Source organism: Mauremys mutica, chromosome 13, assembly GCF_020497125.1.
Source record: "Mauremys mutica isolate MM-2020 ecotype Southern chromosome 13, ASM2049712v1, whole genome shotgun sequence".
Classification (NCBI taxonomy): domain Eukaryota; kingdom Metazoa; phylum Chordata; order Testudines; family Geoemydidae; genus Mauremys; species Mauremys mutica.
The window spans coordinates 59,701,648-59,773,315 of NC_059084.1; the positions used below are offsets into that span (position 1 = coordinate 59,701,648).

General features: G+C 48.4%; 1 protein-coding gene across 1 annotated transcript; it reads right to left on the reverse strand.

The window, feature by feature from the left end:
* Window positions 1–38,918: 38,918 nt before the first annotated feature.
* LOC123348713 (maestro heat-like repeat family member 5) lies at window positions 38,919–56,135 on the reverse strand. The gene is made up of 16 exons (XM_044986327.1): window positions 55,668–56,135; window positions 54,856–54,971; window positions 53,227–53,376; window positions 51,077–51,231; window positions 49,126–49,252; window positions 47,849–48,039; window positions 47,291–47,428; window positions 47,014–47,131; window positions 46,338–46,481; window positions 45,775–45,951; window positions 44,886–45,041; window positions 43,670–43,792; window positions 43,179–43,281; window positions 42,263–42,337; window positions 41,272–41,425; window positions 38,919–39,495 (listed from the first exon to the last, which is right to left on the reverse strand). Exons 1-15 carry the CDS (start codon window positions 55,678–55,680, stop codon window positions 41,313–41,315), a joined length of 1,899 nt encoding a protein of 632 aa, XP_044842262.1. The 5' UTR covers window positions 55,681–56,135; the 3' UTR covers window positions 38,919–39,495; window positions 41,272–41,312.
* Window positions 56,136–71,668: the final 15,533 nt, after the last annotated feature.

The window sequence follows — 71,668 nt, forward strand, 5'->3', positions numbered from 1 at the left end:
GCCCTGGTTTTATACCCTGGCAAAGCCACTAACACCATTAAAATGGGTGCAGCACACTACTCAGCTGAGCTGCAACCTCTATATTAACCATGTAGTTAAAGTGCTGCAGCGTCGTACTCAGGGAACTAGCAGCATCTGCAGCAGCATCTCTGCTCAGCCCAGCTTCCCCAGCACAGCTGAATTCCCTCCTTCTCCCAGATGGCTGCTTTCCCGACTCCTGCCCCAGTCCCCGCGGGCTGCTCCCAGATCCCCTCCTGCAGTGGAATGGACACGTGGCCTGAGAGCCGTGGACACTGGATTTCTCTGTTCACCCCACACCATGGACCCTGCAGGAGCGCTAGTGCAAGCTCCCCTCACCCGCTGCCCTTGATTACTGGTTTGCAGCCCCCAGCTGGGGGAAAGGAGCTCATTCTCCATGGACCAATGAGTCCCTGGTCTCTCTGCTGGGACTCACAGACAGGGAGAAAATCGGTGCAGGCCTTGCTGGGTGTGGTTGTGGGTGACGGGGTCACCTACCCCACTAGGGCCCAGGCTGAGATCCCAGCACATTCCACGCCAGCCCCTGACCCGCCATCAGATGGACTTTCAGCCTCTGTCCCTGTGCTGGGGGGAGGCATTGGGTCATTGCCCTGGGGGAGCTGCTGGGCGAGGGAGGCGATTTACCTGCTCACAGACCCAATGGGCTAGTTTTACTTTGGTTATTATAGTTGAAAAGTCATGGAAGATGGGAGAGATTCCAGCAGACTGGAAAAGGGCAAATGTAGTTCCCATATATGAAAAAGGAAATAAGGACAAGCCAGGCAGTTACAGACCAGTCAGCTTAACTTCTGCACCAGGGAAGATAATGCAGCAAACAATTCAGGAATCCATCTGAAAACATCTAGAAGATAATAGGGAGAGAAGCAATAGCCAGCTTGGATTTATCAAGGACAAGTTGTGTCAAACCAGCCCCTGATCGCTTTCTTTGACTGGGTAACAAACCTTGTGGATGGGGGGAAGCGGCAGATATGGTTTATCTAGACTTTAGGAAGGCTTTCAATGCAGTCTCACATGTCCTTCTCCTTAACAAACTAGGGAAATACAACCTAGATGGAACTACTCTAAGGTGGGTGCATAACTGGTTGGGAAACTGTTCCCAGAGAGTAGTTATCAGTTGTTCACAGTCAGGCTAGAAGGGCATAAGGAGTGGGGTCCCACCATGCTCAGCTCTGGGTCCAGTTCTGTTCAATATCTTCATTCATGATTTGGATCGTGGCATAGAGAGTACAGTTACATAGTTTCAGAGTAGCAGCCGTGTTAGTCTGTATCCACAAAAAGAACAGGAGTACTTGTGGCACCTTAGAGACTAACAAATTTATTTGAGCATAAGCTTATGCTCAAATAAATTTGTTAGTCTCTAAGGTGCCACAAATACTCTTGTTACAAAGTTTGCAGATGACACAAAGTGGGAGGGGTTGCCAGTGCTTTGGAGTATAGGATGAACATTCAAAATGATCTGGCCAAACTGGAGAAATGATCTGAGCTAAACAGGATGAAATTCAATAAGGACAAATGCAAAGTGCTCCATGTAGGAAGGAACAATCAGTTGCACACATACAGAATGGGAAATGATTGCCCAGGAAGGAGCACTGCAGAAAAGGATCCAAGGGTCATAGTGGACCACAAGCTAAATAAGAGTGAACAATGTAAAGCTGTTGAAAAGAAGCTAACATCATTCTACTCCACGCTGATTAGGCCTCAGCTGGATTATTGTGTACAGTTCTGGGCACCACATTTCTGGAAAGATGCTCACAACTTGGAGAAAGTCCAGAGAAGAGCAACAAATATGATTAAAGTTTAGAAAACATGACCTATGAGAGAAGACTGAAAGAATTGGGTTTGTTTAGTCTGGAGAAGAGAAGACTGAGAGGGGACATGATAACAGTTTTCCAGTACGTAAAAGGTTGTTACAAGGAGGAGGAATAAAAATGATTCTCCTTAACCTCTGATGATAGGACAAGAAGCAATGGGCTTAAATTGCAGCAAGGGTGGTTTAGGTTGGTTGTTAAGAAAAACTTCCTAACTGTCAGGATGGTTCAGCACTGCAATAAATTGCCTAGGGAGGTTGTGGAATCTCCATCATTGGAGATTTTTAAGAGCAGCTTAGACAAACACCTGTCAGAGATGATCTATATAGTACTTAGTCTTGCCTTGAGTGCAGGCGACTGGACTCAATGACCTCTTGGGGTCCCTTCCAGTCCTATGATTCTATGATTGGATGATCCAAAGGTCTCTTCTCGCCTTAACGTCTACAAATCTCTGCAAAACTAGGTATGGCACATTGAGCAGCCTCTGATGTTTTCATGTGTCGCCTGCTTGATCTCCAGAACTAACACTGAGTGAGTGGGGGGTGGGGGTGTGACACAGCGGGAGCAGCTCAAACATGCAAAGGGGCTGGCCAGGGCAGTGACATCACACTGGCCTTTTACAGGACCTCGGCTGATTGGTCAAAGGCGGTTTGCAGGCGGTGACCTCACAGAGAGTCTATGACAATAGGCAGGTAAAGAGGCTGCAGGGTGGGGGAAATGGCTTTGCTGCAGGGAGTCTCCTTCTCAAGGTCTCCCCTTGAGGGCAGTGAGAGAATACAGGGTCATGCCTGTGAGCGTGAGGAGGAGCCTCCTTGGGGTTTTCCCCTTTCCCATTGCTAACTGAGCGAGAAGACAGACGTCCTGTGGAGCAGGTAAGAGCCCCAGAGAGGTTTGGTACTGTAGGAGAAAAACTTAGCTCTCGCTTTTTGGTTGGGTACAGCAAAGTCAGATACTTTATTTTCTCTTTGCAATTGTATAGAGGGAGGGAGTGCCCTAGGACACAGGGTTGCCCCAGTCCTAGGCAGGTCTCTCTCCAGTTAAACAATTACAGTAGCATTTATACTTTTTGTTACATACAATAATAAGCAACAGCTGCATATTGTTTATACATAGGCCATCTTGATATCTTATTTTCTCACTTCTATTTCGATGCCAGTCTACGTTCCTCATTATCGACACACGGTTGCAACAACTTCTCACACAGTTCTTTCCCACTCACCTCACACAATCCTCGCTTCTACAAATCTTGCGTTAGTAGGGTTACAGCTAGCCTGACTCTTGCTAACAGAGACTGTCATGCATTAAGATCCCTCCAAATCCCTGTCAGTTCTTTCTCTACTTCCACACTCCCCCATTTTGTACTTCTAGTACAACAAAGATTTTCAAACCTCTATTTGAATTAAGCCATAGATTTCAGATTCTAGGTCAGATGTTTTAACCTTAGGGGTTTTGATTGGATGTAATGACAATGCATGATTAGCATGGACATGAAAGGTATTACTATTAGTACGTCCTTTACAACAACAACAACAACATAATCCTAAGCAAACTAATAGCAATACAAGCAATAACATTCCCATAGCAATAATATGATGGGGTTGTTGTACAGTTTTAGTCACAAAGCACAATACATCATACTTAGTACATAAACTAGACTCTCTACAAGCTGTAGGAAAGGCATTCTTTTCAACTTGAGATATATATATATTATTGCTATGGGAATGTTATTGCTTGTATTGCTATTAGTTTGCTTAGGATTATGTTGTTGTTGTTATTGTAAAGGACGTACTAATATATTTATTTTGAAGCATATGAATTTGCCCTTGTATTTCAGAGATTCTTTGAACCTCTGGTAACACTGAAAGCAAATTTTGAAATTGATCAGGTACTAAGCCGGTCCAATTAAAGGGCATCTGGAACCTAGGGCTACTTGCAAAATTCTATCTGCAGGCCAGTAAACAATATGTTTGCCTGCAGTGGTAATGAGATTAAACTGTATATCTTGCAATGTGGTGGTTTTAACATACACACAGAGCTATCATTAGCTTGAAAAAGTAAATGTCCTGTCAGGATCGTTCCTTGTTCCATACCCTCCCAGCAAATGTTGTTGTGAACAGTGACAACTTCCCCTGGCTTCGGTTTACGGATACACTGAAGCTGTGGGGGTTCTAAGGGCCAAAATGTCCATTGACTCCCTAACCCCATCCATATGTCAGATGTAATCCCAGGAGCACTGAGTAAAAATCGATTGGGCATATCAGGTAGTCTAATCTCCCAGATGTCACGGTGAATCATCCAGTCCCACATGCATCTTCTCCATGGACTCGGCAGGATTCGGTATGTGGGAGCACACACTCCCCTAACCGGTCCAAATGCTTGGAAGGAGCAGTGTGAATGTCCACACTTCCACCTAGAAAGTCTCCAAGTATGTCTCCATGGCCACAGATCAGATGGTACTCCTGATGTGTCTGTAAGGGCAGGGGGCCAAGCCTGGTGCTCAAGGTCACTCTGAATGGCCATTAGCTGGTCATTCAGGAAATCCTGAATTTCTGAACATGCTAGATCCCACTGCAATGCCTTCCCAGCCTCAGTGATGGTCAATACAATCTCTGTCAGCAACTTCTGGGTCATAGAACTAAGGGCGGAAATGACATGTAACTCACCAACTCCAGCCTGTACTTGGGTTAGCTGAGCTCCAGAAATAAGGCCAGTGATCTTTTCTAGTTGGCCCAATTTCTCATCATGGTCTTGGTTCTTAAAATATTCCGAACTGCTGCTGCACTATTGGCCCCATCCCATAGGGATCTGGTCAACTCCCTCTTCTTCCAGAGGAAATAACCCAGGCCCTCTCTTATGCTAATCTAATGGCAGCCCCTTGTGAGCAATTTGGGTATGTAGAGGTGATCTGGAAACTGGAGAAGGGCAATGTAACCTTAACAGTCCCTAGTGTAATATTAATCACAGTCCATCGATTTCCTAATACATCTCTCTTTGGTGTAGTACTATATCACATCTGTTTTTTAACTATCCTCAGGTACTTTCAAGGGGCATTAACATTAATAGCATAGGAGGGGGTGTATTGCAATAAGGTACAGGTTACATTATAAGTCACTGGAATAATTTCTATATAGGTAAAATTTCCAGTGGCAGAACAAACTCTTTGGGTATTCATTTGATTATTCACTAATTGGGTGACGAAATAACGATAAGGGCCTCTTTCATGTAACGCATTGCAAACTCCAGGAACAGCCATCATATCTACTTTCCTATGGAAGCCATCAATTTCAATTACAGATTCTTGCGGTTCATTTGTAGTGATATCATAGATTTCTATTTCCACTGATCCATTTATTCTCCACTCAATTGTTTGCTTATATGGGATATCCTGAACTTTAAAAATATTTTTTCCAAACAATCTTTAAATAAATCACTAAAGTGTGAAGGCCTTGGCCACTGGTTTTATCAAATATATGGCATTGTCTGTATTTGGATATATTACAGGGGTAACAGTGTAATGGAGGACATGGCAGGGGCAGTGGCAACAAGGTGCCTTTGGTACTTGTCATTTAAAATCCAATTAGGGAGGGCAATACATGCTGAAGGATTTATCCAAAACACAGGGCACAGCCTGTAGAATAAACCCCAACATCCAATCAATACCACATTCCCAAGCACGGGTCCCACAAATTTCTTCCTGCCAGTGTGTAATTCTTTGTTTCTTCACCAGGCTGAGTTCTTAATGTCCTTTCCAGTCAGGAATTCCTGGACTTTGGCAATTTCGGTGGAGCAAGTGTCCCTTCTTTTTTCCCGAAACAATCGTGGTAGGGCATCCTACAGGGGAGAGGTTACCAGCACATCACCCTGTAACGATTTTGCTTCTTCTAGAAAAATCCAAAGGCACAGTAGGTCTGTCAGTGGACAAGGGAGAGGTTACTAGCACTTCACCTTGTCCTTTTTCCCTGCTGTCCAGAAGGCACAGCAAAGCTAGAAGGAGAAATAGGCCAATCATCAGAAGGAGAATCCTCTCAAGGTGGAGGGGTCTTTTTGCAGTGAGAATCATGGGTCCAGGCAGGTAGTCCTTGGCACTTTATGGAAGTGTTGGTGGTTAACAGGACTCGGAAAGGGCCTTTCCAGTGTGGAGCCAGAGCAGTCTTTCGCTGATGGACCTTTACATAGATCCAGGCTCCTGGTTCCAAGGAGTGGCAGGGCTGCTAGGGTCTTTGGGCAGCGCTTCTTTACTTGTGAGAAAAGAAACCTAACTCATTTCATTAAGGCCTCGCAGAGTTTTGCAGATCTCATAGCTGCTTGGGCACATTCAAGCCCCCCCCCCCCTTTTCTTGGTTGTCAGCTAAGTCTTAGCTGCGAGCAGTGTCCTTGAATGAGGCCAATGTCTTATCTTTAGACTGAGCATACTAGCTATTTTTTTCCCCCAGTTAATTCGTTCTGTTCTTTTTCCTTCTCCCCTTCTTGGCTTCTTTTAACCTACAAAGGAAACTTCCACTCTTCACTCATACACCTTTTCCCAACAATGAACACATAAACATTGCCACTATACAGTACATTAGTCTTATTATTCAATGTATGCCACATATACCCTTCCAGTAAAATAACTTTATTACAGAGCTTTGGAGCAACAAGCCAGGACGAGCACACCCACTTTGAGGAGTCCACTCAGTACAACCTCTTGTGTCCATTGGCTTCCCACCCTCCCCAGCCCTCTGGCTAGAAATCTGAGGTAGCCAGAAGGATCCCATGTGCAATATGGGGAGTGGGTTAACTTTTCATGTCCTTGCTTCCAACGACTGTTGGTATGCAAATTTTAACAACAATTTTTCCAGTTAAAAGATCTGGCCAATGAAGTTTCTTTTTCTTACTTAAGTAAATGTATTAGACTTTAGTATATCACGTTCTCCTGATTTATCCAAACACTTTGTATTCCAAGTTGAATAAAACAAGTATCTGCTTTTTTTTTAATTTAACCCTCCTGTTTGATTTTAAACTAGACTATTTGATGAAAATATTAAACACAACAATTCTGGCCACAAGACAAACCCCACAAGACAGGACATAGAACACAGAACATAATTCCTATTGTGCCAGTAAATGCATGGTACATTGAATGCTGTTCAGCTGGCATCAGTTTTCTCTGATTATCTGAAAGACAAAAAAACCAGAGGTCTACCCTTCTGGGCAGTCAGTCATTGCTTAAAAGATACAAATACCCTTGTTGATTTCAGGCAAAAGAGGGGAATTACCCCGTATTTTCTTGTATATGTTTCATAGGCAGCCCAGGTTTCAGTGGCTTCTACCTTATCAGTTAGATAATTTGCATTAATAGAGATGCTTTCTGGCTTGCTTCTGGATCCAAAGCTATTCACAGCTTAAAGATTCTTACCTTAAAAGGGACATAATTAACTTTACCAGAATTTTGATTGCTTTTTACTTTTAACTCCTGCTTTCAAACACTGAAAGAAAACATCACTACTTATAGTGGCCCCTTAGAGCCTAATAGGGTTTTAATTATATAGCACTATATACATTCTTTAGCTAATTCGACTACATTGTTCATAGCCAAATAATTGCAATCAAATAATTTCTTGCCTGGATTTATTTACAAACATTTCAAAGACACCAAGAACTTTCCTCTTTAGCATTTTTACAACGTTCAACTGCTGTTCCCTCCAGCAACTACAGAGTTAACTTCTCACTTCTTCCTTAAATCACTTGCTTGTCTCCCAACAGCCAATTTTATCAACTCAGATCACCATTTCAAGTATCATTTTCAAGTATTTCTCTTCCATTTTGGTGGCGAAACCCACCAAACAACATCTCATTGAGATGGACGTGTTCCCAGGGAATGTCTCAATTACAAGGAATCAACATTTCCCAGCTGAAATAAATGTTCTGCTGGAAAACTTTCTTCTTTTTTTTCTTTCGAAAGGACTTTTGGCTTCAAATTTTTTTTTTTTTTAGACTGTGGCTTTTATGTTTTGTGGCACACAAGCAGACAAGTTAGAGAAAATATAAAATACTCTTGCTGACAGTTTGCAATACATTGTCAATTTGTTTATTAAGACCAGAACAACAGTACATAAGAACCCAAAAATCAGAGGGAGAGAACACAGGCTACTGCCTATAACAGAGAGACAAAACTCACTGGGTACCTGCTGATTGACTGCTGCTAAGTCCCAATTTTGTTCTGCCTTACTGAGCTGCCTAGCATGCAAGCACGTACAGAAACCCTGCCCAACATGTAAAGTCACAGTATTCAATTTTAACACAACTGCAAATACACTAGAACATCAACATTTTCTGTTTTACAAGGTCTCTCTTTTTTTGCAACCCTTGTTTCTAAAAAAGCCATGTGGGACTTGAATCAAATTTCAGTGATGTCGGAGAAAAACTCAGTTCTCGCTTTTTCTTTGGGTGCAGCAAAATCAAATACTTTATTATTTCTCCAGGAATTACAATGGAGGGAGAGAGTGTCCTAGGACACAGGGTCACCCCAGTCCCGGACAGGTCTCTCAACAGGTAAACAATTACAGCAAGCATTTATACCTTTGTTACAGACAATAACAAGCAATAATACAGACAAGAATGAGCAACAGCTGCATTTTGTTTATACATAAGCCATACTGCTATCTTATTTTTCTCACTCCTAGAAGACACCAGTCTGCATATTTGGTTACAAGTTGCAAGGTTATAATAACTTTTTACACAGTTTCTTTCCCTCTCGCCTCACACCATCCTCGCTTCTAGAAGTCTCACGTCATTAGGGTTACAGCTGGCCTAACTCTTGCTAACTGACTGACATGCATTAAGATCCCCTTCAAATCCTTATTAATTCTTTCCCTACTTCCACACTGACTAATTATCATGTGTGTGGAATCATCATTAATGTGTATTCTATGTAGTTAGGTTGTTGTCTTCTTTAGGAAATTTGGGGAAACAGGAGCCCTGGGAAACCCTGTTCCCCTCCTCCCCTCATACACACTGCACATTTGCTGCCACCTGGTGCTGGCTGAGCAGTAGCATTGTGACATCATAGACGATCCACCACTCAGCACCCCGTCCCTCCAGTTCATTTGCATACTTGGGGAGAATGACTAGCAACCTGGCTACCATGGCAAGAGCTACCTTTGATGACTGATTACCCCCTTAATACCAGAACATCATTACAGAAAGGAAGTTTGTAATGAAACAGGGCCAGATGTGGATAGCCGGGATAGCCTCCTGCTGTGCTCATTTGGGTTTGTACTGTAGTGAGGTGCAGTGTTTCTTTACAAAGGGCAATTGTTTGCTACTTTCCTTAGTAAGGGCTAGGTGAAAATAAGATGAAAAATTCCAGCTCTTTTTCTGGGATATTGTTTATCTGCTCCTTACACATTCAGGGTTATAGCTTAGAACTTTCACGGAAACTGAAGTTGCATAAAATGAGTTATGTTTTAATACAGTTTAATTTAATTACTTTCAATTCTCTGATAAACACAGCATTTAGTGATGAAAAAGGGACCTTCACAAAGATAAGAATGGCAATAAAATATATACTGAAAACAACAGATGAGTAAGAGCTTCATTGTTTAAACAGTACATAGAAAAAAAACTATTATATATTAAAAAAAATAAGGAAATTAAACCAAAAAACCCTTCACTTAATGTTACTTAAGTTTGCTTTCATCAATAAAATAAACCATAAAATAATTAGGAAATACAAAGTCAAGATTTTCAAAAATGATTAAAAGTGTCGAAGAAAAACTCAGTTCTCGCTTTTATGTTTGGGTGCAGCAAAAACAAATACTTTATTATAATACTCTAGTGAACACAAGAGGGAGAGAGTGTCAGGAACTGGGTTGCCCCTTGTCCTGGATGGATCTCTCTCAATTAGTAAACAATCATAATAATTTTTATACCTTCTTAACAGACAGTGGCTAGCAAACCTGGAGACAGTAAAAGTAAACATTTGCATTTGTTTATACATAAGCCTATTCGTTATCTTATTTGTCTGCAATACTAGAACAGAAAACAAGACTGCAATTCACAAGGTCGTAACGACTTTTCACACAATTCACTCTGCACCAGATACAGGGTAACAGCTTAACCTCTGCTAATTAGCTAACATACATTAAGATCCCTTCAAACCTTTATTAATTAATTCTTGGCCTCCACACTCCCCCCTTTTGTACTTCTAGTACAACAAATACCTCAAATCTCAATTTGCATTAAACCATGGATTTCAGAGTCTACAGGAGACATCTCAACCGTAGGGGTTTTCATGGGATGTAATGACAATGCATGATTAGCATGAACATGAAAAGTAGTATTACTATCATTACGTCCTTTACAACAACAATAACATAATCCCACACCAACTAACAACACTACAAACAATAACATCCCCATAGGAATAAAATAATGGGGTTGTCGTACAGTTTTGGTAACAAAGCACAATACATCAAACTTAGTACATAAAGTAGACACTCTATAAGCTGTATGAAAGGCATTCTGCTCAGCATGATATATATTCTGAAGCATGTGAATTTGCCCTTGCAACTCAGAGATTCTGCGAACCTCTGGCAACAATGAAAGCAAATTCTGAAACCGATCAGGTACTATCCTAGTCCAATTAAAATATACCTGAAATCTAAGAGCTACATGTAACATTCTATCTGCAGGCCAATAAATAATATGATTGCCCGCAGCAGTGGTAAGATTAAAATGTATATCTCGTAATATGGTGGTATTAACGTACACACAGCTATCATTAGCCTGAAAAAGTGGGTGTCCTGTAAGGGTAGTCCCTTGACTTCTACCCTCCCAGCAAATATTGTCATAAACAGTGACAACTTCCCCTGGCTTCAGTTTCCGTATACACTGAAGCTGTGGTGGTTCTAACGGCCAAAATGTCCATAAATTCCCTAACCCCATCCAAATATCAGCTGTAATCCCAGGAGCACTAACCAAAAATCGATTTGGAGAATCTGGTGGCCTGACTTCCCAGATATCTCGGTGAATCACCCAATCCCACATGCATCCTCCCCATGGACCCGGCAGGATTCGGTATGTGGGAGCCCACACCCCCTTAACCGGTCCATATGCTTGGAAGGAGCACTGTGAATGTCCACATTTCCATCCAGAAAGTCTCCAAGTATGTCTCCATGGCCACAGATCAGATGGTACTCCTGATGTGTCTGTAAGGGCAGTGGGCCAAGCTTGGTGCACTAGATCATTCCGAATGGCCATCAGCTGGTCATTCAGGAAATCCTGAATTTCCGAACATGCTAGATCCCACTGCAATGCCTTCCCAGCCTCAGTGATATTCAGTACCATCTCTCTCAATAAATTCTGGGTCAGAGAACTAAGGGCGGAAATGACATGTAACTCACCCACTCCGGTTCGCACTTGTGTCAGCTGTGCCCCAGAAATCAGGCCAGTGGCCTTCTCTAATTGGCCCAATTTCTCATCATGCTCCTGGGTCTTAAAAATATTCCAAACAGCAGCTGCAGAATTGGCCCCATCCCACAAGGATCCGGCTAGATCCCTCTTCTTTCTAGAGGAAATAACCCAGGCCCTCAGTTGTGCTAATCTAATGGCAGCCCCTTGGGAACAATTTGGATATGTAGAGGTGATCTGAAAACTAGATAAAGGCAATGTAAACTTCACAGTCCCTAGTGTAGTGTTAAGTACAGTCCACCGATATTCTGGCACATTTCCCCTCAGCGTAGGTCTATACCACATCTGTTGGTTGTAGACCTGCATATATTTCTGAGAGGCATTAATATCAATAGCATAAGAGGGAGTGTATTGCAATAAAGTACAAGTCACATTATCAGTCACTGGAATGGTCTCAAGACAGGTAAAATTTCCAGTAGTAGAACAAACTCTTTGGGTAGTCGTTTGATTATTCACTAATTGGGTAACCAAATAACAATAAGGGCCTCTTTCAGGTAACATAGCACAAATTCCAGGAATAACCATCATATCTACTTCACTATGGAATCCATCAATTTCATATCTAAAGTCTAGGGGCTGATTTGCAGTAATATTATGGATCTCTATTGCCACTGATCCATTTGTTTTCCACTCAATGGTCCTCTCATATGAAGTCTGTTGAACTTTAAAAAATAGGCTTTCTGAGCAATATTCTAATAAATCACTAAGATGGGAAGGTCTGGGCCAACGAATCTCATTAGAATATACAATTTCGTTTACATCTGGATAAATTACAGAAGTGACGGCCAGGGTTGAGGGGCTAGTGGGGGTAACCTTTGTGGTAGCAAGGTGCTTTTGGTAGTCATTATCTGAAAGCCAATTAGGGAGGGCAGTACATCCCCAGGGTACTTGTCCATAAGCACAGAGCCCTGCCCCTGGAAGAAATCCAAGCCACCATTCAACCCCACACGCCCAAGCACGCTCCCCACAGTTCCCTCCTTGCCAATAAACGATGCTTCGTTTCTTCCACCAGGGCCAGTTCATAATGTCTCTTTTAGTCAGGAATCCCTGGACTCTGGAGGAGTTTGCAGAACGAATGTATCTTCTCCTCTTCCCCAAAAACAATCGTGGTCCAGCATGATAAAGGGAAGAGGGTTGTAACGTGGGAATTCCTTTAGAAAAATCCAAAGGCACAGTAGGTCCGTCAGAGGACAAGGGAGAGGTCACCAGTACGTCACCTTGTCCTCTTCTTCCGCTGTCCAGCAGGAACAGCAGGGCTAGAAGAAGGAGCACGTTGATCATCAGTAGGTGTGGCCTCCCGAGGTGGAGGGGTCTTTTTGCAGTGCGATGCATGGGTCCAGGCAGGTAGTCCTTGACACTTCACAGCAGTGTTGGTAGTCAACAGGACTTGGAAAGGGCCTTTCCAGCGTGGAGCCAGGGCAGTCTTTCGTTGATGGACCTTTATGTAGACCCAGTCTCCCGGTTCCAACGAGTGGCAAGGTTGCACAGGATCCTTCGGTAAGGCTTCCTTCACCTGTGTATAAAAAGACTTAACACATTTCATTAGTGCCTGACAATACTTAAGCATTATATCATCCATCAAATGAATGTCCATCTGAGCTAAGGTCAGTGGGGGTGCAGTTGGTAGTCGCATTGGGCGCCCCGTCAAAATCTCATGAGGGCTGAGTCCAGTCTTTCGATTGGGAATGGCTCTCATACTCATCAGTGCCAATGGAAGGGCATCTGGCCACTTTAAGTTCGTTTCAGCACAAATCTTGGCCAGTTTATTTTTTAAAATCCCGTTCTGGCGTTCCACTGTCCCAGCAGATTGTGGGTGATGAGGGCAGTGAAGGTTGTGTTGGATCTGCAAAGCTGTACATAACTCCTTTACAATCTGTCCAGTAAAGTGAGTTCCACGATCACTGTTGATACTCACAGGAATGCCAAAACGAGGGACAAAATCCTTAAGCAGAAGTTTCACAACAGTCCTGGCATCTGCCTTCCTGCAGGGAAAAGCTTCAACCCAATTGGTAAATACATCAACTAAAACCAATACATATTCATAACCACAACATTTAGACATTTGAATAAAATCAATCTGAATATTTACAAAAGGTCCCCAAGGAGGAGGGTGGGCTGCTCGCATAGCTTTAACAGCTTTACCAATGTTGTGTTGTTGACAAATCACACAGTGTTGACAGTAGGAATGGGCAACAGAAGGGAAAATGGGTGCAAACCAATCTCGGGCAACTGCAGCAACCATCCCCCCTTTGCTCACGTGTGCCATCCCATGGTATATCCGAGCAAGATAGGGCAATAACATCTTTGGTGCCACCAGGCGACCATCCGGGGCACGCCAAAGATTATCAGAATGTAAAATGCAGCCAGCAGCACTCCAAGAGTGCTTCTCAGTTCTTGATGCTGCCTCCTGGATCTTAGCCAGATCGTCAAGGGAGGCCAGTGAAGGCTGCTCTATCAGTACACAGGAATGTACAGCCTGAGGTGCAGAAAGAGCCGCTGTTCTAGCTGCAGAGTCAGCTAGAGCATTCCCACGGGTAACTTCATCATGAGGGGTCTTGTGAGCAGTACATTTAACAACAGCTATAGCTTTAGGCAACAAAAGAGCATCCAAAAGAGCAGAAACATAAAAACCATTCTTAATAGGAGAACCAGTGGATGTAAGGAAGCCTCTATATTTCCAAAGCAATCCAAAATCATGAACCACTCCAAAAGCATAACGAGAATCCGTATAGATAGTGACCGTTTGATCTCGAGCCAGAACACAAGCTCGAGTCAAAGCCACAAGTTCAGCTACTTGAGAGGAAAACACTGAAGAAAGGAAAGCACTCTCAACAACAGCACAGGTAGTGCAGACAGCATAACCAGCAACTAATTTACCCTTAGAATCTCGCAAACACGAGCCATCCACAAAATAAAGGAGATCAGGATTCTGCAAAGGCACATCCAGTAAATCATCTCTAGGACGAGTAAGAACAGACGTTACAAACACACAATCATGTGGGGTTCCATCTTCAGGCCCAGGCAACAAAGAGGCTGGATTAAGAACAGGGCAACGAGCCAAAGTAATATGAGAGGAAGATAGCAAAACCAGTTCATATTTGATAAGACGAGAAGCGGATAAATGCTGCGTCCTAGATTTCAACAAGAGTGCAGCCACAGCATGCGGAACACACACACTCAAAGGAGAACCCAATACAATAGATTCAGATAACTGAACAGAAAGGGCCGCGGCCGCTACAGCCCGTAAACAAGGGGAAAATCCTACCGCCACAGCGTCTAGGGCAGTACTGTAGTAGGCAATTGGACGGTGTTTGTCCCCGTGCTTTTGCGTTAGTACAGCCAAAGCAAACCCATTACGCTCATGACAGAAAAGAGTAAACGGTTTAGTATAATCAGGAAGTCCCAGGGCCGGAGCAGTAGATAGTCTCTGTTTAATAGCAACAAAAGCACTCTCAGCCTCTGGGGGCCAAGGAAGAGGTTCAGGGGTACCAGACTTAGTCAGATCCTGTAAGGGTTTAATCACTGTTGCATAACCTAAAATCCACTGCCTGCAATATCCAGTCATGCCCAGAAAAGTACGCATTTGAGAAACAGTACTAGGCCTAGGCATATTTAAAAGAGCCGAAACACGAGAGTCTGATAAATGACGCTTGCCATGAGAAATATCATGACCAAGATAATAAACCTTGGGTTGACACAGTTGGAGTTTCTCCTGGGATGCTTTGTGACCTTTGGCAGCTAAAGCAGTTAAAAGAGTCAGAGTATCAGGTTTAGAAGAGTCAAAAGAGAAAGACGCCAGTAAAAGGTCATCCACATATTGTATAAGTACTGATTTTCCAGGGAAAACCACATCATCCAGATCCTTCTTCAGGATCTGAGAAAACAGGGAGGGAGATTCAGTATACCCTTGGGGTAACCTGGTCCAGGTATACTGACATCCTTTATAAGTAAAGGCAAACAAATACTGACTATCTGGGTGAATTGGAATAGAAAAAAAAGCTGAACACAAATCTACAACAGAAAAATAAGTGGCTGACGGTGGAATACAAGAAAGAATTGTAGCTGGATTTGGAACCACTGGAAAAGAAGGCAAAACCACAGCATTAATAGCGCGAAGGTCTTGAACAAACCGATAGGTATTCCTTCCTGGCTTCTTTACAGGAAAGATAGGAGTATTACAAGAACTAATAGTGGGAACAATAATACCCTGTTGCAATAAAGATTCTATAACCGGAGCTATGCCTGCCACTGCTTCAGGACGCAGTGGGTATTGTGGAATCCTTGGCAAAAGCTTAGCAGGGTCCACAAAAATCTTAACCAGCTCGGCTGTCCTAATCTGTCCCACTTCATTTGCATGACGAGACCAGAGATGGGGGGGCACTTGTGACAACAAATGCACAAGGTCAGGGCTGAGTGGAGACTTCGACGCAGCTGGCTCGGATATATGGAGTGTAGCCAACACCAGGTTTGTATTCTCATCAGGAACCTGTAAGAATACGCCATCTGGTGTACAGTAAATGGTACAACCTAATTTACACAACAGATCTCTTCCCAGCAAATTCACAGGAGAAGTAGAACTGAGTAGAAAGGAATGTTTATCTTCTAGAGGGCCAAGACAAATTTCGAGGGGTACTGAGACAGGATGCGAAACAGGACAGTTTGAAATGCCCACAGCATTAACAGACAAAGTGGACAAAGGAACAGAGGGAAACTCTGAGGATCTCAGAGCAGATCTACTAGCCCCAGTGTCTACAAGACAAGTAACAGATTTACCAGCAATATTACAATCAACAAATGGGCCTTCTTGATTAATAGAAATTAAAGGATTCATGATGCAGTTACGTTCCCTCAGGCTGTCCTAGTAAGGGGTTCCTTGTGGGGAGAATACAGGCGCTTCAGGATTGGGGAACTGAGTAGGATTTTGAGCAAATCGATTTGGACACTCATTTCTCCAGTGTCCCTCCTGACCACACAAGTGGCATGCAGTGCTCCCAGTCGGGGCAGGATTCTGGGCAGGATATGAGGAACCCCGTCCCATACCTCTCCCACGACCTCGTCCCCGTCCTCTTCTCATTCCCCCATGACCCCTGTTCTGATAAGTTTGTAACTGTAAAGCCATAAGTTTTGTTTCACTGGTTTCTTTCTTCTGGTCTATGCAAGCCGTACAATGATTTGCAACTGTCACCAATTCTGAAAGGGGTTTAGTTTGCCAGCCAATACAAATAGTTCTCAATGGTTGCTGAACTTTTGGCAAGAGTCCCTGAACAAAAGCAGCTCCTACCGCTTCCCTGGCATTATCAGCTGGATCAGTAATTCCCGAATGCTGTTCAAAGACCTTAGTCAGTCTATCAAGATAATCAGCAGGGGATTCCCCCTTATTTTGTTTACAATTTGCAATCTTGGTCCAATCTGTTTTCTTAGGACAAACTTCTGAAATAGAGGTCAAGAGACGATTCCTAGCCTCTGTCAAAGCATCCCCAATACCAGGGTCGGTATCAGGCCAAGCTGCCTGTCTGTTAAGTCGTTGCTGAACTTCGGCGGGCAGTACAGCTCGTAAAAGTTGATTAATATCTGCCCAAGATGGATTATAGCACTGAATCACTGTCTGGAGCTCTTCTCTAAACTTTACTGGCTCCTCCCTGATTTTAGGAAATTCTTTCACCAAGTTTCTAAGATCTCCAGGTGTCCACGGGGCATGTACCTTAATTAACCCCCCTATAGCTCCAGCTCCAGGCAAGTCTCTTAAAGGAGCCTGGAGTGCCTGTGTCGTGCTTCTAAGAAAGTAGCCGGCATGGTTATCAGCAGAAGCAGGGTTAACCGGACTACTGGTGTCAGTCAGTAGGGAAGAAGATAATTCTTCCGAAGAAGGAGAATGAACAACTTGTGCAGTTGATAATTGCGGCGACGAGACAATCACTGCCTGCACAGCCCGAGAAGGGGGGGCCGTGGGGGAAACGGGCTGCGGCTGTGGAATGCTGCTAAAAAAATCCACTATATCTTCTGTAGTCTCCTCCTCACTTTCAGGTTTAACTAATTGAGGATAAAGAGAAGCAGAGGGCTGCACTGAAGCAGGAAGACATTTGGATGTCTGACATTTATGTTTTAAATCCTGTACTTCAGTTCTTAATTTCTCCTGGGAGTCCTTCAGACTCCACACCCGAGACTCATGGAGTCTCTTTGTTGCTTCCTCCCACCAAGACAGAAACTGCTCGCACTGTGCAGCAGAGGCGTGTGATTTAAGGGTTTCTCTGAGGTATGTAAGTTTATCTAACTCAAAGGTACCTTCTAATGGGCATTGTTTAAATGAATTTTCACGCGTGTACAGATTCCAATCATTTAAATACCTGCAGGTTTTAGGACCATACTGTACGTACATGTAATATGCTGGGGTACCCTTAGGGGGTAAAGTGGAAAGTTTAGACTGTTCCCCCCCCATTTTCCAGTCACACCAACTGAGGGGGTCCCTGTCCACGCTAGCGGACCAGAATCTAAGAATCCCTCCCTACAGGGCACTCACGTACAGGAGAGACTCACAAGAAAGACTACGACCCTCTTACACCCCCTTTCAGCAAAGAGCGTCGGCTAATCTCTGGGAGATAAAGCCGCATACTCTAATTGCTTCCAGGGAGACGATCAGATTGTCAGTAGCCCACACAGAAGGGAAAGGGAGGGAAGATGGGTTCACACACTCCTAGACCCAGGCAGCTTCCTCGCCGGACTATGCCAAGCTGAGTCAGCCCACCGTGGGTCGGATCTCCTAAAGATCCACTAGTTACTGGGCTTGCGTTAGACTACTCCTGATCATTAGCAATCGCTTCACAGGGCAATCTGGGCGTCTTCCAGTAACGAACACTCACACAGGTATACACACACACACACACACACACACCAAGGCCTCTTTTCCTCTATTTAACCCTGTTTTAACCTTTTTTAAAAAAATTTTTCTTTTTCTTTTTTTTTTTTTTTTAACCAAGATGCATCGTTACCTGGTCCGGACCAATACCATGAGGCGGTATGACAACCCCTCTTGAGGCGGTAAAAACCCCTCAGCACCGGTGCATTCTAATGCATTACCTTATGCATTACCTGTTGGCCAACTCAGCAGTTCCCAGTACTGCTATAAACTAACCTTATTGGGGCCTCTCCCCAATACCACTCTGCATTTGATCCTGCTGCACAGTCAAAAAGTTCAGATGGCGTGAGCCCAACAGAAACAGACGTCCCCCACAGACAGTCCTCCTCCGATACCCCAATAGAGATTTCAAAAGGTCTCTTACCTCTATTGTGGCGCCATGGGGTTCGAAGGGGAACGATCCGTAGCAGCCGTCTGTGTGTCCGTGGGCGTTGCCATCCCGGACGAGCCCCCAAATTGTCGAAGAAAAACTCAGTTCTCGCTTTTATGTTTGGGTGCAGCAAAAACAAATACTTTATTATAATACTCTAGTGAACACAAGAGGGAGAGAGTGTCAGGAACTGGGTTGCCCCTTGTCCTGGATGGATCTCTCTCAATTAGTAAACAATCATAATAATTTTTATACCTTCTTAACAGACAGTGGCTAGCAAACCTGGAGACAGTAAAAGTAAACATTTGCATTTGTTTATACATAAGCCTATTCGTTATCTTATTTGTCTGCAATACTAGAACAGAAAACAAGACTGCAATTCACAAGGTCGTAACGACTTTTCACACAATTCACTCTGCACCAGATACAGGGTAACAGCTTAACCTCTGCTAATTAGCTAACATACATTAAGATCCCTTCAAACCTTTATTAATTAATTCTTGGCCTCCACAAAAGGTTACGAAATTTTATGATCTCTTGTTAACAAATGTCGAAATAAGTGTTGCCCTGGACACCCTTAATTCAGTCCTCTTGTGCATTTCCATGATGATGCAGACTTTCATTACATGATCCCAGGAAGAAGATCAGCAGAAAGAAATGGAATAAGAGAAAAGAGAAGGTGAGACAAGAGGAAAGGAGGAAGAGGGAAGCCCAAAGGGACAAATTTCAAACACCCGCGGCGAGTCACAGATTCATAAATTCCAAGGCCAAAAGGAACCACTCTGGTCTGACTTTCTGTTTAACATCGGCCATTGAATTTCCCTGAAAATAATTCCCATAGGAATTAGAGCGGATTATTTAGAAAATCACACAATCTTGATCTTTTTTAAAAAAGGCCAGTTGTGGAGGATACAGCACAACCCTCAGTGAATGGCTCCAAACCCTGACGTTAAAAATGTTCGCTTTCTTTCTAGTGTGAATTGGTCTAGGCTTCAACTTTCAGCCATTGTCTGCTCTTAACCTTTATCTGCTAAAGTGAAGAGCTCATTAGTAAATATTTCTTCCCTTAGGCTCACCGCTTAACCTTCTCTTTGATTGAGCTCCTGTACTCTGTCAGCACAAGGAGTGTTTTCTAATCCTTTCATCATTCATGTGGCTCTTCTGTGAACCCTGTCCAATGTATCAGCATCTGTCTCAAACTGTGGACACCAGAAGTGGACACAATTTTCCAGGAGTGGTTGCACCAGTGCTCACTACACAAATATGGAACCTCTCTATTTCTACTTGAGATTCTGCTCTATGTATGGCTCCAAGAGTCACATTTGCCCCTTTGCCCACTGGGAACTCATGGGGAGCTGATTATCCCCCATGACCCCAAGTCTTTTTCAGTGTTGCTGCTTCCCAGGATAGAATCCTCTATCTTGTACACAGAGCCTATATTTTGTCTTACTTTCTACACAGGTGATGACTTCCTTCCACAAAATCTAAACACAGAAATGAAAAAAACTCAAACAGTATCTCCTCCCCACCAATCCTCTTGGTCCTCACAGAGAGACAGCAAAGATGGAGGCTTGCTGCAGCAAGGCTGCAGGGGTCTCCGAGCTTCCCCCTGCCCCATCCCTGTCCTGCCTGGCTGTTGTCAAGGGAACTCTGTGAGGTCACATCCGCCTCATCATCTTTGCCCAATAGGCTGAATTCCTGCCAAAGGCCTTTGTGAAGTCACTGCCACACTCCCCTTTCCCTTGCAGGCCTGATGTCTGCCCCTGGCCAGCCCGGTTGGATGTTTGAGTTGCACCCCAAGATCTCCCCACTTGGTCATTATTGATTCTGGGGAGCAAGCAGGCTACCCAGTAAAACAGCAGAGTCTGTTCCTCACCCCACAATGAGTTTTTCATAGAGGTGTCTGTTTCTCAGGCTCTGAAATTTCACACACTTAGCACCATATTAAGCCCAATCGCTTGTAGTAATTCACTAAAAGGCACCTTCCAGAATGACTACAAGTTGTGATGGGAGGACAGCTGGAAACAGAGAATCCACCTTTCCCCTGGGTAATTTGTTCCAGTGGCTAGTGTCTCTCACTGTAAAACATGTGTGCCTTACATTTCATTTGAATTTCTCAGGCTTCAGCTGACAGCCATTGGTTCTTGTTGTGCCTTTCTTGGCTAGATCGAATTAGCCCTGCCCCATGAAATCCGATCTCCCCGTCCTGCTGGGAGCCCCCCAGGCAGGAGTACCCCAGTAGGGGCCTCCTAGCTGTTTGTCTTCTGGATTTGGGACAGGACTTCCCCTGTATGGCTGCTCTCCGTGGGGATATCAGATGCACCTCCAAAGGCAGTGCAGAAGCAAGTGCACTGCATCAGCCTGTCATTGGGCTCAGGGCTTTGGCCTTGGCAGCTTCTGCTTCAGCCACATCTCTGGGTGCCCAGGCTCAGGGCTTCTGACCCCTGGGGCTACAGCTGGAGCCACCTCCACATTTGGGAATGTCTTATAGTTTGAGAAAGGTTGGTGGCTGCTTCCCTCCAAGCCCAGGTCTGAAGGCAGGACGGCAGTGTGGGCGGCAATGCTGTGACTCGCCTACAACAACCTTTGAACTCTCCCACTCTTCCATTTTGGTCGGGAAGCCCACCAAACAACATCTCATTGAGATGGATGTGTTCCCAGGGAATGTCTCAATTACAAGGAATCAACATTTCCCAGCTGAAATAAATGTTCTGCTGGAAAACTCTCTTTTTTTTTTCTTTCGAAAAGACTTTTGGCTTCAGATTTTTTTTAAGACTGTGGCTTTTATGTTTTGTAGCACACAAGCAGACAAGTTAGAGAAAACATAAAATACTCTTGCTGAAAGTTTGCAATATCTTGTCAATTTGTTTATTAAGACCAGAACAACAGTACATAAGAACCCCAAAATCAGAGGGAGAGAACATAGGCTACTGCCTATAACAGAGAGGCACAACTCACTGGGTACCTGCTGATTGACTGCTGCTAAGTCCCAATTTTGTTCTGCCTTACTGAGCTGCCTAGCATGCAAGCACGTACAGAAACCTTGCCCAACATGTAAAGTCACAGTATTCAATTTTAACACAACTGCAAATACACCAGAGCATCAACATTTTCTGTTTTACAAGGTCTCTCCTTTTTTGGAACCCTTGTTTCTAAAAAAGCCATGTGGGACTTGAATCAAATTTCAGTGACTAATTATCATGTGTTTGGAATCATCATTAATGTGTATTCTATGTAGTTAGGTTGTTGTCTTCTTTAGGAAATTTGGGGAAACAGGAGCCCTGGGAAACCCTGTTCCCCTCCTCCCCTCATACACACTGCACATTTGCTGCCACCTGGTGCTGGCTGAGCAGTAGCATTGTGACATCAGAGAGGATCCACCACTCAGCACCCCGTCCCTCCAGTTCATTTGCAGCCCAGCTCAGCCCTGGTCACTTTCGCCAGGTTGAGGCCAGGCAACTCCCCTGCGCTGCGATCCACGCACCGGGCACCGACTTGCCCCCAGCCGCGCAGCACAGGGCAGGCTGTGCAGGGTGGGGAGGGATACTCACATTGCTGGCACCTGCCTGCCTCAGGGCTTTCTCCCTGCCTGCCGTGCCCGCTGCGAAGGTCGCGATGGAGGGGAGCAGCGTGCCGCTGAGAGCCATGTCAAATTCGCCGGGTGGCTGCCTGCAGACAACACGGGGGAGAAAACCAGACAGCACTGTAACTCAGCCGCTGCTCGGGGACCCGGATCCACGCTGCTGTGCCACCGAGAGCCATCAAGTGCAAAGGGAGCGGGGGGGGGGGACACACCACCCCCCTCATTTAAGTGTCAGGGGCTGCTCGGTCTGGGAGCCCGACGGAGAGTCCAGCTTGGGGAGAGGCTCAAAGGGGGGGGGGGGTAAAAACGTTGCACCAAAAATATGAAAAAATTGCAAGACAAATATCCTTTAATTACAGCTCAAACGGGCCCCCTCCGGAGCAGGCGGTGCTCGGTGCTAGCGGCGGTCCCGCCGCGGCGCAGCAGCAGTAGCAGCAGCCGCCGGGCAGCAGTAGCAGCGAGGCAGCAGGAGGGCGGCGGCGCGAGACGGTTCCGGGGATTCCCTGCTCGCGCCGCTGCCATGGGGGAGCCGCTGCTGCTGCGAGCTGGTGAGCGGGGTGGGTGGGGGGTGTCCTCGCGGGCGGGGCTCGCGCCCAGAGCGCTGACACTGTCCGTTCGGAACTGTCACGCCGCGCGGCCGGGCCGCCCCACTTAGAACATCATCGCCCTCTGTCCCCGCGCCCAACCAGCGTGGTCACCCGGGCTCCGCCCACCGTCGCCGCGGCAACCACCAAAACAAACGTTCTCGGAACACGTGGGGGAGGGATGGGCCATGACGCAACCAAAGCAGCTGGCTGGCAGCGCGCGGCATCGACGTCACCGAGGAGGAGTCCGCGACGCAGTGGCGGCTCCCTCCCCCGCTCCCGCCCGCGGGCAGCGACCCAGCGCCTCGCGCTCCTGTGCTGGAGGGGAGGGGAGGGGAGGGGAGGGGAGGGGCGGGGCTGGGGGGATGCAGGGACGGGTGGACAGAGGGGACGAAGGGGGCAGGGACGGATGGAGACAGGGGACGGGGCAGAGGACAGGGATGGAGAGACGCAGGGAAGGGAGTGAAGGAGGGGGAGGGGGACCAGATCGCAAGCGTGAACTATCAGGCCACATTGGTGGAGCTGGGGGGGGGAGACAGACAGACACAGGTGCACAGCCCCGTTGGGAGCCAGAGGCACACTGGTCTGCCTGGCCCTGTGCTGCCAGCGTGCCCCTTCCTGTCGGGGTGGGCCCATGCTGTGCCACAGAGTTCCCCTGCCCAGCGCCCCCCTACAACTCTTCCACCACAAATGCACAGTGCTGTGCACACACGCCTTGCCCAGCGCACCCCTGCCCACAGCCCCACCACAGCTGCCCAGCACCCCACACAGAACCCCCCACTCGCTAGTTTCCCTATACACACAGATTTCCCCTCCCTTCCTTCCTCCCTCCCAGTGCCGTTCCCCACAGCCCCCCACCATAACTGCACAATGCCCCACACAGACCCACAGTGCCCTGACACACACACATCTCCCCCATAGCCCAGCACCCTGTTTTACACTCTTGTTTTTTCAAGACCCAAAGGGAGAAATCCCCTCCCTCCTCCTACTCCATGGGAGGAGGGAAGCGGGGATTGAGCTTCTCTATGAATAGCTCCAGTGCCTGATTCTGCTTGAACTTAGTTTTCCTGAAAGTGGCACCATTTTTCTCAGTTTTACCGTGACCCTGGGGTTCTGAATAACAGCAGTGAAACTGACCAAAGCTGCTAGTGCTTGGCAGCATTGTGAGGAGGAATAGAAGCTCTGGAACTGCCAGTTTGCAGACTCAGGAAGACAGGTCTGTTGCCAGCACAGAGGCCCGAGGCGACAGCAACAGTGGTTCGTTGCCCGGTGTGCTTCGCCAATAAACACACCAAGGTGGAGAAGCAAAACCCAGATTTATTTGAGCCCAGATAAGGTGCGAGGGAGAACTAGCAATCTCAAATCCTGCACACCGATACAAGCGGTTTTTCCTCTCTTTATACATAACTTCAGCTAAGCATTCCCATCACCCCCACACTCCTCCTCTCCCCCCACCTTTCATTCCCATGCAGCAAATACACTTTGCAATAGCAATCACATGAAGCAGTTAAGTCATACTTGGCAAAAAACCACCTTAGCTCGTTAGCAACTCTTCTGTGATCAGTTATCTGTACTTTCCCACCGTGGGGGCTACGTTCTCATGCATATAACTTTAATTACAGCACCTGCTTTCCACCTATCTTATTTAGTATTGGCTACATCTAGTATCAAGCAACCTTGCCACTGCCAGTAATTAGCACATAACACAAAAGGTTACAAAAGTTTAGTAAGGCTAACAAAAGCACTTTACATAAAGGTACTTTGGGTCACATAGGCCCAAAGCCATCCTCCCGAGTTACCTAGATTTATGCCTAGTGACTCCAACAGGTCTGCACTGGTTTACATTTGGAAGGTTATCTTCAGATAATGAAAGCTGGGCATGTGCTTTTTTCAGTCCCTGACAATGCATGGCAGAGAATACAATTATTAAAGAAAAACAGTTTTAGCCCCTTTTTGCACAGTTACCTGCACTTATACAGGTTGCGACCTCATATTCCTTGCACAATCTACAAGTTTGGGTGCATGGGTAATGCCCTAATTGTATTACTGTTGCACCGTGAATTTGCTTGGTTCTTTTTAACCAAGGTGAAGTATTCCTAGAAAATAGGTGAAACATTTGGATTTGTAACAGTAACGTAAATACTGTGATAAATTCAGTGCCCCTGGCTTCCCATGGTTCCACAGTCAGAGAAATGGCACTGGAATTTACTTTTATCTTCAGAATTCTTCTCCCCTCCCTCCGCAGAGCACCATAAGAACTTTAGGAAGGGCATTTGAAATAACACATAAAAGTGATTCCATGCACAAGTATAGAGTGTTTTCTGTTTCTCTGGAATTTGGCGGTCTATGGTGCTTAATATGGACATATATGTTTAATTACTATAGAAATTTTTCAGATCCTGTAAAAAAAAAGTCTATCTTCACAGAATCCTCTCATCATTGGTACAGAAAGTGAAACAGAAGTGCTGCAGTGTTTTAAGGTTTCTGGATTTGTTTTTCTCCAGGAAACAATTTTGGTGCTTTTATTATGCCAGATAATTACAAAAAATGTACTATCTTAAAAATATTGGTGGTTGGCAGCAGTAGCCCTGGAAATGAAAATGGGTGAGATTTTCAAAAGAGAGTAAGTGATTTAGGAACATAAGTCTCATTAACTTTTAATGGGACTGGCATTTCTAAGTCATGCAGTTTTCAATGTCTCACCCAACATGTAAAATAGGGCTTGAATTTTCTATGATTTAGTTGACCACTGGCATGTACTTTCAGCATTTTCAAAAAGCATATACCAAATGGTAAATTAGAACATGCTGTAGCATGGCTAGTGCTGAATTATCAGAGAAGTAGTTTCAAAACTTCCAATTTTTTATGCAGTATGTAGCTATTTATTTGTTCTAAAATCCATACTCTTACTGGCAGACTATTCTCAGACCTTGTAACCTTGTATGACTCTTACATAAACAAAGTTGTAGCTTCTAGTAGAGACTTAACTGATTTGCTCTGCTCTTTGTGTTATAGAGGAAAATCTTGTTCTCAGATGCCAATTCTTGAAATGATGAGGGTTTGTCGATCCCATAAATCACCTTCTTTCAAGGCTAGATCAGATATTCAGACAAGGTTATGAACCTCCTTACTTGTACAGTCATAATTCCAAAACAGGTCAATCAAGAGGAGTTAAGTCCCTGCCCTGTATAATTTATAAACATGAAGCTGAGTAACCTTTGATGAGTAAATTAAACTCTAAAATAATAATAAAAAGCTTAGCTTTATTTTAGCAAACTGGTATTACAAGTTTCATGACATAAATGTTAATTATCAATATCTTTGGCACTAGAAAATGGATTTTTCTCTGCACAAAGTCCATTTCTTGGCAGAGGATACATTGGGAACTATCAATATAAAAAGGATTAATGTGGAGACATGAAGAATAATAAAACATTAAGGATGTTATCTAAATATTTCAAATAGAGAGAAAGAGGTACATGTCTACCTATAATACGAGTTTTAGGATCAGCGGGCTCAGTTGTTTACAGACTCTGAATGATGCTTTGTTTTGATTCTCGTGAAAGCTTCCTTATTTATTTTCGTGGCCCAGGGTTGTCTCCCTGGTTTCCCTGTTTATATATTATATACTAAGCATGTTAATCAAGGGTGATCATGTTAGGTTCTTTTCATCCATGGTTTAAAACAACTAGAGAAACTCTTTCTTTTCCCCCCCTTAGCTTAGTCTGCAGAAAAATTCACAAGATGAAATAAGCTCTGTGTGGGTTTTTCCCATGTAGAGCAGTGAAATTGTCCTATTTGTTTTTCTATTTCATATTTCTGTACATGTTAATTTATTTTTATTCCTAAACCATTCCATAAGTTCCTATATTTAAATATAATTTGAAAGTCAGAGTCACTCTAGGCAAAAATTAGAATTAAATTCTTTATTAGAAGTACATCATTAAGCATAAAGAATGAGGAGTACTTGTGGCACCTTAGAGACTAACAAATGTAATAGCTCTGTAAAGGCAAAAAGGGAAAGGGCATGGGTGGAAATGAAAAAGCGCAGGCATTTGAAGAGGGATTTCACTGGAGAGAGGATGAGGCTTGGAGATGGTAGCACACATTTTAAAAAAATCCATATTGCTTGTGTTTCAGGCAAAGTTTATGCATTTATTTACCTTTAAAATACATTTTTAACTGGATTTTCAAAACAGTTGCTCTCAGAAACCACTGTGTAACTTAACCCCCTTAATTTAATTGTCTAGTAATTGATAGAATTAGAAACCACAGATATTAAGAAAGATTACACCAGAGGTTATCAAGGTAATTCACTGGACTGCATTTCTGGCATCTTTTGGATGATGCTGCAGAATATTTGGGGCACGGGGCCATTGTTTTGTTAGACAGTGCCTAGAACAATGAGGCCCCGAACCCTGATTGGTACAAATCATAATAGAAAGAACTGGGTGGAAATTGCTGGAGGGCCCGATCTTGCTCTAATTGAAGTCAATGGAAAAAATTCCATTGATTTCAATGGTGTAGAATTGAACCCCAAAGGAGGCAGTTGGGGGAGGGATACAGCTGGGATAGGTTTACAGAAGGACAAGTGGCATTTGGGACTTCAGACACCTTGCAGAGCCAGAATGAAGTGACATACACAGAAGCAAAGACAGAGGGGAGGTTGGTGAAGCTGTTAACAGCTGGGAGGTCCAGATATGTGAGTCACACTCATCAAAGTGAACATGTGCAAGCACCAGGGCCAGAGTTTATTGTCTCCTGAATACTTTAAACAGGATCATTACATGCTGAAATAGATGAGTATTGCTAGAGTTATGAATGCAAAATTGTCCTGTTAGATTGCACCTGGGGAAATCTGGGTTTTGTTTTATCTGTTGGTTTTATGGTTACTGTATATTTTGTTCCTGTCCTCTTTATAAAGTGCTGCTGATTTTTTTATATTGTTCCTTATTCATTTGATGCCAGGGCCTTATTATATCCCGTTGTTGGTTTTAGGCTACTCTTGTGGAGTATTAAATATAATTAAAAGGCCACATTTTCAAAGGATCCTCCTCTATTCAGGCGTGTAGAAGTTTTCATGCAAATAGCAGCATGTGCATGTTTCGGGTAACAGCAGATGCATGCACAGGTGATAGATTCAGACTTGCAGTGCTCAGAAAGTGTGCATACAGATATTTGCATGGATTTAAATAGAGGCCACTTTTTGAAAACATGTCAAAAAATATCAGTAAGTTAGGCTACCTTAAAACTAGGTTACATTTAAATAGCTACATAAGTGGGATCAGGAAGATCTACTTTGTCCTGAGCTGTTACAATTGAAAAGTGCTGGGTCACTTTAATAATTTCAAACCCCTATAAAGAACCCCTTGTTATGGCAGGAGTCTTGTAGGTGATGTATGTGATGATGAATATGCCAGAAAAATTCCAAGATATCGTGTGTAATTGAGCAAAACCCCAGGTTTAATGGAATTGAAAACTATTTGTGTCACAGATCTAGGCAATTACTGTTCATAAAGGGGCACCCGCAACTTGAAAATCATTTCAATCAGAAAATGCTGCATCTACTATTGTTACAATTAGCCACGGAGGTTGCTGTCACTGAAAGGGATTAATGAAAAAATAACATTTTCATCTCTTGTTTTCATTTGTTTGCTGTGTGCATTTGGCAGGTCTCTGTGTAATAGTCCTTGTGTGATGGTGCCTGCCCTTCCCTATGCTACTGAAGAATGTGCTGATCAGTACTGTGGTAGCAGAACTGAAACTGAAAAGGTAGCAGGCAGGACTATGCACAAAGAGAAAAGGGATGTAGACCTGCCCTTTGTACCCTGCAGGACCTGTGGTCACAGGCCCTTCCTGATTTGGGGGGAACCAAGGAATATAAAAAGTAATCTCTTGAAAATTGAACCAATGTTGTCTGACTGCTAGAGTTGGAATCTTGACACTAATTTTTCCTAATGATTGTAAGTTATTTACAGTCACCTGGCTGGCCTTTGAGGACTGACAAATCACAGCCAGAAGCTCTTTGATTTTTGGGAAGGCCCCAGATCATTTTGCAGCTGGAGTGGGCAGCACCACTCAGGCTACCGTTGATACACTAGGACCATCACAAGTTCTTCTGCTGAGCATCCAGCATGATGTTTGACCACAAAAAGGGGCAGACAAATAGAAGAGGCAACATGGTATGTAGTGGGCTCAGGGATGAGAACAAGGGACTAATCCTAGCGTTGACACTGGCTCCCAAACATTATTTTAAAGGAGTTGAACTCAGATGTTCCTGGGGTTTAACAATGACTTGTATACATAGCTCCCAGAATGGAACCTGTGCAAACAAAAAATAAACAATAATAGTGTCTTTTAAATTCACTGTATTTTTAAAGACACACAGAGGAGAATCAGCCAGGCTGATTCATTGTATTTTCCCTGTGCTGATGGAGGAATTAGAGACAATAATAGAGCTTGACAAAACCAGCTAAAGCCACTAAACCAACTGGAGGGTTAAATCTATCAATCAGCAGTAAATATGAAATATAGGGGGGTGGGATCAAGGTAATGCCCTGGGGAGAAGCCCAGAGAACTCCTCTTCCCCAAATGTCAGAAGAGGGAAGGTGCTGGGATTTTTATCAGAATGTCCTCCCTGAGTCCTGTTTAGAGATTCAGGTTCTTTAACTGTTAGGTGTCTGAAACGTTTAAAACATTGCCCTCCTATAGCTGCTGGAAGGAAAAAGGAGCTGTCTCTTCTCCTCCTGCAATACCTGCTGTTTGCTGTGTGAGGGGGTTTCCAATATTCTTTCACTCTCCCAGACGCCTTGGCTGTTATGAAGAGGATGGTGGAAAAGATGTCTCTTCCCCCCAGCCTCTCCTCTTCAGTCTTCCTCCCCTTTTCAGAACTCTAGTGCCTGCTTTTGAGGCCTCTCATAGCTTTCTCCAGCAGCAGCATGAAATCTCAATGTTACACTGTTGTCCACAATGTTCTGAATAGGAACTATGAGGCTGACCAATCTTCTTAATTTCCTTTTCCTGGCAAATTTGTGAGCAGCAGAAGCTGAGGCACTGGAGCTGCCTGCAGACTCAGGACAATATCATTTTACATTTAGGTCACAGATTGACGGTTCTTTACATACACAAGAGTTAAAGATATTTTTTAAAATATAATCTTAAATTCTGCAGAAATTGTTGCTTTAAGTCCTCACACTCAGCCTGGAAAACTTCCCACTCATCGGTCAGGAATGGCTGAGTGGGCTTTTCATTTTCTATTTGGATCAGGCCTGATGTTTTTATTTTTTAAATGACAGCAATGTTTTTAAGTAACACAATTTATATTGATTCGATATTTGGAGAAAACAAACAAACAAACAAACAAACAAAACATTATAGCTGTCCCAAGTTTGCATAGTGCAATGCTTGAATTTACATGAAGAGAAAGTAGAGAGTAAGTAGTAAAGTTCTTCCAATTTTAAACCAGATGTATATTAAATTAAATCTGTGCTAATTAATCAGATGCATAAAGAGTATTTAAGACAACAGCTCAGCCCCTCTCACCCACCCTCTCCCCATCACCATTGTCAACTTTCTCTGCATGTGTTTTTATGGATAAACTGAACTGATCTGACAGGCTGAATCCAACAATAAGTTGTTCTAAACGAATGACGATGCTTCAGGTCAATAACTGTTTGGGAAACATCTGTTACTTTACTGCTTCAACATTCAGCTGAGAAAATTATTAGATATATATTCTGATAATTTGAACAGAAACAAAGTCATCGTAACAGAACATTGAGAGAGATCAATGCCTTCTGTTTTGAAAATAAATATCACACGTCAACATTTTTTCCATAAATGCTTCGGCAGCGGGAGACCATTATCCTAAGATAACATTCTCCAGCAGAGAGATGATCTCTTAATTAGAGCAATATGTAAACTACGTTAGGATGCTTGATATAAATCCTGCAAACTGATTCACTGATACTTTTACTAAGATGAATTTTGATATCATGGGATGAAATCCTGGCCCTATTGTAGTTTATAGAACAAGGAGTACTCGTGTCACCATAGAGACTAACACATTTATTTGGGCATAAGCTTTCGTGGGCTAAAACCCACTTCATCAGATGCATGCAGTGGAAAATACAGTAGGAAAATATATATACAGAGAACATGAAAAAATGGGGGTTGCCATACCAACTCTAACAAGACTAATCAATTAAGGTGGGATATTATCAGCAGGAGAAAAAAAACTTTTTGTAGTGATAATCAGGCTAGCAAACAGTTGACAAGAAGGTGTGAGTAACACTAGGGGGAAAATTAGCATGGGGAAATTTTTTTGGAAAAGTTATTTTGTTGAAGAATTGCGACTTTTAGGTCTGTAATTGAGTGTCCAGGGAGGTTGAAGTGTTCTCTGACTGGTTTTTGAATATTATAATTCTTGACGTCTGATTTGTGTCCTTTTATTCTTTTATGTAGAGACTGTCTGGGTTGGCCAATGTATATGGCAGAGGGGCATTGCTGGCACATGATGGCATATATCACGTTGGTAGATGTGCAGGTGAACGAGCCCCTGATGGTGTGGCTGATGTGATTAGGTCCTATGATGGTGTCCCCTGAATAGATATGTGGACTGAGTTGGCAACTGGCTTTGTTGCAAGGATAGGTTCCTTGGTTATCATTGTTGTTGTGTGGTGTGTGCTTGCTTCAAGTTGGGGGGCTGTCTGTAAGCGAGGACTGTCCTGTCTCCCAAGGTCTGTGAGAGTGAGGGATCATCCTTCAGGATAGGTTGTAGATCCTTGATGATGCGCTGGAGAGGTTTTAGTTGGGGGCTGAAGGTGACGGCTAGTGGCGTTCTGTTATTTTCTTTGTTGGGCCTGTCCTGTGGTAGGTGACTTCAGGGTACTCTTCTGGCTCTGTCAACCCGTTTTTTTCACTTCAGCAGGTGGGTATTGTAGTTTTAAGAATGCTTGATGGAAATCTTGTAGGCACAGGCACCAATTTTTTGTTGCTTGCACCTCCCAACCCCTGCCCCCAGCCCCGCCCCCATTGGACCCCTCCCCAAATCCCCGCCCCAGCCCCGCCTCTTCCCCAAGCATGCCGCATTCCTCCTCCTCCCCACTCCCTCCCAGTGCTTGCCGCGTGAAACAGCTGTTTCATGGCGCAAGCACTGGAAGGGAGTGGGGAGAAGCAGGACGTGGAGGCATGCTCTGGGGAGGAGGCGGAGCAGAGGCGGCGGTGAGCTGGGATGTGGGGACGGGGCAGGGAGCTGCTGGTGGGTGCAGAGCACCTATCAATTTTTTCTCGTGGCTGCTCTAGCCCCAGAGCACCCATGGAGTCGGCGCCTATGCTTGTAGGTGTTTGTCTCTGTTTGAAGGATTGGAGCAAATGCGGTTGTATCTTAGAGCTTAGCTGTAGACAGTGGATTGTGTGGTGTGTCCTGGATGAAAGCTGGAGGCATGTAGGTAAGTATAGTGGTCAGTAGGTTTCTGGTATAGGGTGGAGTTTATGTGACCATCGCTTATTAGCACTGTAGTGTCCAGGAAGTGGATCTCTTGTGTGGATTGGTCGAGGCTGAGGTTGATGGTGGGATGGAAATAGTTGAAATCATGGTGGAATTCCTCAAGGGCTTCTTTTCTATGGGTCCAGATGATGAAGATGTCATCAATGTAGCACAAGTAGAGTAGAGGCGTTAGGGGACGAGAGCTGGGGAAGCATTGCTCTAAGTTGGCCATAAAAATGTTGGCATACTGTGGGGCCATGCGGGTACCCATAGCAGTGCTGCTGACTTGAAGGTATATATTGTCCCCAAATGTGAACTAGTTGTGGGTGAGGACAAAGTCACGAAGTTCAGCCACCATGTTTGCCATGACATTATCGGGGATACTGTTCCTGACGGCTTGTAGTCCATCAGTTTCTGTGAAAGGTTCAAAAAAGGGCAACTAAAATGATTAGGGGTTTGGAGAGGGTCTCATACGAGGAAAGATTAAAGAGGCTAGGACTCTTCAGCTTGGAAAAGAGGAGACTAAGGGGGGATATGATAGAGGTATATAAAATCATGAGTGATGTTGAGAAAGTGGATAAGGAGAAGTTATTTACTTATTCCCATAATACAAGAACTAGGGGTCACCTAATGAAATTAATAGGCAGCAGGTTTAAAACAAATAAAAGGAAGTTCTTCTTCACGCAGCGCACAGTCAACTAGTGGAACTCCTTACCTGAGAAGGTTGTGAAGGTTAGGACTATAACAATGTCTAAAAGGGCACTGGATAAATTCATGGTGGCTAAGTCCATAAATGGCTATTAGCCAGGATGGGTAAGAATGGTGTCCCTAGCCTCTGTTCGTCAGAGGATGGAGATGGATGGCAGGAGGAAGATCACTTGATCATTGCCTGTTAGGTTCACTCCTTCTGGGGCACCTGGCATTGGCCACTGTTGGTAGACAGATACTGGGCTAGATGGACCTTTGGTCTGACCCGGTACGGCCGTTCTTATGTTCTTATACTTGGGGAGAATGACTAGCAACCTGGCTACCATGGCAAGAGCTACCTTTGACGACTGATTGCCCCCTTATTACCAGAACATCATTACAGAAAGGAAGTTTGTAATGAAACAGGGCCAGATGTGGATAGCCGGGATAGCCTCCTGCTGTGCTCATTTGGGTTTGTATTGTAGTACGGTGCAGTGTTTCTTTACAAAGGGCAATTGTTTGCTACTTTCCTTAGTAAGGACTAGGTGAAAATAAGATGAAAAATTCCAGCAGTTTTTCTTGGATATTGTTTATCTGCTGCTTGCACATTCAGGTTTATAGCTTAGAACGTTCACTGAAACTGAAGTTGCATAAAATGAGTTTTGTTTTAATACAGTTTAATTTAATTACTTTCAATTCTCTGCTAAACACAGCATTGAGTGGTGAAAAAGGGACCTTCACAAAGATAAGAATGGCAATGAAATATATACTGAAAACAACAGATGAGTAAGAGCTTCATTGTTTAAACAGTACATAGAAAGAAAAAGCTATTATACATTTAAAAAAAAGGAAATTAACAAACCAAAAAACCCTTCATTTAACATTACTTAAGTTTGCTTTCATCAATAAAATAAACCATAAAATAATTAGGAAATACAAAGTCAAAATTTTCAAAAACGATTAAAAGGTTACGAAATGTTACGTTCTCTTGTTAGCAAATGTCCAAAGAAGTGCTGCCCTGGGCACCCTTAATTCTGTCCTCTTGTGCATTTCCATGATGATGCAGACTTTTATTACATGATCCCAGGAAGAAGATCAGCAGGAAGAAATGGAATAAGAGAAAAGAGAAGATGAGACAAGAGGAAAGGAGGAAGAGGGAAGCCCAAAGGGACAATTTTCAAACACCCGCAGCGAGTCACAGATTCATAAATTCCAAGGCCAAAAGGAACCACTCTGGTCTGACTTTCTGTTTAACATCGGCCATTGAATTTCCCTGAAAATAATTCCCATAGGAATTAGAGCGGATTTTTTAGAAAATCACACAATCTTGATCTTTTTAAAAAAAGGCCAGTTGTGGAGGATACAGCACAACCCTTGGTGAATGGCTCCAAACCCTGACGTTAAAAATGCTCGCTTTCTTTCTAGTGTGAATTGGTCTAGGCTTCAACTTTTAGCCATTGTCTGCTCTTAACCTTTATCTGCTAAAGTGAAGAGCTCATTAGTAAATATTTCTTCCCTTAGGCTCACCGCTTAACCTTCTCTTTGATTGAGCTCCTGTACTCTGTCAGCACAAGGAGTGTTTTCTAATCCTTTCATCATTCATGTGGCTCTTCTGTGAACCCTGTCCAATGTATCAGCATCTGTCTCAAACTGTGGACACCAGAAATTGACACAATTTTCCAGGAGTGGTTGCACCAGTGCTCAGTACACAAATATGGAACCTCTCTATTTCTACTTGAGATTCTGCTCTATGTATGGCTCCAAGAATCACAATTTGCCCCTTTGGCCACTGGGAACTCATGGGGAGCTGATTATCCCCCATGACCCCAAGTCTTTTTCAGAGTTGCTGCTTCCCAGGATAGAATCCTCTATCTTGTACACAGAGCCTATATTTTGTCTTACTTTCTACACAGGTGATGACTTCTTTCCACAAAATCTAAACACAGAAATGAAAAAAACTCACAAAGTATCTCCTCCCCACCAATCCTCTTGGTCCTTACAGAGAGACAGCAAAGATGGAGGCTTGCTGCAGCAAGGCTGCAGGGGTCTCCGAGCTTCCCCCTGCCCCATCCCTGTCCTGCCTGGCTGTTGTCAAGGGAGCTCTGTGAGGTCAGATCCGCCTCATCATCTTTGCCCAATAGGCTGAATTCCTGCCAAAGGCCTTTGTGAAGTCACTGCCACACTCCCCTTTCCCTTGCAGGCCTGATGTCTGCCCCTGGCCAGCCCGGTTGGATGTTTGAGTTGCACCTCAAGATCTCCCCACTTGGTCATTATTGATTCTGGGGAGCAAGCAGGCTACCCAGTAAAACAGCAGAGTCTGTTCCTCACCCCACAATGAGTTTTTCATAGAGGTGTCAGTTGTGAAACAATTTGATGGCCTAATCCGGCCTCTATTTCTGAGGCTCTGAAATTTCACACACTTAGCACCATATTAAGCCCAATCGCTTGTAGTAATTCACTAAAAGGCACCTTCCAGAATGACAACAAGTTGTGATGGGAGGACAGCTGGAAACAGAGAATCCGCCTTTCCCCTGGGTAATTTGTTCCAGTGGCTAGTGTCTCTCACTGTAAAAAATGTGTGCCTTACATTTCATTTGAATTTCTCAGGCTTCAGCTGACAGCCATTGGTTCTTGTTGTGCCTTTCTTGGCTAGATCGAATTAGCCCTGCCCCATAAAATCTGATCTCCCCGTCCTGCTGGGAGCCCCCCAGGCAGGAGTACCCCAGTAGGGGCCTCCTAGCTGTTTGTCTTCTGGATTTGGGACGGGACTTCCCCTGTATGGCTGCTCTCCGTGGGGATATCAGATGCACCTCCAGAGGCAGTGCAGAAGCAAGTGCACTGCATCAGCCTGTCATTGGGCTCAGGGCTTTGGCCTTGGTAGCTTCTGCTTCAGCCACATCTCTGGGTACCCAGGCTCAGGGACAAACAAGGCTAAAGGGACAAAACTCCTAGATCGTCTTCTTAACCCAAGCTCTGCCCTTGCGCCAGGCGAAGGGTCAGGTTTTGGAAACACACTCGACTTAACCAAAGAATTTGTGTCCCTGTATCTTTCCATCCTGTTCCTACTCTGTCATGGATTTACCAGCCGTAATAGGCGTCATCTCTGTCTCTGCAGAGCCAACCCTCTCAAACCCTTTCATGTAATCCTCAGGTGCCTCTGGGGTTTCTGTGCTGAGGACAGTGAATGAATGTGAACTGGCTGAGGCTTGTTTTTTCTCAGCTCAGGGCCCTGATTTCTCAGTGCTCTGGGTAGTTCCACTGATTACACTTCCTCAGGCTCTTCCTTGACTGGAGATTTGTAATGGGAATTACTAGGAGAGGAATGATCCTGGGGAAGTCAGTGCCTAGCCTCCCAACCCTGCTCCTTTGGCTTTGTTTAATGAACAGATGAAAAATAAGAGCATTGTACTCAATACGTTCAGTGTCCATACAATCTCGGTGCACATTGGATTTGAAAAGTTGTCCTTCTTCATCCACGAGTGTCCATTTGAAATCAGAGGATTTATAATGCCCCATGGGCTACTTCCCTGTGATACACAGGGTCACAAACCGTGGTGAATAGGACAGATGACTAAGTAATCACAGTGGGTTTCACCCCCGTGGGATCACCTGTAAGGATTTTTCTTTCCTTTAAAGAGGGCAGGACCCAAACCCCATTCAGAAGACATGGGGAATCTTACAGTAAATTCTTCCCACATGGTCCCCTTTGTAAAGCCCATCTATTGGAGCCTCCCTTAGCACAAAAAAAAAAAGGCCACACAGTGGTAACCACACAAACAAGACATTATTTCCTATGGGGAAAAGGGCTAGGATAGGACAGAGAAGGGGCAGATTAACAAAAACTTTAACTCTGGAAATGCTCCACTCTCCCAAACAGTTACACCCAGGAGGTAATGTTGTTGTTCTCTCTCTTCTCTTGCAAGGACAGTGGTGGATGGCTGCTGGTCTCTTGACATTGGACGTTCGGGATGGACTTCGATGCTGGACACAGGAACGGGTGAGTAGACCTAACTAAAACCCCTCCCTATCCCTCTTTGCGTCGTCTCTGCCTGGATGTTAGATCCTATCTACGCGGATTCAATCCGTGCGTGGGAGTGTGCTTCCCAACCCAAAATAATAGAGCACATGGCAAAAGGTCACCACATTCTTTTCCCAAGTCCAAGATGGCCACCTTATAGATAACGCAAAAGGTACATGCCTTTCTTCCCTTCTTTTACTAAAATTTGGCAGGGGCAACTAGCATTTTACAACCTGGAGACTGGATTTGACCAATCGGGGAATGAACGGGGACAGGGTGACCCATCCAGAAGGGGGTTGTGTATCCCCTCTGAGAACTCCTCCCTCTGTCCTCTACCAATTGAAGTGGGCGTCATCCCTGTAGGACCACCCCGAGAGGGGATTTGACCAAGCACGGGAGTAATGTAGCGGACTGACCTGCCCGCAACAGGATCCCGTGGTCCCTCTAAAAAGTCCTCACACCACCCTCTACCAATTGGCGATGGTTTCACTCCCACCTTGGGCCATCACAGAAGGGAAACATGTACCAATCAGAACAGATATAGCCCGAAGGTCTAGGCCATGATTTCTGCAAAACACATCCTTGGAACGAGTCGGCCTCTTCCCCGCAGTGTTGGGTTGCGACTTCCAGGACGATGCTGCCAGCCACGCAAACATGGAGCTCCGGAGATCGGCGGCTTCTGGCCTAGGCCTTCGGGCACTACCTATTCTGATCGGTACGTTTCCCTTCTGGGATGGCCTAAGGGATGAGTGTGAAACCCTGATCGATTAGCAGAGGACGGTGGGGGGATTTCATGGAGGGGTGTTGGGCCCCTCTTACGGGTAGGTCACCCCATCACAGCACTTACCCTATCTGGTGAAATCCCCTCTCTGGTTGGTCCTAAGGGGATGAGGCCCACCCCAACTGTGGTGAGTTCTTGGAGGGGTTACATGACCCACTTCCGGATGGGTCACTCTGCCCCAGAACTTTCCCCCATTGCTCAGATCCATTCCTGAGGCAGATCGATGGAGATAAAACACCCCCAGATTGGTAGAGGAGTGGGAGGAGCTCTTAGAGTGGTCACATGCCACTCCTTGCTTCTGCTCACGTTTGCATCTTGACCCCGAAAGTCTTATGTCATGGGGTCAGTCTCCTGGTGACAGACGAGGGATGCCTTAGGGATGAAGGGGCGAGGTCCCTTGGCTGGAACCAAATAACTGCCCTTAGCCTCAGTGTGGTTTGGCCTAATGGCCAGAACTCAAAATGGCTGCCCTCCCACTCAGGGCTGTGGGACCCAACGACCAGAGTCCGTGCGGCCGCCCTCTCCGTCAGGGCTGTGGGGCCCAACGACCAGAGTCCGTGCGGCCGCCCTCTCCGTCGGGGCTGTGGGACCCAACGATCAGAGTCCGTGCGGCCGACCTCTCTGTCGGGGCTGTGTGGCCCAACGACCAGAGTCCGTGCGGCCACCCTCTCTGGCGGGGCTGTGGGGCCCAGAGACCAGAGTCTGTGCGGCTGCCCTCTCCGTCGGGGCTGTGGGACCCAACGACCAGAGTCCATGCGGCCGCCCTCTCCGTCGGGGCTGTGGGGCCCAACGACCAGAGTCCGTGCGGCCGCCCTCTCCGTCGGGGCTGTGTGGCCCAATGACCAGAGTCCGTGCGGCCTCCCTCTCCGTTGGGGCTGTGGGGCCCAGAGACCAGAGTCCATGCGGCCGCCCTCTCCGTTGGGGCTGTGAGGCCCAATGACCAGAGTCTGTGCGGCCGCCCTCTCCGTCGGGGCTGTGGGGCCCAACGACCAGAGTCCGTGCAGCCTCCCTCTCCGTCAGGGCTGTGTGGCCCAACGACCAGAGTCCGTGCGGCCACCCTCTCGGTCGGGGCTGTGGGGCCCAGAGACCAGAGTCCGTGCGGCCACCGTCTCCGGCGGGGCTGTGGGGCCCGATGACCAGAGTCCGTGCAGCCGCCGTCTCCATCGGGGCTGTGGATGGCGGCCGGGACAGGGGGACCCAGGCCCTTGTTACTCCCCCCCGGGTCCTACCCCAGGGCCTTCTCCATGGCCAATGTGTTTGGCCTTGAGTCAGTGGGGATCCAACCAGAACATCTGACGTCACTCAGCATGACGATGGCTAGTTCTCCCAGGTTACTTCCTACGAGATGTCTCTAGGCCATGGGCTGGGGGTCTCTGGGCTCCCGGCGTGGGAATCTCCCAGAGACTCTGAGCTCCCTTACATGTCTGCAGGCACCCGGGGATGGGGTTGGGTCTCAGCACCTCGGGGCTCTGCAGTCTGCTTCAGCTGCTTCTGTAATGGAGCCTACAATGTGCATCCTCCATTTTCGGCATCTGCCTAGACTGAGCTGAGCTGCTCCCTTTCACACTGGTGCTCCAGTTGTAGCATGTCCGGCAGGGCTGGGGAGGGGCTTGGCTTCCGCCGCCTAGACTGTGAGTTTATGTGTGACTGGTGCACCCCGGCACATCCTGCTCTGCCTCTTCTCTCTCCTCCTTCCCATGCAACAGCTGCTTTGCCGTCTCCCAAGAGGTGTGATCAGTGTTGGGCTTGGTTGGCTCCTGTTAGCCTCTAGATGTCTGTAAGAGGGAGAAAGAGCAGGAACACAAATCAGAAGAACAAAACTTTCAAGCAGCGTAGTTTTCCACAGCACAAAACCACCGCACTTTGCTAATGCTCATTTGTAAATTCCCTGAGAGCTGGCATTGCGTAAAGAGAGCACCCAACCCCCCACAACCTCCGCTACCCTGTGGGCTGGCAATGGATAAAGGGAGTCTGGGAGACTTCCTCCTCTCTTCGCCTGGCTCTGATGACTGAGGGAATCACGTGCGAGAAGCTCTGTGAATGTAGGGCTCTGTGCAGTGGGGAGAGATGTCAGACATGGAGCCCAAAGGTGGGGTTGTCCTGACTCTGCAGTAACTTCATTACAGTGAGAGAGATTTCAGAGCTTAGCTACAGGGTTCTGCCCTGTAACCGTGTGTGGGGCTGGGGCAGAAGTGGGGCAGTGATGCACTCATGAAAGGAGTAGGGCTAAGGGGGGCCCCGTGATACAGTCACTAAAGCCCCTGTGTGCTGCGTTCCAGCCGGGCCGGCTCTGCCTGGCTGGGGTGGGGCGAGGCGGCTCCGCGCGCTGCCGTTCCTCTCCCCCCACCCCAGCCGTGACGCCGCAACGAGCACCGCGCCGGGAACCTCTGTCCTGGGAAATAGCTCAGTGGTTTGAGCATTGGCCTGCTAAACCCTGGGTTGAGAGTTCAACCTTTGAGGGGCCGTTTGGGGATTTAGTTGGGAATTGGTCATGCGTTGAGTAGGGGGTTAGACTAGATGACCTCCTGAGGTCCCTCCCAACCCTGCTAGTGATACTCTATGAGCTCCTCTTGCCAGGGCCGCCCAGAGGATTCCGGGGGCCCGGGGTCTTCGGCGGTGGGGGGCCCTTCCATTCCTGGACCCGCCGCCGAACTGCCCCGAAAACCCGTGGCGGGGGCCTCCCCACCGCCGAATTACTGCCAAAGCGGGACCCGGCGCCGAAGCGCAGCCCGATCTTCGGCAGTAATTCGGTGGCAGGGGGCCCCGCCGCGGGTCTTCGGGGCACGTCGGCGGCGGGTCCCGGAACGGAAGGGCCCCCCGCCGCCGAATTACCGCCGAAGACCGGGCGGAACTTCAGCGGCGGGTCCCGCTCCGTCTTCGGCGGTAATTCGCCAGCGGGGGGGGGGGGGGGTCCTTCCGCCCCGGAGCGGAAGGACCCCCCGCCGGCGAAGACCGGGAGCGGCAGAAGCTCCTGCACCCGGCCGCACAAGAGTTTGCCGGGCACCCCGGAGCGAGTGAAGGACCCCGCTCCAGGGGCCCCGAAAAACTCTGGTGGGGGCCCCCGTGGGGCTCGGGGCCTGGGGCAAATTGCCCCTCTTGCCCCCCCTCTGGGCGGCCCTGCCTCTTGCCTGTAGGCTCCGCCCCCTACAGCTCCCATTGGCTGTGAATCGTTAATCCCGCCCAGGCCCTACTCCTAGCTGCTCCTCACTCTGGCTCCAACCCTTGGCTCTCCTCGGCTCGACCACCACCACCCTGCCCACTAGGCCCCACCACCTCTGCTCCAGCCACTGGGCCCAACCGTCTGTGCTTTGGTGTCCAACACCAGCGATACGTAGGAGTCGTTCACCTCCGGGCTTTCCATGCGTATGGCCTTGACTTTGTCAGCTCTGGTTTTCATTTGCCATTGTGCTGCCCAGTCACATGGCTTTATTAGATCCCTTTCAACTTCTTCAAAGTCTTCTCTACGCCTCACTGATCTACATAATTTTCTGTCATCTGCCAGTATCCACCTCGTTGTTCAGTCCCTGTTCCAAAGACGCTGTTGTACGTACCATAGCAAGACAAAGAGGTCTTCTGTGTCGGTCCCGGTTCCCTAGTCGAATGCGGAACCCGACACGAGATTTCTAAGCTTCTGCAGCCATTTGTAATACCTATTGAGGATGTGCCCTGTGGTCCTGTCACATGTCAAAGGCACTTCCTGAAAAGCTGAAACAAAGAGGAAACGGGTTGAAAGCCCCATGGTGCTGATGTGACTGGTGCCTAGGAAACCTCCCCTTCAGATGGCCATTGCCACATGCTATTAGCTATCCAAGAGTCTGCGGGCAAGAAACAGCAACTCAGCTACTCCCAAAATAGCCCTGGACAGAGAGGAGACCCCATTCCGTGCGTAAGTTCCCCCTCCCCCAGCATACGCACGTCCACACGCTAAAACACAGGCAGGTGGGAGCAACTTTCCTTGGGATGGAACAGAAAAGTGACAGCAGCAGAGGTGTTAAATGATCCAACATTTACGCACAGATCTGCAAAGGGATTTAGACTCCTAACATCTACTGAAATCCTGTGTGGCCCTGTGCCTTCATTCCTTAAGAGGTCACAGGGAAAGATGTTTCCAATGTGCACTCAGGGGATTTCCTATGAGCTGATAACCAAGTTCTGAGTGGTTCCCTGGCCTGAAATCTCTCCATTCCAGGGAGGGCAAGTGATGAATCTTTCCCTACAGAGGGTAATTGTCATCATCATCATCGCCCTTAATAATAACAGCCCTTTTCAATTCTGTCAGCCCTTCCTTTAGAGACGTTCTGACCTCTATGAAGACAGTCTCCCCACACAGCTCTAAGGCTACGTCTATTCTAGGAGCTAGGGATGGAATTCCCCTGCTCCCGTACACATATTGTGGCACCTCAATGGAAGCTCACGTAACCATCCTTCTTTGTTAAACTCTGTCCTTAGACAGACAGGGACACATTCAAACCTGTGTTCAGGCCCTGTGCTGCACCCCTGTACTTCCCACAGAGGCACAAACACACAGAAGTATTTCCTTACCTTCATACAGGCGGGAGATGCCATCTTCAGTCACTGTTTCAGACAAGAAGTCACAGTAATGGTGGATAGTATTTCCTAGACAGACAATGAATCTCATTACTTTTCAAATCCTTCGCTGAAAACTGCGAAAGATGCAGGCATTCCCCCAAGACAGCCCTTGGGAAATTAAATACATTCCTTACATCTGTTCACAAAGCACATTAGATAAAGCATCAGGAGCCTAGAAGTCACTCAGAGACTGATTTCCAAAGGAGTTTGAATTCACATCATGCTGGTTTCCCTTAGGCGCAGCCAAAGACTTGTTGTGGGCAGGGGACGTTGGTGCGGTCGATAGAGCTAAGTTGCTCCCTTCATCTTGGAAGACATGTTAATTTTTTTTTCTATCTCTCTCTATCACGTACACACACATACACCCACACACACAGAGGGCTGGCTTTAGGAAGTGCGGGGCCCAATTCAAACAGTTTCGACGGGGCCCTGGCAAGGATGACAAAAACCCAACAACAACAACAACAACCACATATATAAAAAAACACGTGGGGCTTGTACTCAGCGGGCGGTGCTCCGAGTCTTCGGCGGCAATTCGGGGGTGGGTCCTTCACTCACTGCAGGTCTTCGGCGGCACTGAAGGACCCGCCGCCAAAGTGCTGCCGAAGACCCAGAGCGCCGCCAGGTGAGTAAAAATTAAAAAGGCGCTAGTAGCCAGGGAAGAGATTCTCACTGGGCACGGGACCCTCTTAGGCGCAGGGCCCGATTCAGGGGAATTGGTGGAATTGGCCTAAATCCCCCCACCCCACACACACACACACACAGAGTTTTAGGATTCTGGTGCTGTCGGAGGGAACAGAGCAGCAGTCTAGAAAAGGGCTTTGAAGGAAGCAGGTCAAAAAAGATCAAGTGAAGTTGCTCTGCTTACCAATGAACAGGGCTGCAGAATGTCTGATTGTTGTCTGTGAGCTTTCCAGGTACTCTAAGGCCTGGAACAGGAATTTGGGGATGTGGCTCTTGTTGTTCTGCATCTAGGAAGAAAGAAGGAAGAAACGCACAATATACAAATGACATGTTCTTCCCACAGCGACTAGTCCAGGGAAGCCAAAGCATAGAGCCAGGTCATGGCAACAGCCAGTATGAGCCCATACGCCATAGCAGCACCTCTCTGGAGTTACTATTGTGTTCTCCAGAACCTCAGCTTTCATTTTCAAAGACAAACGTTTGCAGGTCTGACAGTTGTGGAGAAAAATTTCAAAAATATGAAGGGATTGTAACTCCTGCAGAAATGAACCAGGAGAGAGCCTGGAATACAGTCCTGCCACCCGACGGAAGCAGATGGGTACTCAGGGTGTGGGGTTAGAAAGGTGTCCCTCAAGTCCCCATTCACCACTCTCAAGGCACAAGGAATTGACCTACCAAGCACTTCCAGGCACACTTCATGAGCTGTGTGGAGCCATCCCAGGCCATGCTGCGGAACAGCGTCTTCAAATGAGCCCACCTGAGAAACACTGCGCAGCGGAAGAGCGTCAGTTTGCATCTCTGCAAGAGAAGGTGAGACCAAGAGGATTCTCACTGAGAGAGGGACAGTCTGGGGGACATGGAACCTTCCCCGTCCCTTGTTCTCCTGCTTTTCTTGCTAGTGGAGGAGATTCCTGTCATTTGTTGTACACAGGAGTGTGCTCAGGAGAGGGAATTGGCTGGAGCGAGCCAGAGCCGTCCTGTCTTTGGATGGTTTGGAGTGGTTGACCAGGGCCCTGCGCTTTGGGGGGCCCCGCACTTCAGGGGGACGCAGGACGTGGGCCATGCTGGGGCCAGGAGCAGTACTCCCGGTCCCACTATGCTATGCCCCACCTCGCCAGCTCCCAGCATCATTCGGTAAATGAGGGGGTGGGGGTTTGGGGGGAGGGGAGGAATAGGGATGGGGCAGGGGCGGAGCAGGGGTGAGAAGAGGTGGGGTGGCACTTGGGGGAAGGGATGGAGTGGGGCTGGGGCTTAGGGCAGAGTAGGGGGTGTTGTCGCAGGCCCTGCGCCCCTCTATGGATGGCCCTGGAAAGATTCATAAGAGATCTCCACAGCTCAGTCCTTAGGTGCAAAGAGACTGCATGAGAGCGTGAGTCAGCTTTGGGATCCCAAAGAGTCGGACCAAAGGGGCCCCAGATCAGGCTTCCCTCCACATCCCAGCTGGCCCAACAAAAGAGGGCAACGTCCGGTGAATTCTGGGAAGCTGGGTCCTGGAGAAGTTCTCTCAGGAGCTCCAGGGAAGAAGTCAGGGCAGCTGCACCCACTTTCCAGAAGGCTGTGGGCAGATATCAGCTCCCTGAACCGAAGGGGCACTTACAGATCTATGCTCCCTTTTCTCTTGCTGCCTCTTGTTGTGAACCTTTGGATGCAGCAGCCCAAAGGCCTGAGGCCTGTCTTTGCAGGAGAGGGTCAGGGCTCTTTCCCAGAAGAAGGCTTTTCTTCCCAATTGTGCTGTGTGCTGTGAGAATGAACGAGGCACTGGGCTCCAGCATGGAGTGAAGCAGGGAGGAGAAGACTCTGCTTGGACAAGGGGCTCTGGCCATTAATGGAGTGGGGACCCCAGGGGATTCTGGCTCTTTGCTCTTCAGGAAATAATGACCGTGGCACTTACCAGTGTCACACTCTCATCCCGGTCTTCAAGATGCAGCAGCAGCGGGAGCAAGCAGTGGATCATTTCCTGCTGCACGATGGGTTTGTCCGGGTCCTTCACGCTGCTCACCATGTTGCCAAGCAGTAAAATGGCAGCGGAGCGCACGCTGTCCCTCTCCTGGCAATGACACACAGGGAGTGGGGAAGCCCGGTTAAAGCCGGGCAGGATCAGAGCATAACGCGACAGAGTCATAATCCGCACGCTGCTCCGGTTCCCCTGTGATAACTGACTTGGCTCGTGGGAGCAGTGAGGCCACCAGGCCAGCGCCATAGACACCTTGTGCAGAACAGGGCCTGAGACACTGTGCAGGGCTGTGCAGCCCCATGGTGTCCTAGATGCAATGTTTGTCTGGAGAGCACAGAATCCTAGACCCCTAGAAGCTTAGGGGAGAGGGAGGGAAGGCTGCTGGAGACCGGTCCGGGGAAGGGGAGGAGCAGCTGATGGAGCCTTTCAGGGAGGTGCTGCTACAAAACACAGCAGTTCTTTTGCTCTTCGGTGCCCCTGAGAGCCGGGCCATTCCCGACCCACCTCTTTCCTGCTGGGAATCTCCACCTCTTTGGGGGCCGGTGTTCTCCAGACAGCTGGTCGTCTGCCCAGTGCCAGGCCCCCTCTCCCCCATGCCAGTCGGCAGCAGGGGCTGGGAGCATGGCGCTGAGGCTGAGGTTTGCGGAGAAGAGCTCTGACAGGGAGGTGGCTGAGCAGGAGATTACCCACCCATGGCAGGGGCATCCCTTGGAGGCTCCATGGCAGGGCTGAGGGGTGGGAGACAAGGGGATGGGGAGAGACAGACAAGGGCACCAGAGACAGGCGGAGGAGGGGAATGGGGTTCCCCTGTGTTTCCCAGCCTTACGTCATCAATGAAGGGACGAAGGCTGACTGCAATGTCCTGGGAGATGGAGCCAAGCCCCTCCCCATCCAGGAGGTAGATGATGTCTCCAGCTTGATGCATGGCCCCCATGACATGCCTTCCATCCCTGTCACAGAACATGTCCATGATCGCTGGCAGCTGGGCCCGTAACGATTGCACCTGCAGGAATGAAGAAGGCAGCTCATTACTATCCTGGATGACAGCCTGGGGCATATGCTGGCCCATCCCACTCCAACCTATGAGACACCACGGCTGGCACAGCCGCCCAACGGGGCACAAAGTAATTCTCCTGTCACTCTCTGCCAGCTGCTCACTGTAACCTTTGTCTTTGCTCACCCGCCTCCCCCATTGCATCACATCTGCAATCAGGGGTCAGCTCACGGGAGCAGGGACCACGTCGTGCCTTGATTTGCTCAGTAATGCATCTCCAACATTTGAGTGCTGTGTGTTAAACAACAAGGCTTGTGTGGGGATCTCGCTCTCATTGCTGAGCTATTCGATAGACATCGGCTTCCTCGGTCCCCCGGGCAATCCACGCCCCTCACCTTTTCTGGCTGGAGCACAATACTGCCAAGGCCTTGCAGACTGAGCCGAGGTACAATGGGATTTTTATCTTGGGTCCATTCCATGAGCTGTGCCTGGAGCTCTGATTTTGTCAGTATCGTCTCAATGGAAGGACTCTGGAGAAACTGGAAAGAGCCAAATCAACATCAGGTTGAGGAGCAGAGGTCTTCCTGTGGGGTCTGTCCCCTGGATACTCATCTTTACCAAATGGCCACTTACTCCCATACAACGTCTCCGTTGTGTAGGGAGCCAGTTGCTGCTCTTTCATTTGGTTCATTCCCAGAACTTAGACTAATGCACAAGTCACAAATAAACCCCCAGGGAAAGGGGAATCTCCAGGCCCCACTGAGTGCCATGGAGCGACCCCTGGGGCAGAAGAAAAGCAGAACCCCAGGAAAAGGTGAGGAGAGAAGCATGGCCTTGGGGCACCGGAGAAACATCTCCTCTTGTCACATGATCCCATCTAGGCACATCCAGCCAGGAGCGATCTCACCCTGTCTCTCCCTCCCTCTCCGTGCCATGCCCCACCACCATCCATGTGCGGAGAGGAGCTAGCTGGCTGGAAGGCTGCTGAGCTGCTGACAATGTGCCCAGAGCTTACTGGCCTGAGCTGCTCTCCAGAAAGCCCACTTGTGCCTGTCAACTAAAGAATCTCACCTCAGTGCAGAAAGTCATGGCGATATTTCTCTGCTCCTCCTCCTTCTCACTCTGGACAATGGTGATGGCCTCTCTGAAGATGGCAGGGAGCTGAGGGTTCTCAAACTCGATCATGGCTCTGGAACATGGAGCAGAAAGTCCCTTGTGGTTATCAAGGGGGAGAGAGAGTTCCTCTCTAGTTGCTGGGCTAAGAAGGCAGCCTGGAACAGAGGAACATTTCACACGGAAATCCCATTCCCAAGAGAGACCCACTGAAGAGGAACCTTTGGGCTCCTACCTTGCAATCAGGCCAACACCCTGCGAATAGTAACATCGTGAAGATATCATGTCCCAACCCTGCTGAAATTGGATGCTGGCAAATTCCTTCCAGTATCCGGGCATGGAAAAAAGAGTCTTCACAGCCTCCACCGATGTGCTAAAGACAAAAAATACCAGTGTCAGGCAATGAGATCAGCCCCAAGTATGGCAAATCTGCACACGCCCTGGCACACACAGCATGGACAGCAGGAGCTAGCCTCCCCGAGGATAGATCCAGTGTGATATCATGGTGCTTCCCTGCCCAATGGGCCCTGTCGACACTGCAGTTTCATTGAGTTTGTAACCAGTTAGTGACACTGTAGCTTCTGAAGATGGTTGATGTCATCACTCAATGCGGTTGAATACTTGATTCTTTACTGTGACAGGTAACAGGACTCAAGCGGGCATGTGGGGCCAGATCCTTAGTTGGTGTAAGCGAGCCTGGGCTAACTATAGCACCCGAACAAATGATGGCCATGAACAGCCCACATGTGATTAGCAGAACAAATCTGTTCTTCCTTTTCCTTTCAGTCATTCCCTTAGGGGGTTGAGGCAGCTGGATCCCTCCTCGGGGCTGGATGTCGTGCTGGCCATGTAGGTCCCTGGCAAGTGCAGATCCATCACATACTGCACTTGCCTGACGCAGAGAATGAGCATCTGGGGATACATTTCCAGGATGGCTTCTCGGTATCCCCATAGGAAAAGGACCTCGTAAATGGTCCTCATTGCCTGGAGGGGGGAAAGACTTTCACTCCACTAGCCCAATCTGCCACCTGCCCCCATTGCCATTCGCTATTGTCCTTTTCTCTGGTTTCATTTCCTCCCCAGCCTATTACAAAAGAGGATTGGCTCCTGAGAGGGGAGGAGACATTTGGAGGGTCCTGAAACTTTACCCATTTCTGGAATGGAAGCAGGATGGAGCCCTATGGAACGGTCAGAAGAGTCTGGATGACGTTATTCTCGATTATTTCTCTTAATGGTGCAGACTCTGTGCTTTGGGTTTCCAGCCATCACTGGATGGGCTGAAACCATCCTGAGGCGATCTGTTCTCATAGACCCAGTGTTTCTGGCCCAGTCAAAAGTACCGGACATCTCATGATCCCATGCTGGGAAGATTTCTAGTCACAATTTAGAGAGACAGAAACCTGGATACTTCCAAGAGACACCCGAACTGCACCTGCTCACTAAAGAGCCACCTAGAGCAGCAAACAGAGCCAGGGTACCAGCAGATAAACCGCTTCAGATCAGTAACTTTTCCTGGGCGAAGCTTTATTTACACCTCTTTGGTTTGCTAGGAGGTGGCCAGGACACACTAAGGCCTGGTCTGCATTACAGAGTTATGTCAACGCAAGGCCCCTCACCCAGCATCACCCTAACTATGGAATTTCCTTCCCATTGGCAGAACTGCCCCTTGGTGCCAAATTCATAACTCCACCTCCACAAGTGGCAGAGAGTCCAGGTGGATACAGTTAGGTTGATACAGTGTCAGTGTAGACACAACGTCGCGTACGTCAACTGGCTTTCAGGACAATGCCCTGTCCTGAAAGCCTTCCCACAATGCCCCACCCTGACCATACAATCGAGACGAGCGCTTCTGGTGAGGACGTGCACTGCCGACACAAGCAGCAAAGTGCAGACACACACAAGGGATGGAATTGTGGCGGCTGTATGCCGCGGTAACGCAGGTCGGCTTCATTGTGTAGTGGAGCCCTGGCCTGAAGCTAAGAAGGGGTGAAGCTCCCCCCTCACACACACAGATGCACCATCCTCCCCGCAGTGGCGGGTTCTCAAAGTGACATCTCAAATCTCACTTACAGCCAGGGACTCATTGCCGCTCTTCTCCTCCCGGCGTCTCTGCTGGAGCTTGTCCAGCAGCTGCTGCAGCACCTCCCTGGGGAGCTGTGGTTCTTCCCCCAAGGCCCTCCACAGCTCAATGGCACATCTGCAGATTCAGAAAGAGAAGTCAGACCTTCCCTGCTTGGCCACCTCTTGCCCTCCCCAGGGAGAGGCTTGGAAAGCGGGCAGGAAAGGCATCTCTCAGAGGAGACACCGATTGGTGCAGGGAGGCTGAGGCAGGGCAAGTCCCGTCAGAGAAGGTTGTATTTATTCCTTTCCCCAAATGGGTTGTTGTTCCTGAAGCTAGCACCGCTGTTTCCAGGACAGTGACCATGATCTGACCACAGAGTGACCAGCACAGTGTGACCACCAGACTGTGCAACATTCTGCTCTGTTACGCTAGGGTCAGTCCCGAGGAACTTGCCTGACCTCATTGGAGTTACTCTGGCTATTTGGGGGTGTAACTGAGACCCAGCATTTGGCCAAGTGTCTCTTAGCAGCTGAATCCTACTGCAGTGAGGTGGACGGGGTCAGACACTGAATCAGAACATGCCCTGATAGGAGAGGGTTCAGGAGCTTAGAAGGGGAGATTGTACTGCCCCGTGTGACAGAGCTGGAAGGAAATTAGTACTGAAATCCCCCTCCTCTCTTCTCTCCATTCTTGCTGATCTAACTGCTCCTGGTCCCCCCAGGCATCTGCAGAGGAAGACTGCAGACAGATCCAAAAGGCTTCCAGTCATTTGACTTCCAAGTTTGGTGAGGAAGGTCGGACATGGTGGTCAAGCCCTGGGGACACTGAGAACTAGGTTGGACAAACCAAGAGCAAATGGTCTGGATTTAAGGTCTTCAAGAAGCTTGACTGAAATTCTGTGCTAACGCTGCCGAGTTTCTATAGCTTCTGAGCACAGACTCTGGAAAGCACTAGGGCTGCTTCAAGGAATTCATATCTGAAAGGTTTACAAATCAAACGCTCAAATCAATATGAAAACCAACACTGTATTCCTCTGGTAACTGAACTGGGTAAGAAACTCAGTATCTTTCATGCTGCTCTTCAATTCTCTCTCCCATGTGACACAGATTTGTCTATGGGTCAGTGCAGAACTGCATTGCAGAGGATGCTGAGGAAAGCCGGAGTTTTGACCTCTGGCGAGGGTCCAGTTGGGTTTCATGGCCCCTAGGCACGTGGGGACTGTGTTATAAACACCTCAGCTGGATGACTCTGCAAAGTGATCGGCAATAACAGCAGGACTCAGATTTCACAACGTATTGAGAGGAAAAGAGGCACTCACCCATCTCAGAGCTGTTATTGCCGGCTGTCTGCAGACTCAGGCAGGCTGCACTGCATTTACGCTCTGGTCACGTGTGGATCATTTATTTATTTTGCAACAGTTAGGTCATGAACTTTCTGTCTTAAGAGATTTACCTCTGCTGTGCAGCTCCATAAGAATGCGTGTGTTTTTTCACCACTTCCTCAGCCATGGAATAACTAGGGATCTGACTGCAGGTAACAATCCTGCACTGGTCCCTAGGGGACAGACAGATGGACCTCATGGGCCTTTTCCATCTCTGCCTTCTCTCACACAATAGGGAGCAGCCAGACCTCATGAGCCAGGGATGTGGAGTGAGCCCCAAAGTCATTTATTGGCCCTGTACTGGACGGGAGAGGAAGTGGGGTGACCCATAGAAATCAGGACAGTGCTGGAATTCTCCAGAAAACTGGCCCGTCTCCATCCTGGGGAATGCAGGAGGAGGGCTGGCTCCTTAGTGGCTGGGCCTGGGCATCTCCTCTTAGTGAGCATGGACAGCTCTCTGCACAGCAGGAAACTCCCTCCAACTGTGTGAGCCCAACGGACCCTTCCCGGACTGTGGCCTGTCAGTAGGAGCAGGAAGAGAAATAATGGCCTGAGTTGATAACAGAGCAGCTCCCTACCTGTCCGAGGACAGCGTGTGCGCCACACAGCTCAGAACCACGTCCTGGGGGTGGGAAAGAGCCAGCAAGGCCGTGGCCCTCAGCGCTGTTTTTCTGGCTCTGGGATCACAGACGTTGTCCAGCCAGATTAAGATACGTCCCACAATGTCTCCAACCTGGAAGAATGCCAGAAAGTTGAGGGATGGATTTATCCATGAGTGGCCTTCTCCCAGGTAAACCCCTCTTGGTAGCCCTGCAAGCCTCCTCTCACCTCAGATGCCCATCTTGGCTCCTCCATAATGTCAAGAAAGAAGCTTTGACAAGTCCAGGAAGCCCATGCCTTCCTGAGGTCTGGTTTAGTACCTTAAAGCTCAGAAACACACACAAAAGTCTTCCCCAAAACCTTACTGTGGGCACAGCCCAAACTCCCCTGATGTCCCAGGGCCTTCCCTGCCTTAGCAAACTGCTCTCAGTCCTGCTCTCAAGGGCTTCCCTGCAGGAGCCTTTCCTCCATCTCCGCAACTTCCTGTTGATCTTTCTAGCACAATCAGTTCCTCCAGGCCCGTGCTTCTCAACCCAGTTTCCATTGTAGGCCCCATATGTGTTGTGTGGGGCACATCCAATACCACCTGTTTGGCCCTGAGGATGTCCCAGGTAGAGAAGCGCTGCTCCAGACCCAGCTGGTTCCACTGATGTACCCCAGAGCCCATCCCAGAGATGGCAGGCAGGGCTAGTTGGACGGGGCTAGCCAGCTCCAGGCCCCAGCCCTAAGGAGAACCTCTACACTGCGGGATTTTAAAACTTGCCGTAACCAATCTCAAAGCCGGGTCTCTAACCTCGGGCTCAGGCTATGGCACTAGGAACAGCAGTGCAGACCTGGAGACTTGGGCTGGAGCCCAGGCTCTGAAGCCCCCTCCTCCCCAGGCTTCAGAGCTCAAGTTCCAGCCCAAGCCCAGAAGAGGCTGCATTGCCGTTTGGCCCCACAGTGCCAGCCCTGGGAGCCCACGTCCATAGGGCCAGGCTTTCCGGCTCCTGCTGCAGAGTTTGCAGCACAAGGTAGACAGACCCGAAAGGGACAAGCCGCCCCCTAGGGCTCTTCCATGAGGAATTGGTCATTGCTCTTTCCTCTCTCGAACAAGGAGCAGGAGCTACAACCCGGGTGGCTGGATTCTGTTGCCCTGTTCTGCTAGCAGGAATTAGAGCCCTGCACAAATCAATCTGCTGATTGAGGGGCCATTTGTTATCTTCCCCCTCGGACCTGCTGGAAACAGGGAACTCGGCCAGAGACAGGGATGACCTGCAGGAAACCCCAGGAACAGGCAGGTTTGGGGAGGAAGCTCAGGCTGAGGATTCTGTTCGTTTATTAGTTTCTGGGTTTCCAGGAAAGCCAAAGCCCAAGAAGGGAATAAGTCTGCACTTAGGCACCATGGGCAGGCGGTATCTGGGGAAGGGCAGGAATGTCACCTATTTCCAGGCCGAGCGATTGAAGGCAACGTTTAAAGGACTGTAGGGAATGTGAACCCTGATTCCTTTCTCGATTACCCCACCTGCGCAGGCTTGGGCAAATCAAGGAGCTCTCTGGGCTTCAGTTTCCCCAGGTGTCAAACGGGTTGAATTCCTACCTTCCAGGAGGGCGGTGGAGCTTCATTAATCAGGGGGAATAATGACTCTGAGAGCCTCCTACCCAGGGGATGTAGAAATGAAGTCTGCCAGAAACTTCCCTAGGCCAGTCTAATTCACGGGGGAGGCACTCAGATCCTATGGGGATGGGCAACAGGATCAGAGCTAGGGGGAGACAGAGAGAATAGTGCATAGCCAAATTCCTCCTGATCCTTCAGCTGGAAAAACAAGGCCCCATAGCATGTCTGAGGAAACCAGCGTGGAGGCCCATGGGCAGACTAGGTAAGTGCTGCACTGCCAGGGCTGGGGCTATCGCTCCCCTTCAGTGGGGCTGGGCTGTCCTCAGGGACGTGTCAGAGCTCCAGCGGGCAGAGAACACGCTAAACACCTGATGCCATGGATCCCCGCGGCCAAGCGATGAAGGGAAAGGGGCTCAGCCAACCTTCACAGCACCATGCCCGTGTGTCCCAGGAACGGTTTCCTAGGAGAGGAAATTCTCCCCTCCCCCTCTCTGCGCAGCATCCCCCTGCCCCACGGCGGGAGTCTCTTACTCTCTCCATCTTGTCTCCGTGTAGAGATACGATGGTCCTCAGCTCTTCTTCGGCGACTTGAAATCGCTCCAGGGTGGGTGTCGTCAGACCCTTCACGGCTCTCATCAGCACGGCTTGGAGCTGGGCTGAGGGAAGCTGCTCCCCGGGGGTCTGCAATGAAGAGGGACAAAGCCTGTTGGGACTGAGTATTTCCATTGCTCAGCTGCCCTGGAACAGTCTGTCCCGGCGGGAGGCTGGCAGCGCCCAGTGAGCGTGGAGACTCCTGCTGAGCCCTTTTCTTGACAAACCTCAACAGATGCTGAGGTTTCCTCAGTCTTTCATACGCTTCCCCCTCCTCTCTGCCTGAGAAGAGATGGGAGCCTCTCAGCCAGGGCTGGGCCCCCAAGGGCACCCCATTTCCTCCCTCTCTAGCCCCTCCCCCCAGGAAGCCCAGCTTTTGCTGAGAAAGCCTCATTGGCCTGCAAAGCCCATTCAAGTTGCTTGTTGAGTGCAGCCGAGGGGTCACTGCAGAACCTGCCCCATGTCCCATCCCACCCTGAGCGCCTGAGCAGATTGGCTCAGCAACTCTAGCAGCCCACAGTGTCTGCGAGGAAAGGACTGAGAACAGGGCCCAAACGGAAATGCCTCTTCCTTCCCCACCCTGCAGCGTGTGGTACTGCCACAAAACAGGCAGGAATCGCCGGCAGGACAGAAAGTAGCTTCGATTGAAGGAGCAAGTCTGCCTGGCTGAGGAGAATCCCAAACTGTGGGCCTCTGGGGCCAGCCCCCCATGGGTCAGAACTCACTGGGCACAATGTTACTGCAGGGGGGCTGGTTCCAGGGTCACCTAAACCCAGGGCCTGGGGTGCTGAAGGCCTTTGCCCTGGTGTCTCAGGCACCTCCTGAGTGTTACTGCAGCTGGCCTTCGTGGCTGGATTAGCACCGTCTGTCCTGGATGCCAGCAGCTGAGGATGCAGTAGAGCACACCAGAGCGACACACTCGCATAGATACTCCAGCCCCTCGGCGTGTAACAAGCTCCCAGAATTGCAGACAGTTTTACGTGCTGCAGGGTGCTCTGTCACTAATCATAAGAGTTACGAAGGCATCTAGATGCCTGGCAGATGTTGGCAGGCGGGATCCAACCTGGGACCTCGGGAGCTTAGTGCAGGAGCCTCTCCCGCAGGAGCTAAAACCCAACTGGCTGTTAGCTAAGGCTCTAGAGCAGACTCCTTTTATCTCTGTCTCTAAGTGGTCCTGGTGCCACTAGACGGGCCAGAACACCCCACCCAGCAGGTGTGTGGGTTACCCCTACAAGTGCAGGGAGGGGCCTGGTAGGATTTTCAGCAGTACCTGTGTCCCATGGAGAGTGCATCAGAATCAGGCACCTGAGTCAGGCACTTCTGCGAATCCCACTAAGCACCTCTGAACTTCTTGAGGTGCCTGAACCCCTTTGTCAACCTGGGTCTCGTTCAAGCAACCCAGAGAAACTCGTAAAGACTGGCTGGAGTCGATCACACTTGAAGAGTGTTTCTTTTCAGCTCCCTGAGCAAGGGGCAGGTAGGTCTCCTGTCAGAGATCCCAGCTCCAGGAGATATTAATACACACAGCAGGGGATGCTTTCCAATAGCACAGTCACAAAGCGTCATTACCATGGTCATATGGGAGCTGCTTGGTAATGAGGGGGTGGGAGTGCGCTCTTCTTCCTGCTCTTCTGGGCTCCCTTTTTCCCACTTCCCCTGCGACTCTGACGCCTCCTTCTTTGTCCCTGGAGCAGAAAGAAACATTCGTAACATTTCCCTTTTCCATGTAGTATCCCTGGTTTACAGAGGATGGAAGTCGGGCCCAGAGCCCTGAAGCCACTTGCCCAGGGTCAGACTGAAGGTTGTTGGCAGAGCTAAGCAGAGAACTCGGATCTCATGGCTCTTTGCTGGGGGCTTTTACCACACGAGGCTTCCTCGGACCTAGGGGCCAGGTTCTTTGCCGTGGTGTATTCTACTTGTCCCCTCCCCTTGCACACCTTTCCTGTCAGTGATGGGCAACGGGCCTCATTTGCATTTAACCCCCCAAGAAGTAATGGCTCAGCTCTGCTACGGTTCCCAGGTGTCACCTGCTGAGACCTCTGGAGCATTTTACTGATGAAATGGACCCGATCCAGGAGACAAGAAATGATTTCCTACAACGTCCAGCCTCTCTGTTCTCCTTACAGCCCGGAGCAATGTTAGTACTCCGCACCTCACAGTGCCAGACCCCCAGAGGTGGGTGACCTGACACACTCAGCTCTCCCCACCTCAGCGATGGACCTCGTCCACCCTCGCCAAGAGGATCTGGCACTAAATGGATTCCAGAGTCTGAGGTACCCATCACTGTCCCGTGAGAAGGCCCTGATATATAAGGCTTGTAGGGTGACTGGTGTGAGTATTCCTCACATGCTCCTCGCTAACCATGTGGATTGAATCCTCACCTGTAAGGTCCATTTAGACTTTTCCTGTATCCTCCTGCACCTTCACGTCCTCTGACTCCACCTGGTTCCGGGACAAGTGCGTCCACCTTCTTTGTGAGGAAATTGTTCTCTCCTCACCCCTGTCTGCCATCGAGGTGTCAGATTGGCTACAGACACAGAGTCTTTTCATGCCTGACAGGAAGGACCATGAACATTTCCTTCTCGGGATCTTCTCTGGCAAGGCCTGTTCTTGCTGGCTAAAGTCAGAGCATGTCTCCATTGCTGCAGGTTGGACAAGCACTTTGTGCACACGGATCTCTCTGTGCTCCCTAGAGGCGAGTCTTTGGAAAAAGGAACGAAGCCTGGAATAGTAAGAAGGAGGAAATGGGTTTTTCTGTCATTCTCTAAAGGAAGGGAATTAGTTTGCCCAGGATTCACAGGTCCAGGAGACCGGTCTTTTGAAGCCATCTGCTCCTCTAATAGCCAGGATTGGTTCATACAACCGAGAACATAAGCAACCCAAGACCATTCAGGAAGTTGTTGAGAGATGGCTAGTACGCGTCTATCAGCAGCTCCTTGGGTCACCAGCCGTTGTCAACCAAGCCAGTTGGCAGACTGAAGGCAGGGCAAGAATGCTGAAGCAGAACATTCTTTGCAGTTGGGATACGTGACATCACAATAAATTTAACCATAAACAGCCCTGGACACGCACCCAGAGAGACACGCACACAGAAAAGTTTGTAACATTAGCAACACTGAGAGACTCACCAGAAATCTCTAGGAATTTTGATTTTGAGGAGGGGGGTTATTGATGCCAATTGCATGGAAGCTGCGGGCATGGAGCACCCACAAGGAAAAAATTAGTGGGTGCTTAGCACCCAGTGACAGCCAAGCTCTGCCCTGCCTGCAGTGAGCAACTCCTCCCGCTCCCTCCCAGCACTTTCTGCCCACCACAAAACAGCTCTTTCATGGAATTCAGGATGCTCCAGGAGGGTCGGGTGGAGGGGGAGATGGTATACTTGGAGGAGGAGATGGGGAAGAGGCGGGGTGGGGGTTGAGGGAAGGGGTGGGATAGAAGTGGGGCGAGGGTGGAACAGGGTTAGGAAGAGAGGGGGCAGGGATTTAGAGAAAGGGTTTGATTTGGGGGTGCGGCAGGGCAGACCAGGGAAAAGGTGGGGCGATGCTTTGTGGAAGAGGTAGAGTGGGGGAGGGGCCTGGGGCAGAGCAGAGTTGAGCACCACTGGCCAGAGGGGAAGTTGGTGCCTACTGAGGGGATGGACAAAGGACTGATAGACTCATAGAAGATGAGGGTTGGAAGGGACCTCAGGAGGTCATCCAGTCCAACCCCCTGCTCATGGCAGGACCAACACCAACTAAATCATCCCAGCCAGGGCTTTGTCAAGCCGGGCCTTAAAAACCTCTAAGGATGGAGATTCCATCACCTCCCTCGGGAACCCATTCCAGTGCTTCACCGCCCTCCTAGTGAAATACTGTTTCCTAATATCCAACCTAGACCTCCCCCACTGCAACTTGAGATCATAGCTCCTTGTTCTGTCATCTGCCACCACTGAGAACAGCCAAGCTCCATTCTCTTTGGAAGCCTCCTTCAGGTAGTTGAAGGCTGCTATCAAATCCCGCCTCACTCTTCTCTTCTGTAATCTAAATAAACCCAGTTCCCTCAGCCTTTCCTCATACATCATCTGCCCCAGCCCCCTAATCATTTTCCTTGCCCTCTGCTGGACTCGCTCCAATTTTTCCACATCCTTTCTGTACTGGGGGGCCCAAAACAGACACAATACTCCAGATTTGGCCTCATTAGTGTTGAATAGAGGGGAAAAAATCACCTCCCTCGAGCTGCTGGCAATCCTCCTACTAATGCAGCCCAATATGCTGTTAGCCTTCTTGGCAACAAGGGCACACTGAGAAGCTTGATATGAGTTAGCATCCACTGTAATCCTCACGTCACTTTCTGCAGAACTGCCGCTTAGCCAGTCGGTCCCCAGCCTGTGTCAGTGCATTGGATTCTTCCATCCTAAGTGCAGGACTCTGCATTTGTCCTTCTTGAACCTCATCAGATTTTTTTTTGGCCCAATCCTGTAATTTGTGTAGGTGACTCTGGACCTTATCCCTACCCTCCAGCATATCTACCCCTCCCAACAGCTTAGTGTCATCTGCGAACTTGCTGAGGGTGCAATCCATCCCATCATCCAGATCATTAATGAAGATGTTGAATAAATCAGCCCCAGGACTGACCCATGGGTCAGTGGGGAGTGGATGGAAGAAAGGAGGCACACGGTGAGTGGTGGGGACCCCAGAGAGGGGGTGCAGCGGAGGAGAGGGGGAACACGGCCAGGCAGTGGTGGGCAGATGGGGCTGGGAGAAGTGGGGAAGCAGATACAGGAAGAGATGGAGCACAGGCTGGGCACCGGGGCCCAGGCATCCGGGGCCTGGTTGGCGGCAGCTGTGCCAGGGGAGGCTTCCCCCACTATTATACCCACTGCCTGTGCTTCCACTGAGGGATCTCTGGAGTCTCAATGTTCCCCGGAGCTCGCCTTCCCTGACAGGCCTGAGCAACCAGAGCTTGTCACTAGACCACTCACAGCCTCCCCGCGGGGAGCGTATGGACCCAAACAGGCTGGAGACAAGTTATCGCAGAAATCATTGGGGACTCGGGGAGCATCTTCAGCTGTGGAGGGTGACACAGCCCACAGGAGCTGAAATTCTGACTCGGGGCTGAGCAGTGCAGGGTGGATGCGCAGCACAGCTGTGAGGCTGACCAGGGCTGCCCAGAGGGGGGGGGGCAAGTGGGGCAATATGCCCCAGGCCCCGGGCCCAGCAGGGGCCCCCACGAGAGTTTTTCGGGGCCCCTGGAGCAGGGTCCTTCACTTGCTCCAGGGGCCCCGGAAAACGCTCGCGGGGCCCGGCCCGGGCCCCCGGAGCTTCTTCGCTCCCAGTCTTCGCTGGCTGGGGGGTCCTTCCTCTCCGGGACAGAAGGACCCCCCGCCGCCGAATTACCACCGCAGCGGGACCCGCCGCCGGAGTGCAGCCGGGTCTTCGGCGGTAATTCGGCGGCGGGGGGGTCCTTCCGTTCCGGGACCCACCGCCGAAGTGCCCCAAAGACCGCTTTGGCGGTAAGTCTGCGGCAGGGAGGGTCCCCGCCGTGGGTCTTTGGGGCACTTTGGCGGCGGGTCCAGGAACGGAAGGACCCCCTCGCCGCTGACTTACCGCCGAAGCGGGGGCCCCCCGCCGCCCAAAACCCCGGGCCCCCGGAATCATCTGGGCGGCCCTGAGGCTGTCTGCTGCGATCGATGCACCAGGGTCGATTTAGTGGGGGTCTAGTGGGATGGACACAGCCTGAGGCCTGAGTTTCCACTGCCGTCTGGATGCTCAAACCCCGGCTTGGCAACACAAGTCACCAAGCCCAGGCCACACAGAGACAGGCTCAGTGTGCAGTGTGGACACCCCCTCAGACAAGCCCAGGAGTGTCACATGAGGAAATCAGTCCTTTTGTTGCACTTGCTGGTAGAAGAGCCCAGTGATGTTGCAGCTCCCCGACCGTCAGTGACAAACGCAGCGTTCCAGCAACTGAGCTCTAGGGCTCGCTGCTGAAAGAAAAGCTTCACGAGTGACAAAGGGCAAAGGGAGGTGCTGGTCTTTGGCCAAGGGCAGGGAGCCTCATCCTCCAACACAGACCATTTCCCTCATTGTCTGTCTGTGCTGGGGCAGGAGCAATAACACGGCCTCCTGCTTTTGCTATTGTTGGTGGCACCAGGCATGGCCCAGTGTTAACAGAGGGGTGGAAAATGACAGTGCCAATGAAGGGTCCCTGTATCAGGCCTCTGCTTGTCCGAACCGCTTCCATGTTTAGACTTTAATTAACCCCACAGGCCAGATGGAAAGAATGGAATGTGTGGCAACTAGTTATCAGTACCAGGAGGCAATTATACAGCCTGCTTGCACCTGGCTGAAGGGAGTAAAACAAAATAACCGGTCGGGAAAAAGTTACTAACGAGATGATGTATTTTCTGCCAAGTATGATTTAACCTGTTTAGAGTAATTGCTACGTTATAATGTATTTGCTGTATGGGAACTAAAAGGGAGGGAGAAGGGGGGGGGAAGGGGGAGCTGGGCAGTGGGGGGTAATAGAGATGCTTAGCTAAAATCATGTATAAAGAAAGAAAGCTGCTTGTATGGAGTGTGCTTGATTTGAGACGTGTCTGTGTCTCCGAGCACGTGCTTTGAGATCTCAAATAAACTTTTTTTTTGCTTCTCCACCCTGGTGTGTCTATTGGAGCGAGGCACTCCGGGCAACGAACCTGCTGTTGCTGTCGCCTCGGGCCTTTGTGCCGGCAACAGTTTTGGCGTCCCTGGGTGGGCTCGAGGCAAAATTGTGCCTTGCCCGGACTCCTCCAATGGCGGCGGACGATGGTCACAGCCAATGCCCAGCGCGCACCGGTGCCTTTACCGGGGGCCTCGGCAGAGACGCGTCAGGCTGACCTTGGAGGACACAACGGTGCAACGCGCTCAGATAGTGGAGAAGCAGCTGCGGGCGACGGTGAGGAACCGGTCCTGCGGATAAGGTAGGAACAGTCCAGTGGTGTGGACTTTTGCCTGAGGCTGGGGATGCCCAGCCGTTGTAATTCCCACTAGACGAGAGAGCGTCCTATAGTGGGTCAAGGGCAAGCCCATGGTATGGGGCAAGGACAGGGTACAGGCAGGGCACGGTGTACACCCTTAGAATGCATTCTGATGAATTGGAAAGTGTTTGAATCAGATCCATTGACTAAAAGCAAACTGAAAAGGTTTTGTACAGTAGACTGGCCTCAGTATCAGCTAGAGAGCCAGGAAAGGTGGCCACCGGAAGGATCACTTAATTACAACACGATCCTTCAATTACTCCTGTTTTGTCAGCGAACAGGTAGCTTCTGAAGCTGTTTGTATGTAGAGCTCTTGTAAAAAATCCCTCATCATATGCCCCAGAGCTGCACTGGGAGGAGAACTGTCCTTGGGGACGTCTGTCTCTGTTGGGCTCACGCAATCTGAACTTATTGACTGTGCAGCAAGATAAGATGCATCGTGGTAATAGGAAATAATGGTCTTGGTGTGTGTGTGTGTGTGTATACCAGTGTGAGTGTCTCTCCTGTGTAAGTGCCCTGTAGGGAGAGATCCTTAGTTTATGTGCCGCTAGCGGGGACAGGGCACCCTCTCTGTGTATGTAAGTGGAAAATGGGTAAGGGACAGTCTAAACATTCCACCTCACCCCCTAAGGGTACCCCAGCATGTTACATGTACGTACATTATGGTCCTAAAACCTGCAGGTATTTAGAGAATTGGAATCTTTATATCTAAACAATGCCCACTAGAAGGTACCTTCAATCTAGATAAGATCATATATCTCAGAGGAGCTTTTACTCACCAAAGAAAAGCCTCTAACACAGTGTGAGCAATTTGTCTAGGAACGGGTTAATTTGAAACTCGGCTAACCCCAGAGATAAAGAGAAAGCTGCTCTGCGTACAAGGTCAAGAATCAGTACAGACTATGTTAAGTACAAAGAAAAAAACTGCTTTCAGCCCCAGCTGGTTGTGGAAAATAGAGACAGAGGCAAACCAAAGGCAATACAAGTTACAGAACTGAGATTGCATTTGCAAAGCTTAACGGTTCAGTGAGATCCAACAGTTTTTGCGACCCCGAAGCCGGACAGGCAGCTGACCTGAACTGGAATCTCTGAAAGAGATGCCGCAGGAAAGTCCAGGGTGTAAAAGAACAGCCCTCCCAAGAGTGGAAGCATGTTGGAAATTCTGGACAAGCTGTATACAGGATAATCTCCCGTCCACCTATTCCCCTTCTCTGAATGTTATATACAGACGTGAACAGTCTGGACATGTGTGAGTATTAAAGTGGCTTAAGGCTTGGGGCATTCATGTTCTTCCTGAGTGATGTGGGAGCGTTCCCAACACTCTCCATTGTTGTTTTATTATTTTTAATGAAGCTTTAAAATTTGGTTATATGGTGTGCTTTCTCTATCCACCCGCCCCCCCCCACCGTCCTGCAGTTTCAGTTTGATCACCTGACATGAGGAATTGATTGGTAACAGAAATTTGTCACAGTTTGGTGAGCAATAGAGAATGGGGGAGCCCTGCAGAATTTACACCATCTATCTGTTTTGCCCTTGTTATTTTATGTTTGCTTTGTTTGGTATTGTTGGTGTTATATGTTGAGGATTGTATGATTAAAGGTGTGCCCACTCTCAGCCGCAGTAAGTCTGAGAACTGGAGGGGGGTTTAGCATTCCTCTCTCGACCCTGGTTGACCGGGAAGGGTGGCAGGTGGATCTACCCCCAGTTGTAGCAGGACTGGGCAATAAAGTGGTTGGAAAAAAGGAAGGACCCGGGTAGTCTTGTAAGTAAAAATGTTTTAGGGAAAAGACCAGAAGGGTGGGGGCAAGTTGAAAAGCCCAGCCTCCTAGCTAAACTGGTTGTGGAATAAGTTGGTACCCATGGAAGCGACGGTTCAGCGAGAAAAGCAGGATCGGGCCCAGGCGGGCAGGCAACAGACAGAGACATTGAAAAAACAGGTTGGAACAAGTAAGTGATTTAAGGCAAAGTGCAAAGTTAACTCTATAGTTGCTAAAGGGAACAGCAGTTGAACTTTGTAAGAACACATACAAGAAAATATGGGGTAATTCCCCTGTGTTGTCTGAAATCAATAAAGGTATTTGTGTATTTTAAGTAATAATTGACTGCCCAGAAGGGGCAGACCTCTGTTTTTGTCTTTCAGATAATCAAAGAAAATTAATGCCAGCTGAACAGCATTCAATATACCATGCATTTACTAATGGAGTAAAGAATTAAGTTTTGTGTTCTATGTTCTGTCTTGTGGTGTTTGTCTTGTGGGCAGAATTGTTGTGTTTAATATTTTCATGGGATGGTCTGGTTTAAAATCAAGTGAAAGGGTTGGATTGAAATGCAGATACTTGTTTTGTTCAACTTAGAATACAAAGTGTTTGGATACATCAGGAAAAATGTGATATACTAAAGTCTAGTACATTTCCTTAAGAGAAAGAAAAACTTTATTGGCCAAATCTGTTAATTGAAAGTTTTTAAATTAATTGTTTAATTGAAGTTATTAAAATTTGCATATTAACAGTCTTTGGAAGCAAGGACATGAAGAGTTAACCTACTCCCCATATTGTGCAAGGGATCCTTCTGGCTACCTCAGACTTCTAGCCAGCGGGCTGGGGATGGTGGGAAGCTATTGGACTAGAGTTTGTATTGAATGAACTCCTCAAAGTGGGTGTGCTTGTCCTGACTTGTTGTTCCAAAGCTCTGTAATAAGGTTAATTTAGTAAAAGGGTATATGTGGCATACATTAAATAATAAGTGTATGTGTTCATTGTTAACAAAAGGTGTATAAATAAAAAGTAAAAGTTTCCTTTGTAGGTTAAAAGAAGCCAAAAAGGGGGGCTTAAATATACCCAAGCAGCTGTAAAATCTGCAAAGACACTAATGCAATGTGTTAGGTTTCTTTTCTCACAGGTAAAGAAGCACTATCCGGAGACCCTAGCAGCCCCGCTACCCCTTGGAACCAGAAGACCGGATCAATGTAAAAGACCACCAGCGAAAGACTGCTTTGGCTCCATGCTGGAACGGCCCTTATTAAGTCCTGCTGACTACCAACACCGCTGTGATGTGCCAAAGACTGACTGCCTGGACCCATGATTCTTACTGCAAAAAGACCCCTCCACCTCAGAAGAATTTTTCTACTGATGATTAGCCTATTCCTTTTTCTAGTTCTATTGTGCTTCTGGACAGCAGGGAAAAAGGACAAGGTGACGTGCTGGTTAAACCTCTCCATTGTCCACGAACAAATCTGCTGTGCCTTTGAATTTTTCTATAAGAAGCAAAACCATTACAGGGTGATGTACTCATAATCCCTCCCCTGTAGAATGCTGAACTACAACTGTTTGGGGAAAGGAGAAGAAACACTCACTCCACTGACATTGCCAAAGTCCAGGAATTTCTGACCAGAAAGGACATTGAGAACTTACCCTGGTGAAGAAACCCAAGGAATTATATACTGGCAGGAAGAAACTTGTGGGACCCATGTTTGGGAATGTGGTATTAATTGGATTTTGGGGTTTATTCTACAGGCTGCGCCCTGTGTTTTGGATAAATCCTTCAGTATGTATTGCCCTCCCTAATTGGATTTTAAATGACATTGCCTTTATCCAGTTTTCAGATCACTTTTACATACCCAGATTGCTCACAAGGGGCTGCCATTAGATTAGCACAACAAAGAGCCTGGGTTATTTCCTCTGGAAAAAGAGGAAATTGGGCAGATCCCTGTGGGCTGGGGCTAACAGTGTAACAGCCATTTGGAATATTCTTAAAGGCCAAGAACATGATAAGAAATTGGGCCAACCAGAAAGGGCCACTAGCCTTATTTCTGAAGTTCAGCTAACCCAAGTATAGGCTGGAGTTGGTGAGTTACATGTCATTTTCACCATTAGTCCTATGACCCAGAAGTTACTTACAGAGATGGTATTGAATATCACTGAGGCTGGGAAGGCATTGCAGTGGAATCTAGTATGTAGAAATTCAGAATTTCCTGAATGACCATCTGATGGCCATTCAGAATGATCTTGAGCACCAGACTTGACCCACTGCCCTTACAGACACATCAGGAGTACCATCTGATCTGTGGTCATGAAGACATACTTGGACACTTTCTGGGTGGAAGTGTGTACATTTACAGTGCTCCTTCCAAGCATTTGGACCGGTTAGGGTGGGTGTGGGCTCCCACATACCGAATCCTGCTGGGTCCATGGGGAGGATGCATATGGGACTGAATTATTCACCGAGACATCTGGGAAATTAAACCACTTGGTATACCTACCTGATTTATAGTCAGTGCCCCAATCCCTTAGTTGTTAAATGAACATTCCACTCTTTTGTCCATGCGTTCATTCTTGGGTTGGGGTGACTAAGCTCAAAAGAGCAGTTGTACATATTTCTGCAAAGCTTCATTGCTTTTTGTCTTTAAAGTTTGAGAAGACTCAGCCAAAAGGTTTGTTGAGTATTCTCAAAGGGGGGAATTGTTGGTGGCACCAGGCATGGCCAAGTGTTAACAGAGGGGTGGAAAATGAGAGTGCCAATGAAGGCTCCCTGTATCAGGCCTCTGCTTGTCAGAACCGCTTCCATGTTTAGACTTTAATTAACCCCACAGGCCAGATGGAAAGAATGGAATGTGTGGCAACTAGTTATCAGTACCAGGAGGCAATTATACAGCCTGCTTGCACCTGGCTGAAGGGAGTAAAACAAAATAACCGGTCGGGAAAAAGTTACTAACGAGATGATGTATTTTCTGCCAAATATGATTTAACCTGTTTAGAGTAATTGCTACGTTATAATGTATTTGCTGTATGGGAACTAAAAGGGAGGGAGAAGAGGGGGGGGAAGGGGGAGCTGGGCAGTGGGGGGTAATAGAGATGCTTAGCTAAAATCATGTATAAAGAAAGAAAGCTGCTTGTATGGAGTGTGCTTGATTTGAGACGTGTCTGTGTCTCCGAGCACGTGCTTTGAGATCTCAAATAAACTTTTTTTTTGCTTCTCCACCCTGGTGTGTCTATTGGAGCGAGGCACTCCGGGCAACGAACCACTGTTGCTGTCGCCTCGGGCCTTTGTGCCGGCAACACTATTGCAGAGAGTCGGTTATGACGGTCTCCTCAAACACAGGGTGCGAAACAGGCCTCAGACCTGACTGGATGTAAACAAGAACTACGCATCTAGACTGAGCCAGCTGGGAATTCAGCTGTGCCCCTTTCCTGGAGGGATGGACTGACCTGTGAGGGGACTGGAACCGGAGCTACCAATGTTTAACTTGCACTCGTTCAGCATCTTTCCTCCGAGTGCCGTCACTGTAGGTTAAATACTCCAGCCCTGGGCTCCCCGCCAGCTCTGTGCCCGACAAGCTTTCCCTGTGATTGGATTCTGTACAGCAGGGGTGCAGGGAACCAGCAGGTGCATCTGACTCCTTGGTGAGGTTTTGCATGCAAGATGTGTGTGTGAGTCTTTGTGTGTCGGAAGCAATGAGTGTGGCACTCGCACTGAACCGACAGAGGGCGACGGTGGTCGGAGTGAGACAACGGAAGAATAAAGGGGAAATGATGAGCATAACGAGGATGATTGTGTTGTGTTTCATTCCTTAGATCTGGTGCCACTGCCCGTCCCTTTAGCCTTGTAGTTTACCAAGAGTAAAACTAAACCTCTGTTCAGATACAAGGGAGTGTCTGTGTCCATTCCTGCTAGCTGCACAGGGGTTTGATGTTGCTGCTTTCAATCCTCCGGCTCTGCCGGGATAAGGAACTGAAGGAGGGAGATGATTTTCTGACAGGGAGGGACGGCTCCTCTTAAAGGTGTTTGGCAGGCAGCCTCCTTCCCAGGTCTGTCCCGACAACACCCAGTTGAAAAGGGACCCTCCCCAGCCCTCCTCAGCCCGATGAAGACGAGCGAGTGAGTGAGCGGGGGGAGATCGAGCGATGGAGGGAGATGGAGTGAGCGGGCTGGGACTTTGGCAAAGGGGCGGGACGAGGGTGTTCAGTTTTGTGGGGTCAGAAAGTTGGCAGCTCCAGATGCAGGGGAAACAACTCAAACACCCAACGAGGCTGGCCAGGGGCAGGACATCAGCTTTGAGGGGAGGGGTGGGTGTGGCAGTGACATCACAAAGGCCTTTTGCAGGAACTCGGCCTATTGGGCAAAGGTGGTGGGGAGGGGGTGACCTCACAGAGAGACCCCAACATCAGCCGAGGAGGACAGAGGTGCAGGGCCAGGCCAGTCTCTGAGACCCGCCCCCGGCTTTGCTGCCGCAAGTCTCCTTCGCGAGGTCTCTCCTCGAGGGCTGAGAGAGAATTAGGATTCACGGCTGTGAGCATGAGGAGGAACCTCTGTGGAGTTTTCTCCTTTCCTACCACTGACTGTGCTGAAAACAAACTTCCCTTTGACAAGGTAAGAGGCTCAGAGAGGTTTGGAACCTGTTCAGTCTGATCCACCTGGCGCAGGCAGCATTCTAGGCCTAGGAAACACTGGCTTCAGGTGGCAGAATTTGATTTCCTCCCTAGGTTTTGATGGTTGGAATCCCTGGGGACACTGAGGTTTGTCCTTTTTGGTTTCCCTTTTCCTCTTTCCTCCCTCTTTTCTCCTCTTCTCTTGCTTCTTTTCCCCCTTTCCCCTGCTTCCCTCCCTCTACCAAGGATGGGTGTGTGTGAGTGTGGGCAGGGGTGGGGTATTGTTCTCATTGCAGAGGTCCTCACCAAGAGGTGGTGCTGGATCTGAGAGTGATCTCCTCTGATGGTGGCCTGGGCCGTCCTTTGGGATATCTGGTGAGACCCCTCAGCCTCCCGCCCCTCAGAGGGGCTCAGGGCTGGAGCAAAGGGTTGGGGTGCAGGGGTGTGAGGGCTCCAGCTAGGGATGCGGGCTCTGGGGTGGGGCTGGGAATGAGGGGTTTGGGGTGCAGGTTTCCCCAGGGAGAGAGGACTCCCCCCCAGCTCTCTCTCCCCACAGCAGATCAGGGCCAGGTGAGAGGGCACCTGTCTCCTGGCCACAGCAGCTCTGGTGGGGCTGGGCTGGGGGCAGGGAACAGGATTTATTTTTCCCAAGTCAAAAGCGGGAAGGGAAGGAGTTATGCTTCAGTGTTTACCTCATAAACTTAAGTCCTGTCTAACCTACAAGATGCTCTGGGAATAAGACACCATGTCATGTGGTGACATCACAAGAGCAGAGGTTTTGAGAACTACAGCAACGGAGATGGCAGGGGATTTAGAGTCAGATTGTTTCAAATGCTGCATTCGTCAGCTGACTTTTAACAGCAACGCTTAGCTAACACAATGGAGAAAGGAATTCTCTGCTAAAGATTCAACCTGCCCCTTTGGCCAACTCCACCCCTTCCCTGACCGGAGTGTGCTCAGAACACCCCCCCCTCCAACACACACACACACACACACACACACACACACACAGAGCTGGGCACCCAGCACAAAGCAAGGGAGGGGGTTGCTTGGCTTATTTTACTTTTTACTTTGCAAAAGCTTTTTTAAAAAGCATTTTCTGCCCCTGTTCCCCATGGTGAGGAAGCGGATGGTTGTGGGGAAGGGACCCTGCGAGTGGTGGAGTCGGGAACTTGGGGAGAGGCAGAGGGAGAGGAGTGTGTGAGGGGGGGTCAGGTGAGGCAGCTGGGTGAGGGGTTTGGGGGGAAGGCTGAAGGGGGCAGTTGGACATAGGGGGAGACTGAAAGGGCAGCTGGGGAGGAACCTGGGGGGCAGGGGAAAGTTGAGGGGGACAATGAGGGGAAGGGGACCGGGGCAGTTGTGGGAGGCAGAAGGGAGTGATGGGGAAGTTGAGGGAGGCTGAAGGGAGCAATGGGGAAAGGGGGCCAGCGGCAGAGAGGCAGTTGGGGGGCTGCTCATCCCCACAGGAGGGGAGGAGGAAGAGGAGCTGCCCTTCTTTCACAAGCTGTTTTCTGTTAGAACTTGCAACTTCACTGTTCCTGAGCAGGGTCCTGTGATCAAAAGGGAAATAGAGAGATTCGTGGTCCTGCTTTCCGCGCGGGGGGGGGTAGGCTAGATGATCTCCTGAGGTCTCTTCCAACCCTAATTGTCTATGATTCTGTGTTTCTATGGAGGACAGGTCCATCAATGGCTGTTGGCCAGGGTGGGCAGGGATGGTGTTCCTGGGATTTTCTAGCTGCCCAAAACCAGGTCCTGTGATGCTCAGCACTGCCCCCATCTCAGTCCCGTCACGGGGTGTAGCCAGTCAGGTCTCTGCTGAGCCCAGCTGAGCAATGCCTGATTGACATGACAAGAGACAGAGCACAGGCTGGAAAATGACACATCTCAGCAAAGCCCAAACGCTCCTCCTAGGGGCACGATATTCCCTGTGGGTGCTGGGGGGACACGCTGTGATGGGATCCGCTGTGCCCCCTGAACCCTCTCCAGCCTGGGCTGTCTCCCACAATGCCCTGCTAGTGACCAGCAGCAACCCCTACAGGCACTGTTATCCCGCAGCACAACGGCATGTGGAGCGGCTTGATTGCATGGATGCTCCTGGAGCCACTTGTGAATCCCACAGTGAGGCACCAGCCAGCTCCCCCCAGCTCCCAGCAGTGTGCCTCAGGAATATGCCGGGTGGATTAGTAATTGGTTCACCACTTCCTCACTGGAAAGTCGAGCTACACCAGTCTTTGATAACTGGGCAATTTACCAGTCACTTGGTAAAGTTAAACAGGACAACAAGTTTATTGGCTACAAAACATAGATTTTAATTGGTATTAAGTGATACGCAAAAAGTCCGAGTTATTTACCAAAAGAACTAAAATATGAGCCCGCGGTCTGAACTCTCATCCCTGATAGACTGGGCGACAACTAGACTAAGCAGTTTTTCTCCCTGTTATATCCTTGGGGCAGCCGGTGTAGGAAGCAATCACTTGAGGCCAGAGAGCAGGCAGCTAACCAAAACCTCCATTTTATTTACATATATACAGAGAGCTCCCTCGGCCGGTTGAGACCGGTTGAGCTAACCCATAATAATCTAACTCAGTTGCCATAGCAACAAAACCATGACAACCAAATACACAACACTCCCCCTCCTGGATTTTTCAGTCCGTAGCATCCAGATTTCTCCCTTGAAATCTGGCCCAGTCCCCTCAGCTGGAGTCTCAAGTCTTCAGTGTCCTTGTTGCTCGCATTGGAGGTGGGTGAAGGACCCCTGGGTTTGATTTTGGTTTTGATACCCTCCATCCATGTGCTTGGGAAGCACCATTCCAGGCATGTCGGGTGGGAGGGGGGCATTGCTGAATCTCCCAGCGAGGCTGAGCAATTCCCTTGCTGTGGCCTCATGCAGGTGACTCATTGAATGGTGGCTTCCTTGCTGGACAATGGCTGGTGATAGGTTGTTTCACACCCCGCCCGGGTGTTGGTTACCTTCCTTGCTGTTACCTCTGGGGAAGCTCATATTTGGCTGATTCCACAACTTACTGCATGTTTCCATGAAAACCAGCCAATCTTTGTAATTTCACATGCACTGATGATACACACAGCTAGACAGAGAGAACAATGACTTTTGGCAGCTCCTAACCTTTCCCCTGATACCTTACATGGCATGGTTTACACGGAGCATCACAGTTCTATACAAGATGAGGAATATGGGGGTTACAGGGCACTTACAGTAGTAGGATTTTATGTTTGCATTTTGCATAATGAAGGATAAGGGATTTGTGACGGTGCTGCCCGTGGGAACCAACTGAGGTCACTCAATTAGGGTGAACTGCAAACAAAACGGGGCAGACAAACCGCAAATGCTGGTGGATGTTCCAATACTTAAGTTTACCAAGCCAGCACAGAACAGCTTCTGTAGTACCTCACTGGTTACTCAGAAGTTTAAACAACGCAATTCCCTTAAGGTACTCAGCCTCATGCCTCTATCCAGACACACATGTCAGATATGATGATGATTACTGAAAATCTTATCTCATCATATAAAAGAAAAGGTTCTCCTGATCCCAAAGGACCAAGCCCCAGACCGAGGTCAAATGATAACTTAGATCTTACCCAGAATACATGCTTATAGCCAATTCTTATTAACTAAAGTAAAATTTATTAAAAAAGAAAAGAGAGTGTTAGTTAAAAGATCAATATACATACAGACAAATTCAATTCTTGAGGTTCAGTGACATAGCAGAGATGAGCTTGAAGTTGCCAAAAGTCCTTTTAGATAAAGTCCATAGGTTATAGTCCAATGTCCATATTCAGGGTGACTCCAGTCAGTGGCTTAAGGTTTCCCCCTCTTGAAACCCAAAGCAGCTCTGAGATGAAGAAGGATCATGTTTCAGGGTTCTTATACATTTCCTGCAGCCTTTTGGCCTAAGAAAACCATAGGCTTAACTCTCCTTCTCCCAACCATCCTGGCAATTAGCACAGGGTAATTTATCCATTAAACCCTTCAGATACAGGTTATCACAACCTTCAAAGAGACATAGAGACAATAATACTATTTCACTCAAGTATCTTCCTAAATGTTAATATTCCCTTTTGGTCTTTGAATCAAAGCTATAGCAATAGACAAGACTTGTTTGCTTACATCACAAGACCTGAGCAAACATCTACCCTTCTACCTCTAACAATGCAGGCTGCATTTCAAAGCTCTGTTCATTTCCAGATCTTCCTAAGCAATCTCTAAAGTTCGGCCATGGGTCGGGTCAGTCTGTGAGTTAATTACCTCTTTCTGGCCCTGTCACCTTTCAGTGAGATATTATATCACACTCATAATGTCACAGGATAATAATGTATTAAATGTATTGAAGTCTGATAGGATTTGACCATATTCTGCCAGCCACCCTTTCTAAAAGCAGGAAGCACGTGTCTCGGGCCCTCCCAGACCCGCCCTATTGTGCTTCTTTACCCATGAATAGTGGGGCTGTGGCTGGGGCAGCAGGCACTGAGTGGGGGGCACTGACCTAATGGACATGCTAATTCATCCCCGTCCCTCCAGCTGTCACAGGGGCAGGAGCAGTGTCTTAGCCTCTCTGTGTTAATTCTCACTCACACACAGCATCTCTGTGCACCTCCCTTCCTGGGACTGGCTCCAGGTGTGGGGAGAGCTCTGGGGGTTCAGACACAGGCAGGGGTTTAGCACCAGAGCTGTGTGTGCCTCAGCAAGTCCCCCAGAGCCCACACACCCTGAACGCTCCCAGTAACGCGGTGAGAACTTCCCGTTCCCTCCAGACATCGGCCTGTCCCATGGGGGCTCAGTGACCACGTTCCCATCTGCTCACATCCCACAACTCCCCAGCAAACCCTGGGCTCAGGTTAAACTCAAGATGCGCCCTTTGTGACAAATACTGCCCCAGTCCTCAGGGCACTGTGCTCATACCTGATTTCACCCCCTGAACAGGACTCCCCATTCCCAAACCTGCCCTGATCGCCCAGCTGGAAGCGGGGGAAGAGCCGTGGGTCCTGGCTCCAGCGTTTTTGC

Coding starts and splice junctions, on each gene's coding strand:
- LOC123348713 (XM_044986327.1), bottom strand. Junction 45,952..46,337: donor TTGTGCTCCAGCCAGAAAAG/GTGAGGGGCGTG, acceptor TCATTCCTGCAG/GTGCAATCGTTACGGGCCCA. Junction 41,426..42,262: donor CATCTCCCGCCTGTATGAAG/GTAAGGAAATAC, acceptor TCTTTGTTTCAG/CTTTTCAGGAAGTGCCTTTG.